This window comes from Chanos chanos, chromosome 6 (genome assembly GCF_902362185.1).
Source record: "Chanos chanos chromosome 6, fChaCha1.1, whole genome shotgun sequence".
In the NCBI taxonomy this organism is placed as follows: domain Eukaryota; kingdom Metazoa; phylum Chordata; class Actinopteri; order Gonorynchiformes; family Chanidae; genus Chanos; species Chanos chanos.
This window is the reverse complement of record NC_044500.1, coordinates 23032618-23104706: the sequence shown is the minus strand read 5'-3', so window position 1 is coordinate 23104706 and position 72089 is coordinate 23032618. Positions and strand designations below refer to the sequence as shown.

Here is a 72089-nt window from a genome sequence, read left to right as displayed (position 1 = left end):
ACTACGAGCAAGCGTCTGTGCAGCTTTCCTGGTTAACCATAAACAACAGCTCTTAGTGTGATGTTGCTATACCGTCGCCCAGCTTACCTCACTTCAGCGTTCCTAGTGGCAGTGCGAATGCAAACAGAAAAAAAGCCCTAGAACATATGTAGTTCTAGGGGAAGCTACCCAGGGGGTAGTTCCTATCAAATGAGACCCTAGACCTGTTCGGTCCAAAAGCACATAATACTCCCCAAAATATGTTGAAAATGTTATAATGAATCACAGTGAACTGTAATTAATCTCAGAATTCTGCTGAGACGAATTGCAATTCCTTATGCTTTGCATCTGTGTGCCCTGGCCTATTCTTGGTTAAACCATTCGTAAGCTGTTTGGTTGGAGGATTAAGACCCTCCTTAGAAGATATGAGATGACCAAAAACATGGGAATAACGGTTACTGCCACAGCAACAGCCGTTGACAACTAAGGGAAAGAGAGAGAAAATTTAAATGAAAATAAAACTGTTTTTGAAAATAAAACCGAATGAGTTTGATTTGAATGAAACTTCAGACATCTAGCTCAATGCCGAGAACAATACTAACCTTGACGGTGGTGACCATTACCCTCTGAAAGGAACACGGATGTGCACCGAACAGAGCAAGGCTACAGGGTACATAAGCATTGGTGTCATTAGTGTCTCTGCATCTATAAGTGGAAAGACAAAAGTTACTGTTAGGACTGCAATTCATGCAAGCTCAGAACCCTATAGCAAGCATACTGTAAACCAATAGGGGCAATATGGGATGCCTCTAAGGTTTATCATTCTGACCAAGCAGTCCATTTAATGCAAAATAATGACAGACCACATTACTGCTAAAGATGGGCTTATATCATGATCCAAACAGTACCTTACATGGCCTTTCACTGTAATCTTATGTAACAATTCACCAAAGCCCAACTACTACCGATCAGTCTAAAACCCTCAGGGCTGGGTTCTAACGTTGCTACATATTTGCACTTCCTTAAAACATTTCTAAGGACTGAGTAAAATTAAAAAAAGAAAAACAATAATAAAATAAAATAATCGAATTTCTTATGTTTAAAAAAATGTTTAAAAAGGCTAACATAAAGTGTCCATACCCATCCTTACCATAAGGATCTGGATCTTGACTCTGAATGGAGAGGTTATAATATCTGAACATACACTCGAAGATGAAGAGCTGGTCCAGGGAACTCGACTAAAGGAAAACAAATAGCTACCAAAATCAAAAAAAAAAAAAATCACAAATATGATTTCACAAATGAAATGTATGACGCTCTTCCAAAACATGGCATCTAACAAATGCTTAAAAGCATTTCACTCACAGGGCTGTGTTCACATAAATATGCCAAATTGAACTGGGCAGCTGCAAAACCTGTCTCAGCTGTCATCGTGTAATATACCATAGCCATAAACCTGTAACAGAACCATAGCAATACCACACAGCAAAGAGTAGAGGGTGAGATGTAGAGCAGTGAACTAGTACAAATCAAACTGAACAATTTACAAAAAAGCAAAAAAAGGGTCTTCAAAAATAAGTAAATAAATGAATTAATAATAACTTAAAAAATATATATATAATATATCTATCTATCTCTCTCTCTCTCTCTCTCTCTCTCTATATGTATATATATATATATATATATATATATATATATAGATATATATATATATATAGAGAGAGAGAGAGAGAGAGAGAGAGAGAGAGAGAGAGAGAGAGAGAGAGAGAAAGAGGGAGAGATGGTTTATAGACAAAAATTACCAGTTCCCACTGAGGTAAGCATTCAGTCCTTTCCTTAAGACAGCACCAAGATATCTGTTCTGAACCGATACCCACTTTGTCCATCTGAGGATGAATATGACCATAAGACTAATCACAAAGTAACTGCTACCCATTTTTAAATATGTTACAGTTGGGATCTGACTCACAGAACGGCATGTAAAGGAACCCTCTTAACAAGGCCAGGTATCCCTCTAGTCCAGATCTCTGAGACTTCAATTGCTCCCTTAATGCTTCCTCTCTGGGCTAACTTAAGATAGTAGATGTATGCCTTAAACTAATGGGAGGAGAAATGGTGAACTGAGGAGAACAATTATCTCTGATCGAAACAAAACAGGTTGCACAAGACAATGCAAAACAAATGCTGCTGACCAAAAGCTTTGAAACTGTGGAATGGACAAAGCCAGTTAGCTGGTGTTGTGACATTCATTTGGTAAAAAGAATACCACAGTGTAGGGTTGGTTTACACAACTCTTTCATGAAAGTAATGTTGAACCACTTTCCCCCACTTTTTCACATAAGCAGTGATTAATGACAAAACCAACTGTACTTTTATTTTCTTGTAGTATGTAGCTTTTTTCCACTTTAAGTTTAATTAGAAAAGTAAATTGGCTGGCATTTAAAAAAAAAGTAGTCTGACCTGATCAGCTAGTTTTCCTGGGTAGAGTCCTCGAGAATATATTACACCAAGATTGAAGGAAGCATCTGGGCTCCCCATGGCATCAGCCTTTCATAGTCCCCCTCAAACTGTTCATAATACCAGCCCAGAGCAGTGATTGCTGGCAAAAAGCCCTGTATGGTAGAGAATGTAATCAAAAATTAAAGCTTAGCCCTGGGCATGGTGGAGGTGGTGCAGGTGATTCCTATGAATTTTGTAAAACCATGCGTATTGTTTAAATTATGTTTGTTCAGGTTATGTGAGTTGAATGACCACTAGATTGACAACAACACCTGGTCCATTGCTTTCCTTAAGAAAGCCACTGCTTTTGGTAAATCTTTTGAGACCCCCTGTCCCTGGAAGAAAAAGGCTTTATATTTGACTTGGTCATCTTCATTTATGCATTCTTTTTATTTGTGAAATACGTTAAACTGTAATTTAAACGGTGTTAAATTATATTGTTTGAAGGCAAATAAGAACCACAGAGATGATACAAAGTGGATCTTCACTGTTAAATGGTGGTTGTTTACAAGTGCAGTGCTGGTTTCTTTAAACATGATTTGGAGTCTCTGATTTTAATGTAAACTGTCACAGTAGTCAGGTAAAGTGTTCTAACCGTAATTAGGACTATGGCGTAGTCGTACATAGACACAGGGTCCTCCAGCCTGGTTGCCCCCCTCTCATAGTGCTTTACAGCAGTCTGGATGTCAGGAGATACTCCTTGCTGGCCCCAGAACAGCATCCGACCTATTGCTTGCTGAGTTAAACAACCGAGATGAACAATGTGTTCACATAACAGTAATCACTTCAGTTTGATAGTTTGCTTATTGCAAGTTGGTAATATAATGTTACTAGTGCTTTACATGTAACAAAAAGTATAGCTTTATACCTCAGCATCTGCCACTCCATTACGTGCCTGCAGTTTTAACCAATGGAAAAGATCTCCATTCTTATTGGTTTGGGCCTTCAGCATTTCTACATTATTCAGATAAACTGATTCTGCATATGCCTAAAATAAAGCAAGTATAAGAATATTGTATAGTTTTAGGTTGCTTAAACATAGCAGTTTGTCCAGTAAATATTAGTTGTGCATTTGCTACAGGAAATGATTTTCAGTGAATTCTTCTTCTTCTTCCTCTTTTTCTTCTTCTTCCTTTTAGAATGAGGGATGTTACTGATGTTACTGTTACTTTCAGTTATGTTACTGAAATGACAATGGAAACTTAATCTTTTGTGCAGACGCTGCATGAAATGAGAGCCATACCTGCTTTGGAGAAATGGTATGTCGATCTGTGTTTGTTTGTTTTGCTATGTTAATATAATAAGCATAAGCAAGGTCCAGAACAGAGGGAATGCCCTGGTCACCAACATGGTGCGAGTGCCCCAGACAGAGTAGCACAAACCTCCAGTCTTTCTGAGCAGCTAACAGGGAGAGCAGCCAGGCTTATGAGATGTAGGAAAACATTCTTGAAAATAGTATTCTCAAAGGAAGCTTCAACATATGAGCATGTGTAACACACATGAAAGTTTAGCTTGCTGACAACAATAAAATATACTTCCCAGCCCTGCCCCCCAGCTGCAATATCAATATTTATTCATGGTGACTCAAAGCATATGGTCACTAAGCACTGGACCAGCTGACTCTGTAAGGGACCATGGAACATAAAGGAGTGAGCTACCAAATCTTAGCTTGTGCATTCCCTCAAGAGGTATTCACAATTATTCTTTTTTACAGATTAAATTTTGTTTGTATCTTTGACTCACTGATTTATTCATTTCTATATTCAGAAAGCAGCATATATGAATGTGTAAATAGCAGGCTGTGTATACCTAAGTACTTGGGAAGTGACATGAAAAAACACTCTCTTACTGATTCAGAGACCCCGGCTCGCATCCTGATAGCAGGGGCTACCTGTCTAAAATGTAGAGAAGACCTTTATAGTATTTGATTTTAAAATTTACCCTACATTCTTCCAAACATTATGGGAAATAGCTGCTTGTGTGAAACGAAATGGCATGAAATTAAAAAGTAAATAAATGACTAAGTTGTAATACCCACTGTGTCAAACTGCATCAAGCTATTTGTACCATATTAAGCATCTCTTAAAAAAAAAAAAAAAAACAAACAAACAAAAAAAAAAAAGACAACACGAACAACAACAACAAAAAACTGTACTAGACCCTTGTCAACAGTTCCTTGGATTGGTAAAAAGAATACCACAGTTCATGGCTCTGCATAAGGACTCCACCAAGCCCATAGCCGCTGGTGTCCACACTGTAGGCCTTGCAGGGTCAAAGAATTCCAGGATGGGTGCTGATGAAATTAGTTCCATTACTTTGATGAATGCATTCCTTTGTTGTGGTCCCCAATACCAGTTTTGCTCGGACTTGAGCGGTTCATTGAGGAGCTGCAATTCAGTGGAGAGGTTCGGTAGGTATCATCATCATTTCCTGCATCAGTTTCGGTGATGTCCTGTGCTGCCTTTGTATGACATGCTGCAGCAAAGGTCCCGATTTTACTGCACTTCATGCATTTTTTTCCCCTTTTGCAGCACATTGTTCAATTTCTTCATGATTACGTCCACATCTGGTGCATGTCCTTTTTCTCGTCTTCTTGTACGTTTTTACTATGTTACAAGCTCTTGTATTTTCTGTCTTCCTGAATGATTTAATGTCATCCACAAGATTGGAGCTTTTCACACCGCCACATTGGAAAGCAACAGGGGGTAAAGTTGCTTTTGGTCAACAATGGCTACCGCTGGTGAAGATGTGTGTATCTCTCTGATGTTCTCCAGATCTTTGGGAAATCTACCAAAATTCCAGCTCTCACAAGTTGCTGAAACGGTGGATATATATTTGAAAACAAAACGATCCAAACTGGATCGTGGATATAAACTGTTCCATGAACTGTTAGGGGCAAAATGAATGAGAGCACAGAATAAATTATTGTTTGCATTAGTCTGTTGAAGGAGATGCTTTGGCTAAAATAATACTGAAAAGACGCGCAACAAATGGCTATGGTTCATCAACAAAATTATGTTGTCCAGAGTATGCACCAATAATCGACAAACCAATGCACCTTTTGTAGTGCCAAACACCACTGATTCCATGCAGTACTAGATGATTGATATATGACATCTTCCTAATAACAGTAATGATCTCCGTATGATCTGGGTGATTTTTTGCACATCCTTCAGTGTTAATGACAAATGCACCTTCCTGTGTGGACTAAACACAGGAAGGTGCGTTTGTCATTAATAGATTAAAAACAGCCATGAGGAGTCTTAACCTAACGAGCTAGCAACGTAAGAGGCACGCAGAAACTATAGACAAACGACAGCCAAGCTGGCATATCGTGCTGTAAATGCTTCTTGTGTATATCTATCCTTCACATACTATGGAGTATTAAGGCCACATTGAGGGGGAAACATTTTGAGATTTCGAGAATAAATTCATAATATTATGAGAATAAAATCTTAATTTAATGAGAATAAAGTTATAATTTTACAAGGAAAAAAGTCATAATATTTCGAGAAGAAAATCATAATTTTAGGCTACATGTTATTTCAGAGGGGAAATAGCAGAAGAACAGCCTTTTGCCTGTGTTAAAATGAGGAACGTGGAGCATCTTGTGAAGTTATACTTTATTTAGATTTCACACATAATGACAAAATACAGTACTTAATCTTATGGCACATCAGCAGCACATTATCACCAGGCTGACGTCTAAGACAAACAGCAGTTGCCAGAAGCAGGTTCAGGCTGCCATTGACTGTCCTCTCACCCATTTGTTGGACACTAGTAAAATTTTCCTATGGTTTTTTTTCCCCTGCAAAATTACAACTTTTTTCATAATATTATGGCTTTTTCTTGTAAAATTACGATGTCATTGTAATTAAATTACAACGTTATTCTCATAATATTATGAATATTTATCAATTACGACTTTATTCTCGAAATATTATGATTTTATTCTCTAAATTTTTTCCCCTCAGTGTGGCTCTAATACTCGTATTCACATGACCACAGCATCAAAATGAATTTGTAGAAATTCCAAAACTAGTGCCAAAAACTTGTTGCCCATAAAAACATACTTAGGAAAGCAATAGGGAAGATGGTTAACTGGAAGTAAAGATACCCCCACTTGGCTCAGACCAGAAAGACTGCCATCATTCCATGAAAAAGGTCTATTAGTCCAGAGTGTTTGGCCATTTCAATGGTGGACCACAATATAAAATTGCTTTTCATTTGTTATTTCTGTGACACTTTTTTGTCACGAATGCCAATCACTAAGTGGTCACACATCTGCCTTTCTGAGTTCCAAAATCACAATTTTTGGCTAACTCATACAGCTGTCTGACAAATGCCTCAACACTCTCGCTGGGGTTTCGCACTCTTGAATGAAACTTAGCTTGCTTGTAAATAACGTTGTGCTTTGGGATGAAATGCTCATCAGATTTTTTGTATGCTGAATTGTTCATGCTGTGCTATTACTCCAATCAAATTAATTGTACTTAGGTTGATCAATGATTTCATTTTTCTTAAATATATGCTGGCTTCCTTTGTGATCCTCTACCTGTGGTGCTTTTTATGTACCAGTACTCTAGCAGACAAACCAGACTGGCTAAATGCAGTGCAAGAAATAAAGGCACTCTACAGGTGCACTGTATCACCACAGATATTACACACTTTCTCTCTAAATAATTCACAGAAACTCTGTCATAGAAAAAAACAGACCTTATGAGGTCGCCTCTGAACTCCAAAACCGCTGGCATAAAGGAAAGAGGACAGATATAGTGCTCGATTGTCTCCGAGGCAACCTGCCTGCAGCAGCAGGGGCATTAGTCGGTGAACTATGGCTGGAGTTCCAGCTTGATCCAGTTTGAACAGGACTAAAGAGTACAGAGCTCTGCCCAGCGATGATGGAGTGGCAATGCCTAGGTGTATTGACAACACGACAGATATAACCAACAGAACTAATTCCCAAAACTTAGCATTCCTGTTTGAGAACAAATGAAAGGTTTGAGATTCATATGGAGATTTTTTTTTTTTACCGTGTTTGTGGATCGGCATTTCAGTAAGTCTCTCAGCACAGCTCCTCTTAGGACTGCCTGGCTTATTCCGTAACTTGTACTTTGTTCTCAGAGGATTATGTTTTAACATCAGCTTGGTGTATGGATCCATACAGCTCTCTGGTAAACAGCAAAAGCTTTGTAAAGTTGCTTTGTAGGATGCAACAGTGCTAAGGAAAGAATGTAGGAAGAGAGAGAGAGAGAGAGAGAGAAAAAAAAAGACTCCATCACTTGTACCATCTTGTCGGCACAGGGTTACTCACTGGAGATTCCTCTGTGGCTTAGTGTCCCTGTGTGGTCTAGGACATTGAAGTGGAGGCCTGACTGGAACTCCTCACAGGTCTGAAACCATCCTGTTAGATTAACACTTCTCACTGGATGTGGAAGGTGAACCTCAAACTGTCAGAGTGTCAGGCATACCATATGTTGGATTTTCTTGTGATTTTACAAGTAAACGAACCGGAGCAAAAAACGTGCTTGGAGAAAAGCTTCATTTGGTGGTGGTGGAACCTGGCAGCAAGTCCCCTTTTGTCTGTGATGGCTGCCATTCGCCCATTACCAGTTGTATTTTGCCTTAATCAATTGCTCTTGGCTCCAACAGTAACGCGGCGCCAAAGGTGTGAAGCTTACTTTGTATCTATGGTAATAAGACCATCAGGTTAAACAGTTCTCCTATCATGAACCATGTCTGTTCAGATGTCACTATAATCTTACACATATTTGAATGTTTATTTATTTATGATACCTATGATAAGGAACAATTCATACACTTTGAATCTCTCTTACTCTTGCTTGACTGGTTGGAAACACCCTTCTTTGATAGTAGATACAAGGTCCATAAAAGCCTTCAATGCCTTTTGCAAATTCACAAAATAGCCGTCCGTGTCATCCAACAGCAAGGGAATTCTGAACCTGGTCAAAACAAGCTTAATATTAAAACTGACATAACTAAAGGGGGGAGGGATCCTGTTAAGCTCCTGGACAAAATCAATATGATATTTAGTCTTATGTATGCTCTGCACTATTCTCAATATGATATTTAGTCTTACGTGTGCTCTGCAACATAATCAGAACGCTGCAGTCTGGTTATACATGTCATAGCGACTTTCACCTGCAGATGAGTGAAATGATAGATCAGTCTGGATCACATTTGGTGGCAAGTGGATATAATCTGCACAGCCATCACGATTTTGTAATATGCCCTTGAACGGATACTTAAAAATGAAAACATGGACAAAATCACTGTGAATCATATTCAGTTTTGAGTCAAAATTTCATATTTCCTGCTACTCGTATTATGCATATTTATTATTATTATTATTATTATTATTATTATTATTATTATTATTATTATTATTATCTTGGTTCAAACCCATCACCACTGCACTTCAGAGTGATCATCAGCTATTTTAATAATTGTTTTGACTACCAAGAATTTGTTGTTTGAATGTTGCTCAACTGAATCTTTAAAAGGAAAGAGACAATTGATTTTTGGGTGCTTAAAAATGTCCGTTATGAGTAAGTATCAACATTACCAACCATTCTACCCTTCAGCTCCAGGCTAATGAAACACCATTTGTGAAGTGGTACTTTAAAAATGGAAAGAAATGCTGACGACTCCCCATTTTCCGCATGCATCTGAACATGGAGCTGACCTGTCAAGAACAAGAGGCAGGCAAACCAAAATATTCAGAGCATACATTTTACTTTGTTGCTGTTTAAGAGTTTTGTAAAAGCAGATGTGGCATAGGAGTCCAGAGGACACTTGATCCAACTTTGATTCATGATTTCACGGAATTACCTTTTGGTGTGATAAACATAGAAGGTGTGGCATAGTCTGAATGAGAATTAATGTGGTGCAAGACGGCACACAAACGCTGGCTGCATGGTTGGACCACGAATATCCAGAGAGAAAATGCACACCTAGGAGGAGAACGATACAAAACGATTATAAATTCAAAATCTCACACATCAACCCAAACATAAAGGGCTCTTGAAAAAAATAAAATACAGTCTTGTCTTCAGTGAATCAGGAGGCGAAATACAGAAAAAAATATGTGAACTCTGGTGAGGTCTGTGAGGTTTCTGTTCACTCCGTAGTCCTTAATTGGAATTCAACCATTTGTGTCAGGTGAAACTGTGTATCATAGAAGCTAAGGGGCTAAAATGCTAATGTAAAAGCCCTTCTGAAAACAAATAAGCTAAGAGAGTTTTGTGTTTATAATGCACATGTGATGGGTACCACACTGCACTCAGACCACCTCCTGAAATGTTATGAGTTTTGGGTACTTCAGAGAGGTCGCTGTTCATAACAAGCATTTATTTAGGCATGGCTATTCCACCAAAACAGTCTGAACTGGCAAAAACTGGCTGGAGTAGAAAAAACACAAAGTTTTCAACAAGCAAGGTCAGCAAGTCGTACCAAGGATAAGAAAGGGCTTTAAGCTGTGTCCTCTCCAGTCCTGCATTTTGGTATGACTGTAGAGTTTTGGTGATACCAAAATTCTCCCCAGTAGAAGCATAAAATGAGGACAAGAGATATACAACTTCTGAAAGGAAGCAGTTAAAGAATTAAAACACTTGAAAAGAAAGAAAAAAAATCAGACTCAATGAATCTTTAGCCGTCAGACTGAGACTTCCCTTATTAGTTCTAATTCATTCATTTAAAAATATATAGAGATATGTGTCTGTGTCTATGTGTGTACTGCTTTACCCGTCTCTTTATACATAGAGATATGTGTCTGTGTCTATTAGCTCTTTTCCACTAGGTTGGTGCTGGTCTCAGTGCTGGTGTCAGTTCTTCCTTGGTGCCTTTCAAAAACTGGCCCACATTTCCACAGGTTTGGGAACTGAACGTTACATAGCGAAAGTTGGGGTAATTTCCATGGGGTAAAAGTCATGGTGGACATAACGCATCTGCTTTGCTTGCTTTTTACAAATTTACTTTTATGCTAGGCTTCCCCACAATGAAACACCTCGCGAATTTTGCTCCACCACATTTCGCTCTTTAGGCGAAAGTCACGAAAACAACAACCCTGTCAGCTAGCTCAAAAGTTCAAGTGCTTAAATGAAGGTCTACAATGGTCTATTTGCAATGACCAGAGCCGTTGAGAGAGTTTTTTTCTACTACTCTGGCTCCGACGAGATTCATGTTACATATAAACAACAACCCATGTTGATGTAGACACAAATGGTTGCCAATACATCTTTTAATCATGTACATATTTTCATGCGACAAGTAGCCTTTAGCCTCCACCATCTTGGTCAGACTTTATTTTTGTAACTCCTGCCTCTCTAGAGAACATCACATACCAAACACATCACATGCTGAACTGATTGATTCTCATGTGGTTCTCATTTGCGTAGCCACTGACGTCAGCGGTTCTGACTTTTGGGACCAGCAATTTTTGCGGTGCTGTGCCAGTGCCAGCTTTTTGGCACTGGCACCAGTATTTTTTCAGAGGAAAAGTGCGGCCCCGGTGCTAGATTAGGCACCAGCACCGGCAGAGCATCAGTGGAAAAGGGGTATATGTGTGTGCTGCTTTACCTGGTTCTTTATGAGTCATTCTTTAATTTGGGGTACATTTAACATCAACAAAAAAGTACAAAAACAATGGGCCTCATTCACCAACCGTTCTTAAGAAGAAATTTGTTCTTAACACCCACTTATGCAGTTTTCTGACATTCACCAATGTTTTATATTATTTGGGATTTGTTCTTAGGTAAGAACAGAATCTATGCACACTCAAGAGCACACATTTGAGTACTGGCATGTTTGTACAAAATAATTGTTTATTGCATTTTGTTCAATTCTACAGCTGTATAATATTATGGGATTTAAATTACAATATTACTTTTATCATTTCTAATATTTTTAAATAATTATTTTCATTATTTTACAAAGCATTATGGTCTTTTAAAATAAATAAACACTACACTAACACTTCATGCAATACTCCAGAATGTAGTGCATATTTATTCATACTTTTGTACAGTGAACAAAAAGAGCAATATGAAAATATAAGAGTTGATGGAGACTGTGATAAGTGATCAGTACTTTTACATGCACTGCTTATGGGTTATCCCATCTGAAAGGTGAAGGTGTGTGAGAATCAGTCAGTTTTACTTTTACATATGGATGAATATTAAAATACCTGGACAGAGCAGACAGTCATTGTAGACTTCGTTGTAGCAGTCTCATGCCTTAAATGGAAGTTGGCGGGGCGTTTACCTATGCTAATTAGGAGCAACTGGCATTTACTTTCAATTTACAATGACAGTGGGATTCATCATTATAAGAACAAAGATGCGAACAATTCTGCAGTTTAAGAACACACCATGAATCTGATGTAGACTTGTTCTTAGGAGCTTTCCCAAGAGCAAATTTAAGAAAAAACTTAGGAAGATATTGGTGAATGAGGCCCAATGTTCTCTCTTAATAGAACAATTACTGGTTCAAGTTAGTATATTCCATCAGTGTAATAAATCCGCTAGTTGCAAAGCTTAAACATTGACAACTTTTAATTAATTCATTCATTCATTCATTAATTAATTAATTATTTTAAGGGAAAGGATGTTTATTACTACTATTTAGTGCTACTATTATTTATTACTACTATTGTTTATTTATTTATCATTTAAAACAATTGGATTTTTTATTTGTTGATGTGGGAGAAAGGAAAACGTGCCCATATGAATAATGTGTGTTATGACATATGTAGACTGATAATGATGTAACATTGATGACGGAAGATGTAGACTGCTGGGTAACTTAGTGAACAGGTAACATAGTTGACTATTTCCCTATTGTGACCCATAATTTCAATGGTAGGCCTTGCCTGGCTGACCTGACATTTTTCTTGAACAGGTTAATGTCAAATTTGAACATATAATTGAATTAAAATTATTTAAAAAAAAATGTAAACCATTACAATGTATATAACATAGTTGATGATCAATTAATATACTCATTGACAATGTGCTATTGTAGATAGAATATGGGGGGGGGGGGGGGGGGCGGATGAGAGCACAGTGACCACAGTGTGTTCAACATGTCTGCCTCAGAGGAAAATGACATCATGTGATGCTGGTCACATGGTATTGGGACAAACCATTTTTGAGTTGCAGGAAGGAGTTCTGTTAGTAACATAATTGACTTTTGCGGACATTAATAAATTAGGATATTTAAATTATTTAAATGAGAAAATCAATTTAAGAATATTATTTTTCTCTAGTATTTAGACTAATGAAATAAATAAAAATAGTTGTTGGCTTTAATGGTTTTTATTCATTATTTTGAAACCAAGACACTCTCAACTGGAAAAATGGACATAGCAAAAACTGACAGTTTAGGAACATCATGACAAATTTCAAGCTAAATGAAGCATAGGATGCACATAATGGCTGTGCGATATAATAACATGCTTTCCATTAATAGGTAAAATATGATATTTTAATAATACGTTTATTTAGAGCCCAATATCACTATTTATAGTCTCAAAGGGCTTTACATTTCTATAACAAAGTCAAATCAAAATTATATTATGCATAAGTTCAAGAAAATAGATAAGTCTTTAGTCTTGTTTTAAAGTTATGGAGAGAGTTTGCCTCCCTAACTTCTTTAGGTAAACCATTCCAGAGGAAGGGAGAGCGGTAGGAAAAGGCTCGGTGCCAACGGACTTCTTTTTAACTCTTGGAATGACTAATAGGCCAGAATCTTGAGAGCGCAGGGTGCGAGGTGGGTTACAGGGTGTAATTAAGTCAGACAGGTAGGAAGGCGCAAGCCCATGTAAAGTTTTATATGTTAATAAGAGGACCTTAAAATCTGCCCTTGCATGAATTGGGAGCCAGTGAAGGGAAGCCAGGACAGGGCTAATGTGATCAAACTTCCTTGTTCTGGTCAGAATTCTAGCAGCAGCATTCTGGACTAGCTGAAGACTATTGATACTAGAAGCAGGCAGGCCAGAGTAAAGAACATTGCAGTAATTGAGGCAAGACGTGACGAATGCATGAGCAATGGTTTCTGTATCAGCCATACTTAGAAAGGGCCTAATTTTAGCAATGTTACGGAGGTGATAAAAGGAAGTTTTGGTTGTGTTCTTGATATGAGTGACTAGCGAGAGACTAGGGTCAAAAATCACACCATGGTTTTTAGCTGAACAGTTTTGAGAGATGATGCAGTTGTCAAAATTTAGGGTAAAATCATTAAAAAGATGCTTATGTGTGATCAACTGTGTCAAATGCTGCACTCAGATCAAGCAGAATAAGAACAGAGGTAGCACCAGCATCCATGGCTAATAAAAGATCATTAGTTACTCTAGTAAGGGCGGTTTCAGTAGAGTGAAAACACCTGAAGCCTGACTGAAATATTTCAAACAGACTGTTAGAGGACATATGGGCTATCAGCTCAGCAGCTACAATTTTTTCATGTATTTTAGAAAGAAACAGGAAATTAGAGATCGGCCTATAATTATTTAAGGCTTCAGGGTCAAGGTTCGGTTTTTTAAATAAAGGCCTGATCAAGGCTGTTTTAAAAGCGGAGGGTAAAACACCAGACTTTAGTGACATATTTAGAGTGTTTAAGATTGTTGGGCCAAGAACCGAGAAAAGCTCTATGTAAAGTTTTGCAGGTAGGGGATCAAAGAGGCAAGAGGCTGGTTTAGCAGAGTGCACCAATTTGGACAGCGCATCAAGAGAGATAGGGTTAAATTGAGTTAAAGGGTGCACATCCTGACTAATCTTAGGCACAGTAACGGACAGCGTGCAGGCAGTCTGATTTGATAAATCAATTTGAATATTATGACGAATTAAGTCTATTTTTAGGAGAAAGATTCAACAAAATCGTTTGCAGTAAAAGGGTTAGATTGAGGGGAGTGATTCTGGGTAAGTTTAGATACTGTATCAAAAAGGAACCTGGGGTTATTTTTGTTAACATTAATTATTTTCGAGTAATACGCAGATTTGGCTGTGTAGAGAGAGCGTTTATAATCTATGACACTGTCGTGCCATGAAAGGCGGAAAACCTCTAGTTTGGTTGCCCGCCAGTTTCATTCCAATTTCCTACACACCAGCTTCAGCGCACGGGTTTCATTATTAAACCAAGGTATTAAGTGTTTACGCCTATTTCTTATAGTTAATGGTGCTACCATATCTAGTACATTACGGAGGGAATTTATGCTGTCTGTCAAGTCGTTCAAAGATCTTTGCTGATCATTGAAAGAGTTGAGAGCAGTATGAAGCAGATCAGCGAACGCAGCAGTGGTGGAAGCATTAATGCAACGGCAGCTATGAATCGTGGTAGAGACAACTGGCGTGAATGGAAGAGTTACTTGGAAAGTAATAAGAAAATGGTCTGAGAGGGGAGCGGAGTGCAGAGAGACGACAACGTGAGAGGATAAATATAATTGTCATCAATGGACAAGGACTGTACCCCAAATTATAGAATGACTTATACATAGAAATTAGGGGTGTGCATCTCCATCACTGAGGCCAATGCGATACACATCTTGATGCTTTGCCAAGGATTCCATACATTAAAGATATATATGAAGCACCTACTAATGTGATACAATTTGATTCATCCCTATTGCGACGCAGTGCAATTCGACACGATTAAACACAATGCGATTCAACGCGATACGATGCAATACAAAAGAATATGATGCTATGCAATTCAGTAGGCTATGGTATGGATAGTTTGATTTCATTTCTTAGGTTCTTCTTAAGCAGACAGCAATTATAAACTACAAATAAACTAAAAAAGTGCCATTTTTACTTCACATATTTGTTTCTCTAGTACTGTAACCCAGTAAGCATCACCAAACATTTGATTTATAGCAATTCGGAGGAACGTGTAGCTCTTCCTCCTCCATGACAATATGTGACTCACCCGGACATTCCTCCAAGTCGTGGGAGACTTGGCTGAGAGACTTGACGAGAATTGGCCACTGACAGCAGTGGAGAATAGAGAATGCACTTGAGAAACAGTTTAGAGAGGAGGAATCAATCTAAATATAAAATTATTGGTCACAAATTATCGGTAACATTTCTAAATAATAAAGGCATAAGGTCCCCACTGTGTCTATGTGCGTGCTGCTTTACCTGGCTGTTTATATATAGAGGTCTGTGTCTGTGTCTTTGTGTATGCTGCTTTACCTGGCTCTTTTGGGCACTGTGGAATGTTGGCTTTGGAGGATCTCCAGCGCATCTCTGTTCCCCAACAGGGGCAAATCTGGTGTTGCTTGAAGGGAAGACTGAATGGAGATTGAGGCTTCAGTGCAACCACAGCACTAGCCAGTGCAGACCTAGGCAAATCTTCAGAATCATCTCTACTGTGCCAGGCCCGCAATAAGCAACTGAGCACCCAGTCAGAATCCTGAATAATCCCCTCAGGTTGGTACACTAGCCAATCAGGTAAGCGCAAGATGACGACTCTGATCCTAGTGTGGCCAGGCTCACAGAGCCAGTGTCTTTTGAAGACAGGGGAAATAGCCCCAGTATCAAAAGAGACCAAAGCTTCAAGGTGAACCATTGTGAAATCTGAGCATGAATACTGAACCCGCAAGGGGTAAAGAGACACTGGAGATTCAGGTGGATTTAAAAACCTCACACCATCTGGGCTGTGCTGACTGTAGTATCCCTGGACAACAAGCTGTTGAAAAACAAAAGTGAGACAAAGTAAATTAAACAGAGTTTCAAAATTAGTACATTTTAAAACGCAGTCTACTGAATGAAACTGAGCGCTTAACATAATAATATTTAGAAAATAGGTGAGATATATCAGGTTAACTTACAGATATGTTGTGATACAGAGGCAGAAAACACACAAGCCATCTGATCTCTAACATTGTCAAAAGTCAGCAAAAACTTAGACATCCGGTAAACCAAAACGTCTATTCATGTTCTCTTCCAGACTAAAAAGCTACTAGCTGTTTGTCAAATGTGCATTCTTGTCCCTTTCCACTAACTGAATAATACCAGCATATACTTGGCACATTGAACAGTGAGGCCGGAATAATATCCTGGTCTCTCCTCATACTCAAACAGAAAGGCAAATAATATAAAGCCAACTCCACCTCTCAATGCAAACACCAGGATAAAGCCCATCAATTCTCCTCCCCCTCTTGAACAATAACCCAGCACTAACATTACACACCTCATTCTAAATTATGAACACATTCAGGACCTTGAATCAGAGAATATCTGACAGGATACTGACAATGGGCTTACATCAGGCAAAGCAAGACTGCATCTTAGTAATCTGATTTATCACGGCAAATACCTCATTTAAAACCATGCTGAATGTGACAAGCTTGTTTTAAAAGCTCATTCCACCAACTCATAAAACACAACGTTTATTCTTGCTGAAGGAGAGAGTGCACAAAAAACAGAGAATTTCCTAACAATACTTAAATGGAAAGCATGATAAGCCTCCCAGGAAGGAATAGTATTTTAAGATAGATTTTAGTAAAAGTGACCCAAAAAACAGGCTAGTTTAATATCTGCCCTGAGGTTGTCCCATGCTTGTGTACCTAAAGTTATTTTTAACCAACATCTGAATTCATAGTACATCTGCAATAGCATACTCTTTCTTCAGCTTTGTGAAGTCTGGTTACTAGCACCAGCTTAAAAACTGTCCATGCTATGCCCTCTAAGTAGTTAAAAGTACTTTTTACTGAAATTGCAGTGATTAGGTGTTAAGGAGCTGATTGTGAACCACAAAGACAATATTAAAATTATATACAGACACAAAAAGAACACACACAATCTCATTTAAATCTCATTTAAAACTGTTTATTGCTTCTCATGCAGGAGCGCAATAGAACTTTGAAGAATGCAGTAGATGCAATTTTTTTTTTCTTTCTTTTTTTTTCTTTTACAAACATGTTTAATCATAAATAGAACTTCAAAGGGAAACATAAGTAAAAGAAAACTCAGTTTGGGAAAAGAACCAAAAATTTTCTATTAGATTCAGCAAATGGTGTTGCAGTTGGTAACATGCTTCAGCACAACAAAGGCCAGTTTACTGGGTGGGGACTGACTGACTTACACTCACTGACAGAAAATTCCATGATTCTTCGTGCATAAGAAGCAAAAATGATACATTGTATTTGACACAGTTAATCAACCCATTGATAAGCACTACACATTTGATGCAACATCCATACTTCATCTATCTTGTGTTTCAGTAGGAAAATGAGTCACCCACAGAAAAGTGATGCTGTCTCACGCTTTAGTCTGGCCAGAATTTCAGGATGACAAGAAAACATTTAAAACATAAATGCAACAAAATGCATAGTGGCAACCAGTACCATGAAATAAAGCAAAACCCTCTAGAGTTACCTGTTGACTCCTTCCTCTCTTTATTTTCTTTTCTTTTGTGTACACTTAAAGACATTTGAAGAGTGTTACCAGTTTGCGTTAGGTAGCTTAACCAAAACCTAAGGCCAAGTATCATCCAAACAAGGCTCAGGACTGAGAACAGATCTGCTTCAACAACATAGAGACAAAACTACTTGTTAAATTTAATTCAAGTCTGTTTTAAACAAAGTATGACCTATAAAAAGTCCTCAAAATTCCTTGCAAGACCTGACAGTCACCCTTAACTAGCTGTAGAACTCTTAGCATGTACTCACCTTTTGTAGCCTGTCTATTTCCCCTTCTAAGTAACAAGACTGACAGCATGTGTTTTTTACATATCTGCACCATCTTGAAATGATTCCAGAAATAGTAAAAGTGTCAACAATTTTGTTTCGATACTTCCTGAAGAAAATTCCATGATGTGTTTAAACCTTCCACCCAGTTACCATTGAAATGAAAATTGGACTGAGTCATCTGTCTCCCGGTCTTTAAAATCCGTCTAATCACATCTGTTATGCCACTACTGGTACTGTGCATTTTTCTTTCTGCTAATTATGTTATCTTGATCGCACAAAAGAGTCTTCTCTTTTAAGTACTTGTTACTAGTGCCATATTGAATCAGTTTGTCAATTTTACTCAACCATGGACGAGTTTGCAATGAGTCAATGTCCACAAAAGTAGGGCAGTTTCTTAATGATGCAAAATACCTTCTTGAGTCATATATTCTGGATAAATTTCAAGGACTGGATAACAAGTTACCTTCATCTTGCAAACCGCTGACTTCCCACAGCTACCTCTGAAATCTAACAGAAACTGGGGGGAAACCAGTGTGTTGGTCCCTGTGCTCTGTCTTTGGTTTGGCACTTCGTATAAAACAAAATGATATCCAAAAAGAATTTGATAACAACCTTCCTTGAATGCAGTAATCCCTCCATCAACATTGTGCCAAAACAAAGGAGCATCATGTACAAGAACCATTTTCAACAGAATCAAAATAAAGCTTGTAATAAACAAAAATCTGTTGGTAACATACAAGAGAGGAAAGCCTTTTATATTTGGGTGGATTTTACATGTGCTGGTATTGCATTATTGAGCAGTAATCACTTCCCAAAAAAACTTTATTTAATCACAAAAAGGTTTTTTTTGTTTTTTACTTAAGCCTTTAAATGCCTCCTATACACAAAGGTCATTCCACTTTTTAAAATCATTTGGTCTCAAATAAGTTTTCAAAAAATGTTGATATATTAACTCACCTTCGCTGTAGGCGTAAGGGTACCAGCTTACGAGAGTGTGTGTGTGTGTGTGTTCATGTTAGTTCCAGTGTTTATGTCCTTGAGTTTAGTAGTGCTTTTCAACATACTGACCAAGAGGATAAAGGAGAGTTTCAGATGTATGGTTCAGCCTTTTTTCAATCCATGTACCAAAAAGATCAAACAGCATATTCCCAATGATGTTCTCTCTGCTGTAAACATTCCAGAGGAAGAGTGTGTCAAGCTGATAAGCTGAGATACTTTGTTATGTAAAGCAAATGGTGGCATGAATCAGGCAATTTGATAACAACTTAGGCTTGCAAACATCTAAGAATGTTTGAATTTCAACCAAACAAAGTCATGCAAACTGATATGGATTATATAAGAAAAAAAAAGTTTATACAGAATAACAATCCCTTTGAAAGACTGGCACCTGTTCCTGCAGAATAAATAGTGCTTCACTTTACCATACAGAGCCTCACCATGAGCACACATCATCTTTATCCGAAGAACTGGAGAGAAAAATAAAAACTGTGCTAATTGCTCCCAGAAATAAAACAAAGTAACTACGAAACCTCATAAAAGCCAGTGGTTTGTGCCATCACTTGTAACCAGCAGGCAAAAAAAAAAAAAAAAATAAAAAAATAAATAAATAAATAAAAAAAATAAAACAAAACAACTCAGACAGCTTGTAGTAGTCTCGCAGCTCCTGCAGCTACTTCTTCTGCTTCTTGAAGATCTTGAAAGTGTGTTTCTTCCGGGTGGTGGTCGAGTCTGTGTCTTCCCCTGTAGACCCGCTATCTTCCTCTAAAGGGCTCTTCTTGGAGGAGAGCTGGGGCCCGCGACTGCCTGCCTTAGCCAGCCCAGGCTGTCCCGTGGGGGACGGTGTGTCTGCATCAGTGGAGCTGGGGCTTAGGGAGCGTGATGACTCTGACATGGACATGGCCGCCTGGGAGCCATGGATCTCACTCATGCTTACTGACTTTTCGATGCCATGTATCTTTTTCATGAGGATAGGACTGTCTGGAGCAGCATCGGGCAGGGTGCAGCTGTCATGAACTCGGCTGCCTCCGTTTGGGGTGTGGGTATGTGGGGAGGCCTCATCAGAGCGGGATATAGAGCCATGATGAAGAGAAGTCGACTTGAGGGGGAGACCCTTGGAGCTGTAAGTAAGGCGAAGCTGCTCACTGCTTTGGGAGATAGATAGGGAAGAATCGGAATCTGAGCGATTGAGGTCCCTGTAAATGAGACAGTGAGAAGTCAGTCAGTGGGTAAGTCAAGGGTTCTGGTATGCCTCCAGATGCTATTAGTATCTTTCATTCCATCACCAACATACCCGATTCAAATACTAACTGGAGGCTTGTTTGGTAAACCATGAAAATAAGGTGTGCTAGAGACATACTTGAACCGGACTGAGTAGTTTTGAGTGACTGAAAATACGTTGAGGAAAAAGAGCAGATGCCAAAGTTTCAAGAAAAGTCCACATAAATAGCACTGACAAAGAAATTATCATGGAAACAATTACACTAGTCATCCAGGCTAAATCACAACATGCTAAATTATTGGAATTCCATAATGTTACGGCCACAGACAAAAGACACAAGAGGAAAAGACAGGACAGTGAGAAGCAATGACCTGCGAAGTGTGGGATGTGTATGACTCAAGATAAGAAGGGGAGCATGAGATACTCAAATAACAGGCCCAAAAGAATAATGATTAGGAGAGGAACACTGCAACCCAAAGACAAACATTACTGTGAAAACAGTTTGAGAACAGGCTGAAGTAAGATCCTTGAACAGCAAACGTCATGCTCATGCAATGTTTGCAGAGGAAGCAAAAGCAGGGGGGTACCGGAAGCTGCTGGTTCGGTGGGGGCACGTTGGGGATGCATCGGGGGTGAAGTCTGGGATGGTGTCCATAGGCTGGAAATAAGACGAGTGATAGAGCGAGGAATGAGGAGCACAGGGTGAGGTGATGTGGAGAGGAGGGGGGAGAGATGAGGAGCTGCACATGAATGAAGGATGGGACACTGCAGAAGAAAATGGGGGAAACCCAAGGGACTCAAACTGTCCAAAGGACTGGCTACGTGACTGCATCAAGCTGCCCCTAGAGCGGGCTGCATGTGAGCCATCGTCCCCCTGCTGAATCAGTGACAGACAGCCCTCTACCAACCTCTGGGAACCCATAGCCAGCTGCTGGTCAATCTGGCGTTGACGCAGGGACGTCATACTGGGAGCTGTGGACAAAGAACAAATCGTTACTTATCTGAGCAGGCAGGTCAGCACCATTTAAGTGAAAGAAAATAGCAGATTGCAGAGGGTGTGAATCAGGCTAGGCAGGTGAAAGCTGGATCCCAAGGCTCTGAGAAGGAAGGAACACAGTAGTAGCTGTCCAGCAACAATAACAGTAATGCATTAGGAAGCTGCACATAACTTCAAATAGAGGAGAAAGCTGCCTAATGGATGACAACCGACCCCTAACTCAACTCTATTCTAACAGTGCACTGCTTTAAACGTCTTTTTAGTCATTTTTTCAAGTACTGAATAGCAATGAACATATTCTAATGATCTAGAGCAAAAAAAAACTGGGTAACGTTTGCCATTAATGGGGATTGTATTAGGAAAAAAACAAAAAACAAAAACAACATCGAGGTGGATAGGATGAGATGTGCAGATAGGACCAGATGTGTGGATAGGATCAGATGTGTTCCTCAGTCAACTTGCAAGGGAAAGAGTGCCAGTGGTGATGGACCGATTTAAAGACAGAGGGAAGCTTTTTTTGTCACAGCAGGAGAAAGAGGAAGTAGGCAAATGAGGTGTAGACATAGCCTTTCTCTCTCTATTGCTTTCATGCATTGTCTGGTCTCTCAGCTCAGGTTATGTGTGTTGTGCTGCTTGAACAAGGGTGACACAGAACAAGTAAGGTGACACTGGCTTCAAACGGTTGCAGGGGAGTGGGGTTAGGGTGGGGGCGCAAGGTCAGGGTTGGGGCGCTAAGCTATCAGGCCCACCAGAGTACTTCCACAAGGGCTGGCAGTCGGAACCCAGGGACCACAGATCGCTCGTTCGGCGTTCCAAAAGCCAGGCAGCATCTTGAGGTGAGGCAAGTGAAACCCGAGAGGTCAATAAGAAACAGGCAGGAGAGAAGTGGTAAGGGCACTATTGTTAATATCTCTGGGTAGACTCCACAAAACCAGTAATGCAACAGGTGCTGCACTTTATACACACCCAACACATCACTCAGGACAAACACAAGCATGGACACAGAATGTTCTCTAATAACATGTATTAGGTGCAGTTATATGTGTAGACAATGTATGATGGAATAGACCAAACATCAATGTAATAACACATGCGATGTGATGAAAATGTCCAACATTGCATACTGCACAATGTGGCTGTACAGCAACACCAAAAAGTATGTAACACCTGTGAGAAAACACACTGTCAAGCTGTAATTTGATTTTCCACTGTTAATCACATCGCTGCTCATTTTTTATGACTTGGGTTTGGCAACTGAAATGATAGTGATTAGACTCATACATCTTGACTGTGAGGTCTTCATTGGTGTCACCTATACAATCCTGCTTAAAACTGGAGGCTTTGGAATAACTACCCATGAGTTAATGTCACCCTCATGGATCACTTCATGAAAAAAAAGAAAATATACGTGAAATTTTTCAGATGTCTTTTTTCAGACTTTGTCCTCAGCATAAACAGTACTAAGGGAGGGCTCTCATGTGTAGGATAAAAGGTGAACAAACACGATTTCAGAGGCTACAGAAAGTCCTTTTCAATTGTGATCAAAGTAATACACAATAAGTTGTAACTAGTAGTGTTCTCATTTGCTTAGTGACCCTCCACCATATCATATTATGTCCCCACAGTATCTCTCAAAACAGCCACCTTAAAAAAACAAAACAAAACATAAAAAGAGTAAAACACAAAATCCCAAACGCTGCACCCCTGTGTCATCAGAAACTCTGAAGAACTGAACTGCTCAAAAAGACACATTTTTGGATTTTGTCAAGAGACCCTTAGTTTGCTTGTGCGGGCCCTTGGCAGGCTTAGCCCAGAGCCCGTCTCTGTCCGGCAAGGAGCCCTTACATTGCAGGGTGCCAGGTGCTACCATGTCCTCATCCATGTCATCCACGTCATCAGACATGACAAAGTGCTGGGGTGTGCTGCGACCACCAACAAAGCTGGGGTCAAGATTCAGGGCAGAGGCCAGTGAGGGCAGGCCAGGGTTATTGACAATGGTGAAGCCAGTCAACATCTCAATCTGCTGCCAGCGATGGAGCCGTTCCCGCAGTGCTGCAGTCACCTCACCAAGAGCCTGTCTACAGACAGAGATTAACACTTTCAAACAAAGCCAACCACACACCTGCTGCAGGATTACACACCTGATGACTGCAAATTACATTGGTAAACGGGGATGTATGAAAGGAAGGACAAACTGAATAATGTTTTGTACATGTAGACTTCCTGAGAAGGCCTTAATAACAAGTGGGTGTAATTTTTTTTAATACAGAAATGGAAAACTGCAGCTCTGTAGGCTCACTTCATGGTATATGTGTAGAGAATGGTTGATTTTTAATTTTCCACCTCAGTTGTTTTTTTGTTTTTTTTTCCCTTCCCCCCCCCCCCCCCAACATGATGCTAAATCAGAGAGAATACATATTTGTAATATAGGACAACATTCACACTGTATGTGCTTTTAATCAGTAAGAGTAATATTAATAATAATTTAAAGCCAGTCTGCCTTTTCTTTTTCTTTTAGTTTCTTTCTGCAAGAAAATATATGCACCATGCGTATCATGCGGTGTGCACATGCTCTGACCAAACAAACAATTACTACAGCTTTACTGAAAACATTGACCAAGTATCCATTATAAATAACAATAAAACTCATGGTGTCATTATTCAGACCATAAAGTGGAAATATATAAAGTAACATAAACAAATAGATCTAGTCACTAGGCCTCTCTAAGTAGGAACTTGTTTTAATTATATCGGTTAGCTGTTCATTGATCTGAAAAAGTTCAGAGCAGTCAGTCATCAGTTTGCAGTAGTCATGTGTTTCCAGCCATATTTTTGAGGAGGAACTTTAAAGTAAAACGTTCTGATGCTTAGATTTCTTTTCATCTTTGTCATGCAGTGGGGTCTTAAAATAATGGGACAAGTTTAGTTTTTCTTTTCTTTTTCTCCTCAAAAAGAATCATAACCTTTTGGAGTCTGACGTCATTTTGTCTACACCGTTTTGGCATAGATTTAGTTTTGCCTTTGTTTAGAACATAAAGAACAGACTTTTCCCCTTCTGCATGGTAACATTTTTTTCAGCACACCTTCCGCTGTAAGTCTGACTTCGTAGGGTTCAAATAGAATGCACTGAATATTAGTTTTTGTTCATTCTCATTTTTGAAGAGCTTTGTTGTTCTATTTGTGTTAAATTTGTATATGTTCAAACTGAAAAAAAAAAAAAAAAAAAACTAAAGTTTTGAGTTGGTTCTGTTAAGCCTGATAAAAACTGAACCACTAATAGGGTGAACTGTCACATCTCTAATATTTCATTTGTAGAAACAATGGTTACTAAAGCGATGTGAACCGTGATAAAAACTGAACCACTAATAGGGTGAACTGTCACATCTCTAATATTTCATTTGTAGAAACAATGGTTACTAAAGTGAAACAGATTTACACTTTTCTGAGCATATGTAACTTAGGTGACTGACATCAAATTGGGATTTTCCAAATGTTACTCACTTAGCTGTCAGGATTTTGTGATCTACGTCATCCAGTGAGGAACTGTGTGCCACATGGAAAGTCCCGAAAAGGGTGTTCCTCTTCTTCTTAATTTTCTCTGCCTGAACAAACAGAACAGTGTGTTTAATTTTCTCTGCCTGAACAAACAGAACAGTGTGTTTAATTTTCTCTGCCTGAACAAACAGAACAGTGTGTTTAATTTCCTCTGCCTGAACAAACAGAACAGCGTGTTTAATTTTCTCTGCCTGAACAAACAGAACAGTGTGTTTAATTTTCTCTGCTTGAACGAACAGAGCAGTGTGTTTAATTTTCTCTACCTGAACGAACAGAACAGTATGCTTGTATTATTCTGATTTCCTAACCCAAAAGTTAAGTGGACTACATACCCCCTCTTTGGCCACTAGCAGTTGGCGCTCTGCATTCTGTTTCTTGATGTTGTAGTATTGCACCTCCACCTCGTGTGTCAGCTGGAGCCACTTCTGCAGAGCCTCCGGAGGAGACCAGCTGCTCCTTGACTCCAGCTCCTTCTCTGCCTTCTTCAGGGCCATGCGCACCTTCAGGGTTGCCAGATTTAGATGAGCCGGACACTCTTGGAAATTTGTTGGTGTTTAATGTGACCTAAGCTTACTACAGCTTTTTGTCATCCTTTTCATTTTGGTCAGACAGAAATGCCAAGCTATAAAAACAGCCTGAGTATAGCCATGACAACAGAGTAAACCCATCATTTAGCCCCTTCTAAATATAGAAAACCCCTGGCATGTTCTCTTACTATTAATTGAGTTGAATATAGTCATGTTCCCTAAGTGAATAAGTAAACAGAACCCAGCAAATGAAATCAGGAAATACCAGAAATAATAAAATGTAAAGCAATTATTGTGAAGGACCACTATGTAAAGAGAGAGAAATCCACTGCTTACTGAGAACTCATTTGCCCTGAAATGTGTTTGCTCTATCTAGAGAGAAAATGTAACCTCCGTGCCTTTTAAAACATGACCTTCTCTTGCTCTCTCAAGACGTTTTCATTAGAAGCAGTGCTAATGATCGCCTGAACCACAGAATCTGTCTGTTGGGTGTTGATGTGAGATGGGCATTTCTGCCAAATTGCTATTCAATTTAAGGCAATATTCAAATAATATTCAATGAAGCCTAAACCTGTCCAAACAATCACAATCTAGTTTCATCAAGTTTTAAGTAAATCAACAGCACATGTAATTTTTTAATGGCAAAACACAAAAGAAAAACATGCGGAGAATTGTGCTGTCAAGGATATATATAGAGTAAAAGAGAAATGCTATATTGTTTCAAGGAACTACTTGTGAACATCATAAATGGCAACTGTAGATATTACATTCCTGCATTTTCACAGCTGCCTAATGTATCAATCCTGACATCAATATCTATGCTGCTTCAAGATTAACGTCATTAATTACTATTCGTGATTAATGCAATGCCCTGTTACATCCTGTAATTCCATTCATTGAGTGGACTGAACAGAAATTAAATCAAAGTTCAACATCTCTATTTTCTCTCTTTTTTTTCCAAGTTTATAAACTGTATCAGTTCATTTCAGGGACTGCGAGAGCTCATCTTTAATTGATCCCAGCCGTGCTTTCACACTACAGCCCCTTCTGGGAAGGGCCGAATCTGTTAACATTCTTCTATATTCCATGTGATGGGTCATACCTGTTCTAGCTCCTCTTCTGCGTATTTCTGACGACTCAACTCATTTTCTGTGCCCTCGCGAAGCTCCTTAAGCCTCTGCGCCTCCTGCTTAGCAGCATTGATTTCATCTCGTAGTTTCTGCTCCAGATTCACCTTCTCCACCTCTACTGTACGGTGCTCCTCCTGGGCTATCTGCAGCCTGGAGGAGCAGCAGACAAACAGTGTTAGACAAAGATTGAGAGAAAGACAGGAGACAGAGAAGCTGACCTGTAAAAGTTTCATGAGAAAGCTTTGAGATGCAAATACAGACTCAGATCAGTGGGCAGTCTGTACACTGAGGGCAGACTATTGGGATAAATCATATTCTATCATACCAATGTCATTTGCCCAGTTGAACTCAGAGCTGGCAACTGTAAAACATCTGAGAGGCAGCAGGGACTGCTGGGATACATCCACCACAAGACAGGAATGTCTCTCCAGTGATCATCCACTTTTATAAAGAGCGGGGAGTTTCAGGCAGACAGGTATGGCTGGTTTTACAAGTATGATCCAGTTTCACAAGCTGCAACCGGTTAGGCCCCAGTGTATTTCAGAACGTATATTCTAACGTAACAGTCTGCATACATATGAGACATTTACATTATAATATGTACAAAAAAGCAACCAAACAAATAAACAAAAGAAAAAAACAACAACCTCCAAATGTCTCTGTTTAAAGCCTTTACTGAGTTCACAGGGAGCAAAAAGAAGAGAATGAGCATGTGATCACACCAGAATCTTGGTATGTGTGAGTGAATGAGCAGTCACTGAATGGAAAAACACACTGCAACTCCACAACAGTGCCGGAATAAAGAGCTTAAGTCAGCCAGGCACGATGGCCTCACTGGCTTTCCAAATGAGCCGAAAATAGCCCGTCATCATGCTGCTGCTCTGTTCTCTCGTGTTAGACTGGATTAAATTTTTCTTTTTCCCCCCCTCTCTCCCTGGCAGAGGGCAGCGTAGAAACAGCAAAGCCTCGGCCGTGGCTATAGAAAGACAGAGAGAAAGCTCTCTTATGAAAGCAGGCTTTGTTATCCATTACATGGCAGCCCCTTTAACTTCCCTAAATCAGCGGATCTCTTAGATTTGCCACATGACCAAGGTCATAGGAAAAATATAAGGTCAGAGTATCACACATCACTGATTTTTAAGAGGCAGACTGCTGTGTGTGCGGGGAGGAGCACAGACCTGCACAGTCAGCAGAAGACAGGTATTAAAAGGACAGATTAATAAGAGAAAGTTCAAAGGTTGTCTAACCGGTATCAAATCAGACATTAGCTTTTTAAGACACTATAAACTGCCTTGGAAGAGCCTGGAGTGCTTTTTGAACAAATGAACAGTGAAAATAGCTCCACATGGCATGCATAGAAATGCAGTACCAAATGAGCTGGAAATAGCTCCACATGGCGTGCATAGTAATGCTGTATCAAGCTGAAACACTCTCTGCGTTTCTTGGTCCCTGTCAATCCAGGAACTAGGAACTAAAGCCCTCTTTACTTTCTGTACACCATTAAGTTTTAAATCATGGACTCAGGCATAAAAAAATAAAAAAAATTCTATATCTATCTGTCTGTCTATCCATACACACACATACACAAACACACACGTGTGTGTGTGTGTGTATATGTGTGTGTGTATATATCTATAAAAGACATATATATATATATATATATATATATATATATATATATATATATATATATATATATATATATATATATATGTGTGTGTGTGTGTGTGTGTGTGTGTGTGTGTGTCTTTTATAATGTCTATTTTCTTTTGAGGAAAACATAATTTTCCATTTAACATGAATTGGAATTTCATGGCCACTTAAAATAAGGGGAAAAAAATCAAATGATGTGGTTCAAATTTGCATTATCCTACACAGAACTTTGAGGTACAATCAGTTTATCTTGCCATCTACCAACCTATAAGGCACTTGACACAACCAAAAATGCTTTTAACATGTAAAAATCCAAGTCCATTTACAGCTCCGTTTATTACAGCTATGTTAATTACCTGTAGCTATCAAAGTAGTCCATGGAGCTAGAAGAATAGTTATGTGTGCATGATAGTAAATGTTAGTAGTGTATTTCAAGAACATAATCCCTTTTTGCATTCATGCACTCATCCTCACCATGAATGCAAACACTGTTGAGATTACTTCTCATTTTGTAAGCTGTGCATCTTCAACGTGACAGGACAATCTGTTCGCAGCTGTTCAGAGCGCCATACTACACTGATTGTATTCCTATGAGGACGACATTTAAACTATCTAACATGGTGCAGTATTTTCACACATTTGGGGAAAAAAACAACCCCCCCCCCACAAAAAAAAAACCAACACAACAAAGTAAACTAAAAAAAAAGTGATCTCACTTCTGCTGGAGGTCATGTAGGCTCTGTTCCGCACGCTGTAAGCTTTCCAGGTCCTTCATCATCTTCTTCATGTGGTCCTTGGAATAGCGGTTCTGTATGTAGGCAAACCAACAGCCTCCCATGCCAATCACTATAGACACGACCAGCATGAAATCCTTCAAGTGGTTGTGTCTGTTCACTGAGTGAAAGAGAGAACTGGATCTTAAACAGATAAAAACTTTTAAGTCCAAAAAATAGTTATTTGTGTGTGTCACAAAATATGAAGCGAGTTAGCTTAACATTGTCTCACAAGCAAGACTATTGCTTGTGAAACCATTTCCATTACTGACTACTTTAAAAAAAAAAGATCTGAGCACCCCGCTCAACAACTAGTTCTTTGTAAATTAGTGAAGGCAAACATCAAATAACGCAGTGTGTTAAGCACATCGTGCCAAGGTTTCTACTGATACTAATCACTAATACAAGTTTGAAAGAGTCTGTCATGTCTGATGGTAATCTTTTTTAAACCAAACCAGGTAGAATCTGAACCTGGGTATTTTCATCATAATTTCACTTATCAAAAACAATGCTGGTGTGTGCAGTGAGTACATAGTGTGTGTACGGTGTGTGTAGAGTGTACAAGGAATGTATAGTGTGTATGTAACTGCATTATTTTGTAAAAGTAAAGTAAGTAAAACAGTCGTGTAGCTGCAAAATGGCAATAACAGAATGTTAATAATGGCTCTTCCACAGGCAGATAAGAAGACTGGGTGAATAATTACATGTACAGAAAAAAGAGGAAGGAGATCGTTTTGTTTTGTATAATTTCTTTCTTTCTTTCTTTCTCTCGAAAGGAGATACAGTATATAAAATGCTTGAGAGAACAATACACTGGCTTCTCTCTTACACACATTCAATGTTACTTACAACTCATTTAATGTTAACAGACCTGCATTTCACAGAAGCATTCTAAGGGTGGCATTGTCCTGTTTCGAAGTGATGCCACCATGTTAAGCTACTCTGTGTAGCTCTCTGTGGGATGATATTTTATGCTGTCATCTGCAGACTGCCTGAGCTCCATGCCTGATCAATACAGCTGAGCCTCTTCAGAATTCAAACAATGACACATGCCATGCACACATGACCAACATCCACACTGTCCTCTCCCTCTCCTTTTCACTGCCCAGACACCACACAGACAGCTTCTTCCTGAAAGTTAATGTAGGCACATATTGCCTATGTGGTGACTGTGGGATGCTTCTGCGTTACTATTATTTTCACTACTGCTCATGTAACTACAAACTTACTCCTCTACACCTCACCTCCTCCAGTACTCCCCACTTCCTTATGTACTCCCCACCCACTACCCAACAACTCCACAATCAGTGCTGAGATAATGCATTACAAAGTAACATGTTACTGTAATCTAATTACGTATCTATGAAATAGTACGAAGCAGCATAAACGTTAGCAAATCACATTACGATTACTGACTTATAAAATTCTGTTACTTGCTTTACACATACATTTGTAAGCAAATAATATTAATTACTTGTAAGATCTTTAAAAAATAAATTTCACCTGTATAACAATATCTGTGTCTACCTGGCTCATTCATATCACTACCTGTGACAGCTGACATGTGTGAGTCTCTGTAATAGCCGCCACTGCGATGTGGGCCAATACAGAGGCATCTAACATTGGGCTTTATGTTTGTATGTGTTCAGACTACATAGTCTCCTGACCCTGTACCCATGCCTTTTCAGACTACATAGTCTCCTGTGGACTGAGATACTTTTATTAAAAGATATATAATGACTACTAAGGAAAAGACGAAGCAAAATGAATTCAGTTTCAGCAATGGTTTTAATAATGTGCTAAAGGCCTTTGATTATATGCGTTTGATCTTTCTTTGAAAAGCCTTTCTGACCGCACTTTGCGTGTTGTTGAACTATTTGACCACTGTCACAGTATAGTTCCTTTTGTTTTATTTTTATTTATGAAGATACATACACACACACACACACACACATACATATATATATATATATATATATATATATATATATATATATATATATATATATATACACACACACATAGTCTTTACGTGCTGCTCCATATGGTTTGAAAATAAGTGAGTAATTTCATAGTGCATGTCTAGCTCCTAAGTGTGTTGCTGGACCACTAATACAGCACTGAAAGGATTATCAGGCATCAACCTTGTATTTTCTATGTTATAGATTTGCATGGATTTTACAGATTAAGTGAAAAATACACAGTAATGAGTAGCCTAACACGATTGCGTTTTCCAGGAAAAATTACTAAAGTAATCCCATTACAGATTCTCACTCACTCGTTATCTAAGCCGCTTATCCTAATCAGGTCGCCAGTCCATCGCAGGGCAGAGACACAGGCAAACACACTCACACACACATTCATACCGAGGGGCAATTTAGTGTCTCCAATTCATGTCTTTGGACTGTGGGAGAAATTCCACACAGATACAGGTAGAACATGCAAACTGGCCGCCCGGTCGCGAATTGAGCCAGAGACCTTCTTGCTGTGAGGCAACAGCGCTACCCACCGTGCCACCCCCATTACAGATTGAAAGCAGTAATTAGTAGCCTAACCAGTAATGAATTACTCTCTTTGAGTAACTATTCCAACAGTAGTTCAAACTACCCCTGCACTACCTGACTACTCTTTCAGCCAATTCTCCATCTCAGAAGATGAGTTAATTACTGTGAAAAATATGCTGTTTTTGTTAAGATTTGCCACCCCTTCCCAATCTCCCTGACACTGCAGATAGATATATCTACAGTTTTACACTTTTCAGTGACACTACAGATGGGCATATCCCCCCCCCCCCCCCCCCCCCCCCCCGAAATACATAACATAAATGAAAGGCGCTTCTGCACCAGAGGAACTTTTCCATAGTCATTAAAACTGGTGGAGAAAGTGTTCACACCACAGGAACTAAACGATTATAGTTCTTGGAACGCCGTTTTTAGGGGCTTTTTTAGCTCCTACTTCAGGGTAGGTACTTTCGCAGCGTACACTCCGCTTCGGTAGGTGCTTGTGTGTCCGCTTGTGTGGCTGTGATCTGCATTTCAACCTAGAAGAAGACTGTGTTTATTCAGCTTATAATTTGAGGGCTGCGGCGGGGAAAAAAACCCCCAAAAAAAACCACAACGCTGCGAGCAAGTGTCAGGCACAAGCGCTATGCTAGCACCCGAAAAGTACTATGCCCATCGAGTCGTTCACTGCTACTGTGGTGGTAAATGCAGGGGGACATTTTTTTTCCATTGGACTGGATCTACCACCATACAGTTTTATTTTCGTTAATGAGAAGGCAGTTATGTTATCTAACGTGTGCGCAAACACACACATACACTCAGAGAGAGAACACACATGCCCACACACAGACACAAAAACACAAAGACACACCTTCAAGGGAACAAACCCCACCAGACCAACTTGAAAGGTTACATTCATCAGCAGAGGAAGAGGAGGAGGAAATGGGATGGGCACTTGAGTGTGCCGGTTAGGAGTGCATAGAATACAGAGTGACCCTTCAGGTCCCCATAACATCCTCCTCATTCTTTAAAACTCTATCCCCATGCTTTAAAACTCTAAACTCACATTACCTTTTTATGTAGGACACTGATGTAGCACTCTCAGAACTCATGTTACCTTTTTATACAGGACCCTGATTGATGTAACCCTGTCAGAACTCGTGTGATTTTTTTTATACAGGACCCTGATGTAATACTGTCAGAACTCACGTTGTTTTATTTTTTTTCTTTTAATACAGGACCCTGATGTAACACTGTCAGGACTTGTGTTACTTTTTTTATACAGGACCCTGATGTAACCAGCCAGGGATATTAGAAAGTCCACAGTAAGTGTTGTTACACTCCAATACATTATCTGATTCATAAAACTCAAAGTGGCTCCTTTGTTTTATTCAAGTGTGAGGTTACAAACTAGCAATGCCTCTTGCTTTAACTCATATAACAAACAATATTTGGCATATTTCATAGAATGATGTGGCAAGCTGAAGGAAGCTGTGTATTGTGCCGCAGCCATTTACTTAAACATAAATAAATATAATTTACAAAAAAATACTGATAAATCTCACTCACTCATTGGGGGTCCAAACAAAACTGTGTCCAAAGCCTTCAGCTGCAGTTTCTGGACGTGGCTGCGGTCAAGAATCTTTAAAACTGACACTGTCAGTGTGGCATTCTTCACAGCCAGCCTATGGGAAACAACACACACACACACTTTTTTTTTTTTCCCCTCCCTTAAGAGGCTTCATTTAGACATGCACCAATGAGTTCCACAGACAGGATTTCTCAGTTAGCCAGATAACTTGATCAAAAGTTAAAACTGGCTGGAAAGTTCTCTATCTGCTCTCCAACTGAGCAGTTCTGACTTTCTGCTTACCAAACTTGGCCAGTTGGTGTACCCCAGCTATCAAATATGTCATACTGAATTACATTATTTGCCTGATGAAGCAAACAATAAAAAAATCTCAGGATCAAATCTTTATCTTGCTACGTGACTTAGGATAAGCCGTAACTACAGGAATCACAGTTGTTCTCTGTATGCCTGTTTGAAATAGCCAATTAACAAGTGGTGTGTTGAATTAACAGAGCAAAATGTAAATCAGGGTTGATGATGGTGATCTGGATTATTTTGGTCAGCTCTACTATGTAGTCAGTGACAGAGCAGTCCACGTTTCAATTTGGTGATGTAATTTGACATTAACCATTCAACTGCTCAGAATAATCAGTTAAAACCTGACAGATAAAAGAGTAATCACGTCAAGTTATTGGATTATCATCACTCCCCTTGGTCTAGACTGAAAAAAGACAGCCAGTAGCACTGAGAAGATGAAACATAAAGCTAGAGACAACTATTTGCATTAGCGGTGTAACGGTATGCAAAAGTCACAGTTTGGTTTTTATCTCTGTTTTGAAGTCAAGGTTTGGTACGTTCTCAGTACAGTGAAAAAAGAGACATGTGAAACATGAAATTTCTTTCCATTTCATAAACTTGCACAAACTTCTAAACAGTGGCAAACTGGCCATAATTTCCTGAACACATAAGGAATACATACAAAGGCACTTTTCTTTCTTAAAAAACAAACCTACATCTAAAAAAATAAATAAATAAATAAAATAAAATAAAAAGTCAGCTAATATTTCTGCAACTTAATGACAAAACTTAGTGCTGAGGGTTATCAAATAAATCATTTAAAATAAATAAATAAATAAATAGCAAGGCACTTGTCTTTCTTAAAAAACAAACCTACATCTAAAAAAAAAAAAATAATAAAATAAAATAAAATGTCAGTTAATATTTCTGCAACTTAATGACATAACTTAGTGCTGAAGGTTATCAAATCAATCATTTAAAATAAGTAAATAAATAAATAGCATAACAAGCTCTGGTTTTGCAGTCACCATACTTACGAGGCTGCATCACTGAACATTTGCTAATTCAGCTGCTAAGTTACAGCTCTGTTATGGAATCGGAGAGGAAACTGAGTTTTTATGTTTAGTTCCACATACAGAAATGTAGACGAGAGGGCACACTGTATCTTGTCAAGTATCACTTTATTCACTAACGTTTCAGTCAGCTGACCAACAGAGCATAAAAGAGTTATGAATGTAAAGTACGTGGTTAAAGCTAGATTGTATTCACTTGGATCACAATGCAGACTGAACTAAACGTCCTGTACCGAACGATACGAAACAAATATGTTACACCCTTGATGTGCATGCTCCAAGGGGCCGAGTTGTCGATGTAAAATTCATCCAACATCTTCTCCACAATGCATGCATTTAATGGCAGTTTCTCACATAATTTGGTGGTGTTGTTCTGTAGTGACAGTTGGTAAAGCACGCTTATTCAAACATGATACACTACCTCCATACAGGATCGAACTAAGAGCCGCATGTTTAACACACAGTAAAGCTCAGCCTTTAAGAGAGGAATGCAAGAAGTCAGTTAAGATCTCACCTGGGCATGGCTGTGCCGTTAAAGTTCATCTTGCGGAAGGAGTCCACATACTGAGGCAGCTCCACATATGTTATAAGCCACTCCACCACCTCATCTACTGTCCAGTTATACACTGTGGATGACAGACTTTCGACATCACTCAACATCAAATGGCACTGTTTCCCTCTCCAATGCACAGCCACTTCAGAAGTAACATTAGAGCTGTGCTGCATCACTGGTACCTCTTTTCCACTGACACGGTGCCACACAGTACCGCAGAATTGCTGGTCCTAAAAGAATTGCTGTGGCATGCTGTTGCATGTAAAGCCCTTTGAGACTGTAAACAGTGATACTGGGTTCGAAATAAACTTGAAACTTAAAAAGTTGGAACCGCTGACGTCAATGGCTATGCAAATAAAAACCATGCAAGAACCAATCAGTTCAGCGTTTAATGTGTTTGCTACGTGACGTTCTCTAGACAGGCAGGAGTAACAAAAAAAAAAAAAAAAACAAGATAGCGGTAGACTAAAGGCTATACGTAGCATGAAAATAAGTAGGCTATGTTATTAAAAGATGTATGGGCAACCATTTGTGTCTACATCAACACGGGCTGTTGTTTACATGTTACATGAACGTAGTCAGATCCAGAGCGGCAGAAAAAAAGTTTCTCTCTCTCTCTTGGCTCTGGTTGGTGCAAATAGACCACTGTAGACGTTCATTTAACCACTTGTTTAAACTTTTGAGCTAGGTGACAGGCTTACTATTTTCGTGAATTTCACCCCCAAAACATTTTAGGGCAAAATTTGTGAGATGTTTTGCTGTGTGGAAGCCTAGCATAAAAGTAAATTTATAAAACGCAAGCAGATGCATTCTGTCCGACATTATTTTTCCCCACGGAAATTACCCAAACTTTCGCTACGTAGCGTTTGGTTCCCAAAACTGTGGAAATGCGGGCCGGTTCTCAAAGGGCACCAACGCAGCACTGGCTCCGCACCAGCACTAGCACCAGCACCAGCACCATCTTAGTGGAAAAGAGCTTTGGGAGGTATCCTTAATCCTAACACTTTCCAAATTGTAGATACTGATGGGCTTTCAATAAAAACAGTTTAACAGAGCTGCCCTGGCCTAAGTGGCCTCTGGCAAGAAGTGAGTATAGGAGGCTGGAGAAGTGCAATGCACTCCAGCTCTTTTGTTTAGCTTAGCTTTGTGGAGGCCTTGCAACACAGCCTGAAAAAAGCATGGGGTGTAAGCAAATGTAAAGATCAAGTGGGTTTTACGGTTGTGAAAAGACTGGATAACACTGCAGAGAACTCATTAGTAACTGAATGTGGTGTTGACAGACAGACTTATTCAGACACGTCCCAGGATAAGCAGTCTGCTTTTGTGTGTGAGCTGTCTTGACTAGCACCTGATAAAGCTACTGAAAACTGGCTGCTAATCAGGCAGGGGCCGCACTGCATAAACCACATTTAAATGAAAATAAATTCCCCAAAGTAATGATGAACTAAGTGAAACTGAATGATGAGTCAAATTAGCAATAAATAGCTCTAATAATTCCATGTGGAAGTATAAGAACCAAAAAGAGCACCAGAGGAGTAGGGAGAAGGCATTTGTCATGAAATAAGAAAATCTGCTCAACAAATTGTTTCTCCATATCATGAGAGCTAAAAAGGTTTAACCAGTGCAATGTCACTTGGCTTAGCCTATCCCCCTGAAGACAAGAAGACGAACTACCCTCAGAGCTCTTCCATGCATTCCATAAATCCTCCACGCTGATGAACTGGTCGTCACCATGGAAACTGTTATGCTTGGCCTTCGGGTCATGGTAGTTAAGGTCCTCCCTTAGGAACTGCGGGAACAGAAGAGTTAAATAAATTAACTGATCTGTTATGAGAGATCTACATATTACACAACTTGTCTGTAGAGTGACCTCTCTTACAAGCTTTCAACAAGGCAAAACATTTCAAGGAGATTGGTGGAAAAGGCCTGACCCTTCACTACTGTCTAATTAGAACAAGTGCAGGCAGCTATATAGTTACACGAAAAACTCTTCAAATACTACAAGAATATCAGGTTCTTGCATTCTCAATTGGTTGGTTCTAATGAACCAATGCTTCACTGACACACCATTCATTACCGATGAGGCAGGACAAAGCACTAGTCTCGAAGGCTTTGAACCGGTTCAAGAAATGAAAACGAAAACCAGAAACAATCAATATTTTGCTAGGAACAAAGACGAAACCAGAAATTTTGTATTTTTAATGTTTTGGAACAGAAATGTTTATTTGAAATAATGGTAACCGATTAATAATGATTTTTGTTGTTGTTGTTCTTTTATTTATTACAACAAATTAAAATATTCTGCTTGCAATAACTGTAGTGAGGAGTTTACTTCCTGTCTTCCTCTGAACGTCACTCACGTCTTCGGATAGTGGAGATAAATTTACTGGCAGCAGGCGGTGATATAGCATGAAAGTGAAATGTGGTGCGGTCTCCCTGTTTGAAACCAGAGGAGGTAAATATTATGCTATGCACCTTATAAAATGTTGGTCTGAGACATCAACTTCATCAATGTTTGATAGCTAGGCTACCATGTAAAGAGAACTGATGTTGAAAATAGCTAGCTAGTTCCAGTCAGGCTGAACATAATGTGCTCCGCATAGCCTATTAACAAGCTTGTTAACTGCTGCATTAAAATGACAGTTTCTCATGACCAGGAAGCCACAGTGGATTTCAGCCCGAGGACAGATTGGACTACAGTGCTCCTACTTAGTAATGCAATGTATTTTTGTAATGTTATGTGACATTAGTGATAGAGACTACAGAGTACAATATCTAGGCCTACCAACAGACATTTTTATACCGTCCAAAAGATACATATTGTCATGTCACACAGCCCTACGCAGAATGTTATTCCGGTATTTCATTTGGTTCTAACTGGTTTGGGAATGATAATTTCACGGTGAAACGTAAAACCGGAAACGTTAAAATACTGCTCGGAACAAACCAATTAAAAAAAAAAAAAAAATGAAGCCTTGGTTTGAAGCCCTGCTAGCCTCAGACCTGCTCCTTGCCTCTGATGGGCCTGGGTGTTGGGGAGTAATCCAAAAAAGTGACATGGAGCAGATGACTCCCATGGTGAGAGGACCTCACCAAGAGGCTGAAATCAGTCCAACCAAACCACGTCTAATCAAAATCCATTAGGCTAAGCATCCATTTCCTTCTTCTTAGCAATAAGAAGCTGCAAATGTTGTAATGTTACTTTGGTTGAGCAAACACGACAATCCAGTGGGTTTCTTAGCATTTTTGCTGATTCACAGTACATATTCACAGGTATGTCAATATTACTGCCTGCTTCAAAGGACAGGATTGAGAGGATCGCAAAGAGCTGATTTACAAGAGTTGTGATGCTTTAATAAGATCAGGAAAGATACTTAGCTTCTCATTCACAAACGAGCCAAAACAACACTTTTGCTGAACATCTCATCCTGTTTAACTAGCTTGTCTCCTGAGGTGTGAAAGAAGGCTGCACAATTTTCATCACTGAAGGATGTTCCTCATTGGCAAGGACAAATAATTACCACAAGAGAAAAATTAGCAGACATAGCTGTACTTGGACAATAAGAAGAAAATTAGCAGACATGGCTGTACTGTTAGCTCAGAACCTGATGTCACAATAACATGGCTTTGCTCCAGAAGAGGTTTACTCCTGCTGTGGGCAAAATCACTATTTACCCTATGGCCTTTGTAAGACCCTTACATCAGAACCTGAGCTAATCTCTCATGTATAGCAAGAATGTTTGCTGCATTGTTAGGGTTCATTAGAATGGGGCTGTATAGAAGGTTTGCTGCACTGTGAGGGTTCATGAGAATGGGGCCGTATAGAGTTTGGTAAAGACAGATCAAACCATCTCTTTCATGAAGCACTCAACAGTAAATAAATGACAAGCTCAGAACCTTGCCTCAAAATAAGTTAAGTTAGTAAATGGAGAACAAATTAGCTGAATCGCATTAGCCATGGCCTTCCTTGACAGATGAACAGATTCACATTGTCGTGCTTAGACCTCTGCATCATGTGAATTCTTAGATTAATTAGTTCCTCCACTAATAACTGGAAAAAAGTTCATCCACTCCAGCAGAAAAACCAAAAGTACTGACCCCATCCGTTTCCACCACGTCTACGTTTCCATTTGCATCATCGTCCATCTGTTTGTGGATGCTGCGGATGGCCTCAAAGCTGAGTATGGCATTTTCATCTTGGCACAGAAGATTGTCGATGTGGCACAGTTCTGGAGAAGACACACAGAAAGAGCTCATTATTTAGCCCATGTGTAAAGATAAACACTGTTTGTCCTTACAAATCTGCTCAAGCGAAAAATAAGAGGCTTTCAATAATACACAAAGGGTATGATCTATCAAACCAAAATCAGTCTAAAACATCTTAACACATTTCATGTTAATGACACAATTAACTAGAATTGTAAATAACAGTTCTACCATAATTTCAGTAGGAACAGTAAAACAATAACCTTTAACCTAGATCTAGATGAGACAAGTATGACAGATTGCTCCATTACACATAAGAGAGAGACCCATTACTAGAGCCCGACCGATATAGGATTTTTCAGACCGATACCGATTTTGATATCTGATGATTTAAAAAGCTGATAATGATATATCAGCCAATATTCTTTCTTTCTTTTTTTTTCCCCAGAAACACATAACATGAACAAAGATTTTCCCTAACATTTGTTATGTGTAGTTATGTAAGAGTCCTCACCAAGATAACATGACATAATGCAGTTAATAAACTTGTTTTATTGTTATAAGTAGTACTTTGAACAAAGGTACAACAAAATATATTAAAGTTTTGATAAATAAAGCTGTAAACTGATACGGTGAGCTAGAGGAAACGCTGCTGTTGAATGACTGTACTCATGTCATATCGAGGATTTGTGACTTTGGGATTTCACACTATACGTTTGAAAGAGAAACTAGATAATTTTGTGTGGCTACCAAGCCATGTTAGATACTTGGTCAGCTCATGTTTATTTACGTGTCTCCTCTGGTTTACTAATTTCCAATGCACTGACTGTACCTACAGACATGCGAGTCGCAGATATATTTATCATTGCTTCATGTAGGCAGAATAAGTTAAATGCTGCAGTTTAATTGCTCATGAACATTTGCGGTCTACCACTGATAAGCACAGCATTAGCTTGCTTTGTCGGTAACCTAATTTAGCAATGGACAGCATAAGCTGCTGTAAGCGATGTTGCCAAAGAAAATTTTTAGAAGAGACGAGGGAGACATGGCAGGACCATTGTTTATTCACTGGAACTACTACGCTGTTTCATAAATAAACTTACAATCAAGTTTGCCAACAGCTTAGTCTACACCAACCAACAACCAACGTAACATTATACGTAATTTTGATGTTTGACTGACTGTACCAGCTTTCACGTTACTGCAGCAAAACCAGGCATGGCCGACATGAATGTCATACCATGGATCCATCTTCCGTCTCTTTTTTTTAGTTGTCGTTTATCGGCCGATATAAATGCCGATACTGATTATCTGCAATTAGCTCATATCGGCCAATAATATCTGCACGCCGATTTATCAGTCTACCCATAACTGTCTTCTGTTTCATCTATCAAATGGCACTGAACATCCTGCCAAAAAAAACCTCTGTGCTAATGGTGCTGTGAAGCAAGAAAGCCAAAATCAGCAACCCTTTCAAAGAGGCTCCACTACCTCTCACTCAAGGAGCTGAGCACAAACCCTGAAGCAGGGGCTGTAGCATTAACTAAAACAAACTATATATCGTTTATAGACAGTAAATCTGCACGGCTGTTTTGTTACAGCCAAGCAGGTTACAAGGACTACAATTTGTTGCTCTGACATTTGTATTCTTTTCAGAGAAGGGAGTGGGATCCAAGAGAGGTGTACCCTGATCACCAGCAAGACTTGGCTCAGCTTTGGCAGCAGCAGGAGTAAAGTACCTTCATCAGTGCTGGAACTTTATGTTTACTTCGTCTTAAAAAAATAACAGTTTTCAAGGCTCAGAGCTGAGCTTTGTAGTTAGTGTTAAAAGGAAACAATGAAAAAAAAAAAAAAAAAAAAATGTGGCACCATAGAAGGCCGGTAGGGCCAGTGAAAGCATACATTCTAACCTCTGAACAAGGAACAACCACTTGTGTGATTCTGAAACCCAAGACTTTTCCTTTCATGCACAGGGAGGGGTATTCTAATTAACAAGAAGTGTTCAGAACACGAAACCTACCCTCTGCTGTCACTGAACACATTGCATTGCAAAACAAAGCTGTGACTGAACTGAAATGGCTGTCTGCTAGGGCTGAACGATTGATTTCAAATCGAAATCACAATTTGAGACAATGAGATTAACAAATCGCAAAAGGCTGCGATTTCTATTACACGTTACGCAGCGTGTTTGACCCAGGATAAACTGTCGTGTTAATGGTTTTACAAATTCATGCCGTCCTCTGTGTGTGACAATCATGCTCACCAATCAGAAGCAACCCAAGGCAACTATTGTTGGTTAGCGTATACCCAAACATGTGAAACCCAAGGAAAACATTACATTCGTGGTGTAGAAAAATGGCCTCTGCTGAGCCAGAAGCGACGTTGGACAATTTATTATTATTATTATTATTATTATTATTATTATTATTATTATTATATTATCATCATCACTATAATTACTTTATTTATTTAACTTAACACAGTCACAGCTTTTGTGATAACTGTCCTATGTTCGACTGATCTATGCCAATTAAAAAAATGCAATAAATACATATTGGAAGCAGGGCTTCCGCCAGGCTTTTTCTTGCCGGTCCGGTGTACAGAAAGAATGTATTTTACTGACAGAACTGAAATTTACCGGTCACATTTCAAATAGTCAAGGTTACAAGTGCAAATATAATGTACACCTAAGTTGACGAAAGAATGACAACAACCTCAAATCAGTTTGACTATTTAATGAGCAGTAACGATTAAGCAAACAAACAGTAATGAATTGAATGATTGAAACCTCAATATTAGCCACTAAAATGTAGGATAAACCAAACATCTGTTCCCAGTAATATCTGCTTAGAAAAAAACAAACAAACAAAAAAACCTCCTAGGCCCACATGGCATCAAATGTAGCTTATAGGCTACCAGGTAATATTTTATTTTCCCCTCTGCTGCCGACTTGAAACCAAACATGTCCAGTGTGTCTTTGCAGCTTGCAATGCGCATAACTCTCTCTTCCTCCAGACGACTTAGGCCTTTGTTATAACCACGTTTTGTATGAGCATTATTACCGGACATTTAGACCGGCAAGTTTTTAATTTATCATTTTTTAACAAATTGTGTCAAGCAAAAAATGGTAATTACGGTAACAGAAACCCTGGTTGGAAGCAAGAGGTCTGCCCATTGCAGCTTTTATGAAGTCTCCCCAGTCTGGGATTCTTAATGACCACACTCACCAGCTATTTGGATTTTGAATTAGCAGCATATCAAGGGAAGTTCCTAACTGTCCCAAGAGCTGTGGTTTAATTATTCAGATAAATATGTCACAGTCTAAAAACTGTACAGGTTAAGCAGAACTCGGGCGACGAGTCGCTTGATCTTTGAAATGCACTGAGTCTGGCAGCACAAAACAAATCTAAATGTGTCCGGAGACACTGGGCCATATTCCTCTAAGCAGCATAATGTTGTGTTTTTGCCCTGTGTCCATGGCTGGTTCTTATCTCTGATCTACCCCAGTGATCCTCTGATCCCCAGGCATGTAAGGACATGTGATGCCCTTTTATTCCACTCCTCTAAGACAGCGGAGCTAAAAAAAAAAAAATAGGCTAATGTGTAGCACTGCCTCAGTGCATGGGGAATTATGAACTAGCTAGACTGCCTTTGAGCATTGTCCCTCATTAGACTGGTTCCTTTATGGCATAGCTTTTGGACAGCTGAAATGGGTCAAACAGAATTTTTTTAAAGGTGCACACAAAACATTGAGGGTAAATAGCCAAAGACAAGAACATCACTTATTCAGTGGATGGTTACGTGTTGTGTGGTCTGGTTGTGGGTTTAGGTGTTTTAAAAGGACTATGGTTTTGAACCCTTTTCACCTTTTGGATCTTTATAACCATTACCTTGGCAGGTGTCAATTGTTCAGGTGAAAACATCTGCTTTTCTTTTATTTTTTCTTTTGTTTCTTCACCATGAACACACATGTATTGTGGTTGTAGCATGGCTGATTTTTAACTGTGTAGTGGATTAAAAAAAAAAAAAAGTGAGGGGGGGGCAATAATATAGATGTCTTTGTTCTTACTGGTGGCTGGATGTTGCAGTGTCTTTTTGGACTGAGCTTTGAGTCTAGATTTAAAAATATTTCTTGAAAATCTTGCTGAATACTCCAACAGTGTTTCAGAAAAGTTACACTGACAGTCTAATTATTGAGGCAATTGTTGAAATAAGCCAAAGGATCAGCACCCTATTTCCTGACTCATACTTAATTTAATCCATTGCCAGGATGTGCCAGTTTTCCTGACCACCTTGAAGATTCAAGATTCAAGAGTTTTATTGTCATGTACACAGCAAAACAGGCAGTTACACTGTACAATGAAATTCTTACTTTGCTAATCTTCTGTTACCAGACAAGTATGAATAAAAATCAATATATAAATTAAATCTTATAACGAAGACAAGAGACAAAACAAGAGAAAATAACAATTGAGGTAGAACTATGACAAGTAAGGTAGATCTTTGACGTAGATCTTCCGTACTTTAGCACTAGTACAATAATTTAATCATCGAGCAATGCATTTTGAATCTTTGTATAGTGCTTCTGTCTAAAGCATTATTTGATTCTTACACAACTGCACTTGCAGACACAGTGACAGCAGTAGCAGAATATACTGTAAACTGTACTGCAGCAAAAAGCTAGGTGGAGCCTGTAGATCAAAATTTTATTTCCTGTGTTAGAACAGCACCGCTGAAGACAACTGAGAAGTTACTGCAATTGCAGTGCACTGCACTGCAACACACCACGTCTACACACTGCAACCCACCGCATCCGTGTAGGCCCACTACTTCACTGGACTCATGAACTATGAGGATCTGAAAAGCTTTCAAATTCCTTCACAGCAGAAATTTGAAACTAAAGTAATATCCAATGAAACTAGCAACAATCAAAAAGCAACGAGAACACATTAAGCATGACCTTAAACATTCCTGTGTGTTTTAATATCACTGTGGGCTTGCTAGTGTGCTTGGTTTAACATATTAAAAGGCAATTTACAGATATGCAGAAAACCACTAGGACATCCACTGTGTTTCTGTTGACTTTTGCAAAACATCAGCTTGCCCACATTCCAAAAATCTCTGAGGATGACTAAAGAGAACTTATGTGAAGGCCAGTAACCTCAATACCTTGTTAAACTAGTGTTCTAATACCTGTCACTCCTGACTCCCTTGGCCTCCATTTACTTTGCAAACTTCCTCTGGCTGGAGATTAGATATTTACATACTACCATTTTAAACACACCCATGTTATGTAAGCCACACTGGGTGTGCAGCTGTCATCGTAGCACGCACTTGGTCCATGAACCAATCCATTTCACTGCTTGAGTGTAATACGAGTGGTTTGTAACAATACATTAACCTAAAGAAAGAGGTCTTAAAAGTGTGCACTCCCTCAGACAGAAATTTGATTCTGGATGACCTCTAGCAAAGAGTGCAACAACTCTGTTCATGGACAAATGGGGCCTCTAGTAACAAGAACCACATAAATCAGCTGCCACTTACTTTATGCAGCAGGTTACATAAATACAACGTGAAGCACGATCTTACAAGACTTAAAGAAGATGGCACACACAGAGCATTCATGTGTGGACACAAATCTACTTCTGCCTTAAGGAGGCTTAAAGCCAAAATGCAGTCGATAGGTTATTCATCTTTAAGCTGTGTTATAAAGATCAGGTGATGAAAAAAGCTGCATATAGGAAGCTGCATATACTCTCAGATTAAGTTATTATGTAAAAATATATCAAAATAAACTGGGCATTCCCAACAATGCAAGGTCTGATCATTCATTGGCAGGGGTACAAATAAATTCTATGACTTCATGGAGAAGAAAAGCCTATATTGTCTTCATTGCACTGCTACTCATTTACTTAAAAATACTAACATGTTGTATAATGTTAAACTAAATGCATTAGTTCAGGTCATGGCTTACAGTAAATCTCAACTGACTGTCTCAGTGAATGCCAACAGGAAGTCTCCAGGGCCTGATGGAATACATCAGCAGAGAATCAAGGATTTCCACTGAAATGGGCTTCAATGAGTCATATTTGCTATAGAAATCTGATGCCATGTGTGTTCACGTTGCACTCTTGTTCCTCAAGTTCGGTGAGAAAAAGCATACCTTAATATAAAACTCTCCTACTTGTTTCCACTATTCTTAAACTGGATCACTGTGCCTCGGTTAATATTTGGTCCATACTAGCGTGTGCTGTGATAGGTCCTGAAGACCAGTGCCCTGTGTTCCGGATGTTGTTTGACCCTGGGCCTGAGAACAGTGCTTCATGAACAATGACAAACCTGACTATTCTCAGCATGGCCACATTAGACCATGTGTAATTTCAAAAGCTGTAGCACTTAAGGTCAATGTGAACAGGAGAAAGCACTTTATAGTTCATCAGCTAACAGACAAGTTCTAAATTAATTAAGAAAACGACCATTACAAATACAAACTGCAAAGCAATGTCCTCAGTGTAAAAATGCTAATACTCACCAGACACACCACTGTCCACCTGCTGAGGGTCTGGGCTGACATGATTAAGCTTTTCTGTTAAACCTCCCCTCTGCAGGCATATGAACATTAGCCAAAAAATGACAAATTTGCTGGAATCCATAGCGGCACTGCAGAGATTTAATGGGAAAAGGTTTGATTAGACTTCTCAAACAATACACAATCATGTTATATATTTATTCCAATACGAAACATAATTCATCTGATTATAGTCTCAAACACTTTAAGCACTCTGAACCAAAAGCTACCAACGCAGAGCTAAATGTCAACTGACATGATTATACTAACTACTGCGGTCTGGCTAATTCCCAACAGAACAATACACCCGATTACAGTATTCACTACCGGCAAGGCTTAAATCTAGTTTCGATGCAACTGCTTTCTGAATCGACATCCTCCATTTAAAACAGAATTTAGTCCTGCACTTATCTGAATCTCTGTCTGCGAAAGCGCCCCCCTTCGCCATATGCCGTAACAGGCTTCAGATCGAAGTCAGACGATATGCCAGATCGCTTTAGAGAAATGATGGTCACTATCCGTGATGGTAAAGTTGGCTTTTCAATATTACACGTTAAACACAGATATTTACATGATTGCACACAACACGTGAATGGGGCTACTGATCCTACAGCGCTACATGTCGCTGTTGCCAAGATAGCTTGCCACCACAAACTTTATTATAATTGACACAATCGCAATCATTTTGACCATACAAAGTCACTGGTTTCAAACGAAAACGGACTGCGACCAGATAGGTAAAGTATTGAATGTGTTTAGGGCAAGCTATGCTTCCACTACATCTCAACGAACTGTCCTTTATCACCACTGACCAATTTCGAATTTGAGTTCACATCAGTCCGTAGCAACCGCTGCTGGCATCCGCTAACTAGCTTATACGAAAACGATATCCTGAAATTCCATATTACTAATAGATTAACGATTAACTCGTAAACGTCGGTTTTTTTGACCAGCTCCATTAAACTGACCACTTGATAATTCTGTTGGACTATTCAGTGCAACATATCAGGGGTTTCAACAGACACACTGCAACATACACCTGACTAACCTAGCCAACCGGCCGCCCGAATGTCAAGCAGCACACTCTGATTTTCTACGCTTTCCTGTTTAAAACAAATACGATTAACGAAAAGTGTTACCTTTTATGGGTCCTATGACAGAGTCTCACGTCGAAGTTACAGTTAAAGATGATTTTTCGTTATTAGTCCCAAATCCATGAGAGCCCAGTTTGCACTCCATTGATACAGCAAAACTGTGACTCATTTCTTAGCAAGACAGGCTATTTAATAAGTATTACTTTGTGTCCTCGTGATTCGGTTCTGCACTTCCTCCTCATAACAAAAAAAGCGAAGAAACTGCCTATCTACCGCTGTATCCTTATGGGCACATTGGTAGCTGATTGTTCAATTAGCAGCAGGCTAATTCTGCTAGTAAGCTTGGCTCATTCTCTGCATTACAAGAGGTTATAATGGATTCCTAGTCCACAGGCAACCAGCGAAAAAAATGGAAGACAGACAGCTGACGAGGAACAGGTATCGTGTTCTGCCTTCACTGTACCAGACAAAGTACGGATAATCACTGTCAATAGCAACAATTTGATAACGCCATTTTACAGTCTTTGCCAGTCGAAAGTCTGATCAACGCTTCCAGGTGCTGAGTGCGTGAACGCCTCCATTTTCGAAAGCCAAACCAGAGAATTTCTAAAGAAGATAGAACTTCCACTCTCAGAACTTCCTGTTTCGGGGGGGGGGGGCGCTCGCGAGACAGTCCGAAATGAATGGGGGCCTAAAATGTAACCCCAAAAATCTTGCAATTTTTCATTATGTTTTCGATATAAGGGGTCTAGACAATAGATATACGTCCAGTCCTTAGTTTTTGTTTGTTTGTTTTTAACGGTTTTCCAATTGTAGTAAACCACCTTTCTGTAAATATTTGTGACGTCACGCACCACGAGCCACTTTACGGCAGTCGCCATTTTGACACTTTATGGCATTCGCTACCATGACTAGTTAGCATACTATTACATCAACCAGATCTACATTTAGCTGTCAAACACGAATATCTACATGGTCCTCCTTTAGATTTTCATTCGAATTCATGTCAAAACTTCCGAAGACTCCAGGTGCCAACGAAGGAGGATGTACTGTCGCAATCAGTCGTAAATCCTTAACCGACCAATCAGCATACATTAGCAGAACGCTAGCGTTTTATAGGCGAAAAAAATTCAATTCTGATATAGAGTTGATACTGTACTTTCAAAAACTTTTTTTGTCTAGAAGGAGGTGTAAATAATTATTTTATCCGTTTAGCTTCACTCACTCCTACTCATTGAGTACTCTCTCGCGAGCGCCCTCTAGGTGAATTTCAGCTAATTTCGGTACAATGGCATTAATAGGAAGTGGACAGGCTCTATGTAGATAGGCTCTGGCCAAACCCTCTTTGATAAGCCTGCAGAACCAGAGCGAAGCCGAATCCATGTGGAAGTTGCATTTCATTTAACCTCCACGTATTGCATTGAGGTGGTGCAGCAATTACATTTGGTGAAACCCCATGGAGAGGTGCAATCTTTAAAGACACCGCCCCTCCCTTCGTTCGAGCCATTGTTCGGAAAATAAATTCTGATTGCTGCTGTGTGTGTATCAGATATCTGTCAAAGTAGTGAAAAGAAAGAACAGAAAACATCATAGTAATACACTGTTAAAAAAAATAAGTGCAAGTGTGCCACCTGGAGGCTCTTTTTGCAGTGGGGATTTTTCACCTCAAAAGTTCTCCTCTGAACCACTTAACTGGCAAATCTTAAAATGTGCTCAAAATGAATGAAACAAGTGAAAATGTCAAATGTATTGTGCATTTAATAATGAAAGCAGTGTATCATAGTAGGTATTTGTCGTAATCTTTACTCCTTGAACTTTAGTCAAATCATTTTGTATAGTCAACTATTGTGTCATCATCTTTGTTTCATTCTCAAATTATTTGAGCCGACGATTCAAAGAAGCTAAGTTTTTATAATTTTATGTTTAAGCTATCTACAAGATTTTGCTCACAACTCGGAAATGGCCTAGGTCAAAGCATGTGACGCTTAACTATTTTTGAAATGATTTTGTAATCTGTTTTCGACGTTGTGTGTTGGGTTGCATTGCTGTAAATAACTTACTCCCGCGATTAACTTCCTCACTAAGCTACAGCTTCATTTTTTTACTTCCTCTCTGTGTACCACACTCACTTCCTACAGCAGCCTCCCACTGCGCGCCTGCTTTGAGACATACGGAAAAGATAATCAATTTTGTCTTACCTGACCGGGCTATCCACTGGAACAAGAGTATGTTTGGTGAGCTTATGTTTATTTGTTATCTTATCAAGATAGTCCGCAGAGTCACTTGTTTAATCCCATAAGTAAATGTACCATTCTCGTGAAGCCCGCCTCAAAATCATGGTTAACAGAACTACTGCTTTGCCTGTAACGGTTCACCGATATTTGCCGAAGTTCTACTCTCTCATAAACCGCTGAAAGCACAAACACCTCACATTCAGCGGTCCCTCTCTCCAGTATTCGGGTGAATGAAACACAGTTTAAGCACGTTTCAAAATAATTGTAGATTGGTCTTTTAAATAGGTCTTGTTAAAGTTTTTTTTTTCCTCCCAAGCTGTCATAAGACGTCATATGAACGAGGCATCATTTAAAAAAGAAAAAAAAAAAAAAAAGACGCGTCACTCATTTTGGTAAAGTGAACAGCTTGTCAACCTGTTAAACGGATGACTTACATTAAAGACTTACCTTAGCAGTTCAGTAAGGATCCAGCGATTAATCGTGTCAGCGCGTTATTCTTCAAAGCACCGTTTCATTGTACTTCTGTTTTATTGATCACCTTGCCGTTTGGAACAAAAAAATGAAAATATTCCATGGGTAAATGTCATAACCTACCAAATGGAAGCTTTTAAGCATTGACATAATCATACTGAAATAATTCATAGATTTGTGAAGCTGAAACTGAAAAAATCACTTGGCCCATTACCATGATTAAATGTACTTCCTTTACATGTCAATACTCTATATGTCAGTATTCTGTTTCAAAGACAACAATTTATATGATGTCAGTGTTTTAGACTGCTGGCAAACCATATTTTTTACTATCTCTAAGTATCTCAGCAAATGTCTGCTCCCTAGACTCTGTTGAAGAGGAACTATCTTTAAACTCTTGGGTGACAGTGCATTTTCTCAAAATACATCCTGATGATGTGCAAAAATTCAGAATTTGTATTCCGTCCTTCAATGTGTTTTGTGCAAGACTTTTAAAAAAGAAGTTCAATGCTTGTTCAGTCTAGAAATGCATGTTCTCATATACTTTTGGAACACAAGCCATACTAAATTTCTACCTTCAGTCTAGCATCTGCTTTAAAGAGAGCTTTGAGCAATGTCCTGTTTTCCTGATGTTCCTCACTGACTAAACTGTGGATAGGTTTACATAACCCCATTCACTGTGTATCTGATGGATGTATATGGAACCTCAAGAGATACTAAAAAAAGCACTAAGTCTTCATAATGATTACCACACCGAGAGTGATGTAAATATACGCTGCTGACTACAACACTTTAGGTGTGAGAGCAGATTAAAAATAATCTCATGCATTATTGTGTGCTGTGAGAGGAAGTCACACTACGGTGTCCCATTTATGAATACAGTTTGCATGTGTTGATGAGTACACACTCTCTCTTCAAAATGATTATCTAAAACCTTCCAATTATTGAGGGTTTTTGTTTTCTCTTTTGGTGGGGGGGGGGTTTATGATGCTGTGCCTTCGACATATAGACAGCCTTAAGATTCATTTATTTAAATATGGATTTTTTGATAGCTTGACCACATACCATAAACTCTTTTGTTAATATCTCTCTCTCTCTCTCCTTTTTTTTTTTTTTTTTTTTTTTTTTTTTTTTTACATTTCAGATATCTGAGGCTGTGTATAGAAGCAGAATGCAGAGTATCAAATGTGTTGTGGTAGGGGATGGTGCTGTGGGTAAGACCTGCCTGCTCATCTCCTACACAACCAATGCCTTCCCTAAAGAGTACATTCCTACTGTATTTGACAACTACAGTGCCCAGGTGACTGTAGATGGGCGAACTATCAGCCTTAATCTTTGGGACACAGCCGGCCAAGAAGAGTATGACCGTCTACGCACTCTCTCCTATCCCCAGACAAATGTCTTCATAATCTGCTTTTCTATTGCCAGCCCCCCCTCCTATGAGAATGTCAAGCACAAGTGGCACCCAGAGGTCACTCACCATTGCCCAAATGTGCCAATTTTGCTAGTTGGCACCAAAAAAGACCTGCGCAATGACCCAGAAGTCCTCAAGAAGCTCAAAGAGCAGAGTCAGACAACCATTAGCCCACAGCAGGGCACAGCTCTCGCAAGGCAGTTAAATGCAATCAGGTACCTAGAGTGCTCTGCCCTCAACCAGGATGGCATAAAGGAGGTCTTCACTGAGGCTGTGCGTGCCTTTCTCAATCCTCAGCCACTTCCCACTAAGAAGCCCTGTGTGCTACTGTAGGGGCATTAAAAACAGTCTCAGCAGTGGTTACAAATCTATGGCAAAACTTGATAATCCTTGCTGTATGTATAAAGCATGAAGAGAAATTATTTTTTTCATTGTTTATTAGTGGTGATATCACCTTATTTAAAATATAAATGATGGGTTTTTTTGCACTGTTGTCAAGGATTTCAAAGACTGAGAAAAGATTTAAATATATGTTTGAATGAACTTAAATTTTATCTTTAATAGCACGTTTAATCTTAATTTAGCCCGATCTACATTTTCATTTTGCAAAATAGTATGCTAATTTAGCACAACTCAGTATGGCACAGGATTAATGTTCAATGTCTAACTTGTAGTGCAGTGCCATATCTGTCTTTTTTTTTAATATATGTGTCATAATCCTTTAGGTGTTTACCTGTGTTACTAAGCAGGTTTACTGAAATACTTAGGCCAACTGATAAGGAAACCAAATGCTTGACAGAATAGTGTAGCATTGTCAATAATATTTGATATGAATTGACCAGAAACTGAGAAACTTAAGCTGTGTGACTCAGTGAAATGATGGTGCACCTTCTTGAATTTCTTGAAATCATCTTTTGTAATTTTCTCAAATCTGTGCATGGTGAGGTCTCTAGAAATGAATGAATAATAAATTTAAATGAATTGTACTGAATAAAAACTAATTAAATTATTTCTGCCCCAACATATGAAAATCAAAACTGTGTATCGCTGGGGCAAAAAAGAAGCAAAATTCATTCTTAATCTCATGTACTACCATAACTTTTTTGCGTATGCGGTTATATACGAAAATGTGATCTTTTCCTTTGAGCTGTGAAAGAGAGTGCTATGCAAATGTTGAGCATATCAACCTCACCCTCAATGAAAAGACATCAATGTGTGTCAGTAATGTATGTGCTGGTCAGAAGTTTTACTACCACAAAACGTTTGAAGTGTTCCAGTGTCACAACTGTTTTAAACCAACAGCCATGTTAAAAAGAGTAAACATTACATGTTTGCTGTCCTTGTGAAATGTAATATGTAAAAATTGAAATATATATGGTAAGAAGTACTATACATGAGACCAGGCTGAAATACAATCAGAGCCATGCAATCTTCATTTCCATGTTTAAATGTAGTCTTCCACACTGAATAGCTATCTTTATCCAGATGTTTTTTATCCAAACATATAACAAAATATGTTACAAATGACTTATTTATGTCCCAAAAGATCTAGGTATAGTCTAAAAGATGATGTGTTGTCATGAGTGGGATAAATGTTGAGTTATGTGCAGGGCAGTTAAAGGTAAAATGAAATACTCTGTCTTAGCTTTAAACTTAGCTTACATTCTTAAAGTTATAAAATATGATTGAAAAGTGTGCTCTGCCTCCATATTTGCATGCTCTAACATTGAATGAGAAAGAAAGAGTGACATAGAGAGCAAAAAAGGGAACCCAGTATCTACTTCCTTCTCCAAAATCTGGCCAGCTCTTTTGGTGACTTTGTCAAGAAAGCACACCTAGAGGACTGACAGAGTGGAGTTTCCAATCTTAGCAGTGAGGTAGGGGGTGGGATCATCATCTGAAATTACTGTAACTTTGCACAGCCACCATTCAAATTGGGATTTTCCAGAGCCACATAGTCAGGGGGCAGTAGTTTTAATAGAAAATAGTTAATTTTGTTTCAGTTCAGATGCTTAGTTTGAACTCCAACCTGCTGACAGGCTGTTAGCATTTTCTGTAAAACCTTTTTTTCTGGAAACATTGTCTGTCTTTCTAACAGTCTATTTCATGTATTCTGTGAGTCTTCACTTTTAATAAACCCAAGACGCCCTAAATACTGAGGAAAACCTGTCATAGACAATGGAAATAATGGCCATTAGAAGTACAGAAAGCCCTGAGCTCAGACAAAGCAATGGGATATTGGAAAAATGTCAGCCTGTGATAAGTCAGTCACCTTCAGATTTGCTTGAATCTGATTTGGAAGTAAAATGAACTGTGAACGGAATCATAAGAGCTAAAGATTAATTTGTAGTCAATCCACCTTTGTCTTTTTCCTTTAATCCTGGACATGAGACTCATTTGAATGTAAAATCTCCAGCTATGCCCTCTGGAAAAGAGAACACTGAAAACATCAAGCCAATACATGTTGAATATTAAGTAAGAGCAATCACTGTAGAATATGATAATAATGTTAGTTTTTTTGTTTTTGTTTTGTTTTGTTTTGTTTTGTTTTTGGTGAGCAATATTAGCCTCTTGTTGCCAGGTGTATGTGTCATTATGAAGAAAAGCTTATATGATTCAGATAATGTTACAAGAACAGTCACAGTTCTTTGAAAAATAAAAACAGATACATACTCTGGCCAAGAGACAGGGTATTTATCTCTTTGTCTTGAGAAGAACCTCAAAAGAGGAAGTCTTATTCAGGAAATCTGTTACCTTTGAAGAGTTACAGTACTGATTTTCTTCATTTCTTTGAATGCACTTTTTTGGAGCATAACCGTTTATCGACACATTGATTTATTTTACCATTTTGAAATTTAAGTATAAAGGGAACATTAGCAAAGAAGAAATAAATGGATTTATTGAAATTATGCAAAGTTTGAGTAATTATTTTATTAACATTAGATTTGTACACGGCCTAAAGCATCAGCAAGTGCCTTAAGCTAAAGAAGTGAGTGAAGAAATGTATCAGAAGCGCAAAAGAATCAAAACTCGAAAACCTGAAAAAAAAACCTGGTTCAGTTTCTCGAACTGTTCAAAAGAATCGGTTCACTAAAATTAATCGAACAGTCCACCACTACTCTCCACTCAGTGGTAGGGCTGTTCAAGTGATGGGGAATAGAAATGCAAGGGAACTAGTCACGACTAAATTGGAAAAAGGGGAATTAAAAAGTAACAATGTTAACGAAGAAGAATAGAAAAAATAGAAAAATGAAGAATAATTAAAAAAGAAAAGAAAAAAAATGGAATGTGCCTCCTGCAGACAAGATGGCAATATGCTGGCAGGCTCAATATACAGTGCACAAGTGGAGTTATCACAGATGGTGTACTTAAACAATCTATCATAGTTCATTAGAGCTTGCCTATATACTCTGTACCCACACCTATACCCAGTATATACCTAATATACCCAAATATCTAAAATCCAGCCTAGTGCAGTAATGTCTGGTTATAGATCTCAATATAGATCTCTAGGTCTGGTTCCTATTCTGAGATATATCTTGTTTAAGTCCAGAAAATAATCAGACCTTAGAACTAAATGATACAAAAACCTCATGTTCACAATAGAAGAGTCCGTGTATTGCATAGTAAGTAGTAGGTAGTTACGCCAGTGTGGTCTGCCCTCCTTGTGTTTAAAAGTAATTGTAGGTTTATTAAGAGCTTGGGCAGCCCATGGCCTAGAGGTTATGGAATCAGACTGAAAGGACGCCAGTACGATTCTCAGGACTGGCAGGAAACATCCATGGCTGAGGTGCCCTTGAGCAAGGCACCTAAGCCCAGCTGCTCCCTTGGCACAGGTGTGCTGCCCGCTGCTCCTGCGCCTGATGTGTGTGTGTTCACTACCGGTGTGTAAGGGTGCGTTAAATGCAGAGGATAAGTTCACAGTGTGTGTATGTGTGCGTGTGTGTGTGTGTGTGTGTGGTGTGTGTGATCACGGCATTCTATTCTATTCTACAGGCTGAGAAAGTAGCAAAAAAAGTTTGTGAAAAGAGGGTGACTACTTCCACCAAGGCCCAAATCAGCCTGCCAGTGCAGAAGCTAATACAGGATGTGTCCATCTGGCGGAACAGTTCCCTGGACAAGCTGAAAAGTTTTTGGGAGCAACAGCTTGCTTTGCTGAATACACTGCTGTCCAAAGAGTTAAGAAGAGGGGAAGAGATAATCTTAGGCAGACATGGTGCTCATCAAAGAGATCATCAAATTAGTGACACCTCTGAAAGTGGCAACCGTGCTACTCAGTGAGGAAGAGTGGCCCACCATCACCTAGATTGCCCCAGTCTGGGCCAAACTACAGACACGCTTCCAGCCTGATGAAGATGACCTGTCAGTCTTTTCCAATATGAAAGTCAAGTTAAGAAAAGACTCTCATGGCTGGTGCACAGACCTCCAAGACCTGCTTCACTTTTCTTCTGCCCTGGATCCACACTTCAAAGAACTCTCTTTTCTGGATGATAATGATGGTGGAGACAAGACATTCCTTTGGATAGCAGCAAAGGTGATCAAATTGCATGAGAGGGTAAGAAACTACTGCGCGCACACACACACACACGCATGCACGCTTAAAATATAACCTAGCAAGTTCAGCTAGGCAACTCATTGTTTATTTAATTGAATATTGACAATTATCAGTCAGGTGTCATTCCCTGGCTCTCACTTTCCCCCTCTACTGCCTTGAGTTAGGTTCTTCATTTTGTCACTTTCTTGTTTTCCTTGGTTCATTCAGTTAACTATACAATCATTGTGTACGTCTCTTTTTTTGTTAATCAAGCCTGGTTTTTCTTTTGTTCCTAGTAAAGGTTTGACTAAATCTGACCTTTTCCTTTGTGTTTGATTGCCACTAGTATTACCCCTTTTTCACTGCTGCGGTGCTGGTGCCGGTGCCTAATCGAGGCAGAGCTTTTCCACTGACAAAATACTGGTGCCGGTGCCGAAAAGCTGGCAGCGGCACGGCATGACAGAATTGCTGGTCCTAAAAGTTGGAACCGCTGACCGTCCAGAGGCTATTGTAAGATTATACTGACATCTGAACAGACATGGTTCATGATAGGAGAACTGTTTAACCTGATGGTCTTATTACCATAGATACAAAGAAAGCTTCACAACTTTGGTGCCGCATTACTGTTGGAGCCAATAGCAATTGATTAAGGCAAAACACAACCGGTAATGGGCGAATGGTAGCCATCACAGACAAATGGGGAATTTAGCATTACACCTAGATTCTGATTTGCATCAAGCAACGTTGTACACCTACTGTCTGTTTGCTTCATGGTATAAAAGGCTAATCATGGTGACAGTTCTCTGAGTTAAGCTGCAGCGCAAGCAGACTTGCTGCCGGGTTCCACCACCACCAAATAAAGCTTTTCTCCAAGTGCGCTTTTGCTCCGGTTCGTTTACTTGTAAAATCACAAGAAAATCACTCCACCCTCTGAAGACATTGTATGGCCCCAATACTTCACCTTCCTCTGACACAGACAGTCTGCCTGGAGGAGATGGAGCATTAAAGAGGGTGAAAATCTGAGCATGCGTGAGCTCTGAGAATTCGACAGCTAAGGAGGGAGATTCAAACTTGGCAGTGCATGCCTGTTAGACTTCGTCCCTTAAAAATATAGAATATAGTTTATCCACCTAATTCTCCACCTAATTAGTTATTCCCCAACCGGATTACAAATACACAAATCTCATCGTGGAGCAACTTGAGAGATTTATCAACGATTGCTTTTCGCAGTGCGTCATGGAAGACACTTGCCTGCCAACAGAAAACACTAACCCGGCAAAGAGGAAAAAAACTGACTCCTCTACCAGCACGGAGGATCTCACCACCACCGGAATCGAGGTCAGTATACTCGCCTCCATTAATAAAAAACTTGATATCCTTGGCGTGCTGCATCAAGAAATAAAAGAGCTGCGCGCCAGCCTCGAGTTCACCCACCACCAGGTTGAGATTCTCCAAAAACACAACTCAGAACTCCAAACTACGACGAAAACCCTCACGAACCAGATGAACTTTGTTTGAAAGCCATCCTGGATTTACAAACTAGAAGTATGCGAGACAATCTGATATTCTCTGGAATTCCAGAAAGCATACCAGATAACCCGGAAGCCCTCATTAAAGATTTTATGCGGCGCGATCTAAAAATTCCACCAGAGACTGTGAACAACATAACTTTTCACCGCATTCACCGCCTCGGCGCACGCACAAACAAAGGTCCCCGTGCTTTCATCGCAAAATCCGAACACTTCCAGCAAAAAGAACTGGTGAAACGCAATGGGAAGGAACTGAGGGGCACCAAATTCGGCCTCAACGACCAGTTCCCTCGGGAAATAAACGAGCTCCGCAAAATACTATGGCCAATTCTTAAAAAGCACAGGGAACAGGGCAAGCGGACTTCCCTTGTTGTGGCCAAACTCTACATCGATGGACATCTATTTCGAGACTGTAACACCACACCCTGGCTTCTCTGAGACCCCATTATACCAACAATGCCGGCTGCCAGCAACTTACCCTCCTACTGCTGTGTAACTAACTCCACTGTCTTGACAACCTCAACACGAACACTCACACCCTCTACCTTACTTACTTATTCACTCTCTCACACACACACACACACACACTACCTACACACATCTATATATATATATATATATATATATATATATATATATATATATATATATATATATATATATATATATATATATATATATTTCTCCCTCTCTATGTTCTACTCTATCTCATTGTTATCTGTTTGTCGTTGTCTTTCTTTCTGTATTTCTCTGCGTCTGTGTGTCTATCTTTGTTTAGAAAATTGGGAGAGAAGGGAAACTGGGAGAAAATGGAGATATGCAATTAACCTCTTAATTGGGATGACACTGCATTATGATGTAAGCAGGATGATTATGGCAAAGTCGCTTCTCTATGATGTTATTCATTTTACTGTTAATGGATCGTTATTACTGCAGGTATCTCATTTTTTGCCAAATGTGGTATTGCAAAGAAACACCAGCCCACTACTAATTTCACAATCATATCTACTCGTCCTATTATATATAACACACACAATACTACATAACACTCAGCTTTAAAACTGACTTCAATCCTTATAAAACATGTCGCTCAAATTCATAACCTGGAATATCCGTGGGATTTCCTCACAGGCGAAGAAAGTTAAAATTTTCAACCACCTAATCAAATTACAGGCTGACATATGCTTACTACAAGAAACTCATATAACAGCAGCTGAATCTCAAAAGTTAAAAACCCCACATTTCAATCAAGTATTCTCATCAACCTATAACTCAAAGAAAAGAGGCGTATCAATTTTAATAAACAAAAGAATACCATTAATTCATAAAACCACCATTACTGATCCTGAAGGGCGATATGTCATCATCAACGCTTCCATTAACAGCAGCAATATCACCATAGCAAACATATACGGCCCCAATACTGACGATCCCACTTTCTTCCATACATTTTTCTCTTCACTGAATGAAACCCCAAATTCAACAATAATAATTGGAGGTGATTTCAACACTGTCATCAACACCAACCTAGATAGGTCTAGCATATCAGGTAATTCTAGAAATTGGCACTCCACCAAAACACTAAAGCAGTATATGAAAGATTTCGGCCTTGGTGATAGTTGGCGATTAAAAAACCCATCAACCAGAGAATACACGTACTTCTCACCGGTTCACCAGTCATTCTCTCGCATAGACTTTTTTCTTACCAGTAATTCAATTATATCTGATATTTCAGATTTTCACACCCACCCCATCATAATTAGCGATCATGCCCCTGTATCCTTCAATCTAAACACTAAACAATTTAAACAACCCTCACCCAGATGGCGTTTCAATATCTCGCTGCTTAAAGATCCTGGTTTTAACACTTTCTTCAGAGAAGAATGGACATCCTTCATGGAAATAAACGATTCCCGGGATATCTCACCCTCATTACTGTGGGAAACTGCTAAAGTAGTACTGAGAGGAAAAATCATATCATACTCATCACACAAGAAGAAAAAGGAAAATGAGATTGAAAAGAAATTGGAACAAAAACTCAGAGAATTAAATGTCAAGTATGCTAATAATCCCACGGAACAACTTCTGAATGAATTAACAACAACCAATTTTCAATTGAACACTATTATAAACAAGAAAAACCAATTCATACTGCAAAGACTAAGACATGACAATTTTGAATACAGCAACAAATCTGGTAAATATCTGGCAAACCAATTAAAACGAGCCAAAGACAAATCCATTATTCCGGTCATAAAGAACTCAGCAGGGGAAACCATGCAAACACCTACAGATATAAATAATACATTTCGGGAATTTTACATTAAATTATAAACCTCAGATCATGAACCAAATTTGACAGACATCCACTCCTTCCTCAATAGTACTGACCTTCCTCAGCTTAACAAGGAAACAGCAAATGAACTAGACGCACCATTAACATTGGAAGAATTCTATAATGCCCTCAACCAGATACCAAATAATAAAGCACCAGGACCTGACGGTTTCCCTGCTGAGTTCTTTAAGCACTTCTGGCACACAATCTCCCCACTTTTCTTTAGAATGACTGTTGATATTAAACAAAACTCAAAAATCCCGCTACATATGAACACAGCACTCCTCTCAGTACTACTGAAGCCTGACAAAGACCCAACCCTATGTTCTAGCTACCGCCCCCTATCACTCATCAATACCGATCTCAAAATTATCAGTAAAGCGCTAGCCATCAGAATTGAAAGAGTAACCCCATCACTAATCCACTCAGACCAAACCGGATTTATCAAAGGAAGAGATTCATCAAATAACATGCGCAGATTATTCAATTTAATCAATATATCCCAAAAAAGTAAAACAAAAACAATACTTGTTTCGTTAGATGCGGAAAAGGCATTTGATAAAGTAAACCGGACAATTCTATGCAAAACACTTCAGAAGTTTGGATTCGGGGAATCGTTTATTCAATGGATAAAAACACTGTATAACTCACCGATGGCCACAGTTTCTACTAATGGACTAACATCACAGAGTTTCATGCTACACAGAGGGACCAGGCGAGGATGTCCACTCTCACCATCACTTTTTGCCCTGTTCATTGAACCTCTAGCTGCTGCAGTACGCCAAAATAACAACATCAAAGGAATTCAAACCTCCAACACACACCACAAACTCAGCCTTTACGCAGACGACATACTGCTTTGCCTCCAAGACCCATCAAATTCCCTGCAAGAAGCCATGAAGCTTATCAATTTATTTTCTAAAATATCAGACTATACTGTAAACCGGACAAAATCAACAATTTTACCCATCTGCGGTGTTGACTCGCACGCTACAGCGAAAAACACGCCCCTCACCTCCTCAGGTAATATTAAATATCTAGGCATACATATCTCCGCCAAGCTGTCAGAGTTGTTTCGCCTTAATTTCACTCCACTATTAAAATCAATAGAAAATGACTTTACCACAAATTTACCACTTTCTCTAAATGGCAGAATAGCAACTGTAAAAATGACTATACTACCTAAAATGAACTACCTCTTCAAAATGACTCCAACTCAACCCACTACTAACTGGTTTAATTCACTCAACTCCATGACAACTAAATTCTACTGGAAAAATAAACCACCCCGGATTAAACTAGCAACTTTACAGAAACACAAATCTCAAGGAGGACTGGAAGCACCAAACTTCTACTATTATTACCTGGCTAATCAACTACAGTATATCTCAAAGTGGATTCATCCCAACCAACAGAATAACCCATGGATTGAAATAGAACAGTCAGAATGCAATGAAATTTCAATCTCCGACTTGCCATTCCTTAGCACTTCCATAAAACACCACGATTGCTTCACAAATACCGTAATCTCAACAACCCTGACAGCTTGGTGGAAAATTAATAAAATCTTTAAATTCACAATGTCACCATGTAAATACACCCCAATATGGCACAACCCTGACTTTTCACTCAACAAATCACCACTCCACTCCACCACTTGGAAACAAAGAGGTATCACACAGCTTCAACACATCTTTCAGAATAACACCTTCATCACTTTCCAGGACCTGGTGCAAAAGTATAACATAGGAAATGAGCAATACCTTCAGTACTTACAATTAAAATCCATTCTAAAATCCAAAAATAATAAAATTAACAACAACCTACATCCACCCCCACTAGTGGAAGAAATGGAAAAAATAAATAATACTAAGAAAACTATCTCCAAACTATACAAACTAATATCATCCTTGGACCAAACAATATCCCTCCCCATCCAAGACTGGGAAAAAGACCTATCACTCTCTACCAATGCAGACTTCTGGACTCTAATCTGTAGAAACACATTCACAATGACAAACAATACTAATCTTCAACTAATACAATATAAAGTAATCCACAGAACACATCACCCAGCACAAGATGTATAAGATGGGATTCCTAGATTCAGACATATGCTCACATTGCACAATGAACACCCCAGATAATTATTTCCACTCTACCTGGTTGTGCCCACCAACCTACAACTTTTGGAAACAAGTTACTGACAGAATATCACTTTTTATGAGCTGTAACATCCCGCTCTCTCCATCCCTCTGTCTGCTTGGGGATACCTCTGTGATCAGCCCACCAATCCAAAACCCCCAACCCATACTCATCGCCCTAGCAATTGCTAAGAAAACTATCCTCTCAAACTGGAAAACAAGAAACACAATAAACATCACAAAACTTTCTCATAGACCACATATCCATGGAAAGAATTTCATTCCAACACCAAAACGTATACTTTCAAAAAATCTGGGCCCCTTTCATAAATTCATTGAATTTGCCTGCTAGCTAACCTTCGCAACCCCCCCCCCCCCCCCCCCCCCGCCCCCAAACGCATACTTCAAAGAAACTATCACTATTATTGTTATTATTAGTAGTATTAACTGTAGTAGTAGTATTATGATGGCATTATTGTCAATATTGTTGTTATCCTTATTAGTATTATGGTCATCAATGTTGTTACTATTATTATAACTATGTTTCCATATTATAATTATTGACGTTACTTCCCCCATCACAGCATCAGTCCTTTGTCTTGTCCCACATATAGTTTCTTTTTTTTTTTTTTTTTTTTTTTTTTTTTTTTTTTTTTTTTACTTTTCTTCTTTATCCCTCACTCCCTTATTACCTTTCATTGATTTTGTCCTTCTGTCTGTCTCATGTTTCTTTGTTTGTATGTGGACTTATCAAATAAAATTTATAAAAAGAAACAGGAAAAAAAAGAAAAAAAAAAGAAAAAAAAAAAAAGGACGATGTGACTCCCATATTGGAGGGGTGGTGGCGGGCTTAGAAAAAAAATAAAAAATAAAAAATAAATAAATAAATAAATAAAATCACAAGAAAATCCAACACTATGCAAATGAAAACCACGCGCGAACCAATCAGTTCAGTGTTTGACATGTTTGCTACGTGACGTTCTCTAGAGAGGCGGGAGTAACAAAAAAGTCTGACCAAGATAGCGGTGGGCTAAAGGCTATATGTAGCATGAAAATATGTATACGATTAAAAGATGTATGGGCAATAATTTGTGTCTACATCAACATGGGCTGTTGTTTACATGTTACATGGACGTAGTCTGACCCAGAATGGTAGAAAAAACACTCACTCTCTCGGCTCTGGCTGGTGCAAATAGACCACTGCAGACCATCATTTGAACACTCTTTTAAACTTTTGAGCTAGGTGACAGGCTTACTATTTTCATGAATTTCGCACCAGAGTGAAAAGTTTTGGGCAAAATTTGTGAGGTGTTTCGCTGTGTGGAAGCCTAGCATAAAAGTAAAAAGCAAGCGGATGCGTTCTGTCCGACATTATTTTTTCCCCATGGAATCTACCCAGACTTTCGCTACGTAGCGTTCGGTTCCCAAAACTGTGGAAATGCGGGCCGGTTCTCAAAAGGCACCAAGGCAGCACTGGCCCCGCACCGGCACGGGCACCAGCACCGTCCTAGTGGAAAAGCGCTATAAGTCTGTGTTATCTTGAATCATATTTTTCTGCTTTGTTTCTGCTCGTTGTTTCCTGACCCAACCTGTGTTAAATAATGCTGCTTACCTGTGTATGCATCCAGTCCCCTCAACCAGTTTGTGACATCAGGAGAAGAGTGTCATAGTGAGTGGGGGTGAACCAGCTGAAAGACAAGGTGAAGACAGAAGAGCCCTGAAAGACAGGAGGAGACAGGTAATTAAAACTGTAAACAGTCATACAAGCTTATGTTTGATTTAAAGATACTGATCTTAGTTCAATTCAGTTAAGTTCAAGTTTATTTGTATAGGGCTTTTTACAATCAAAATACATAATACGTAATCTGAGTCTATGGAGAATTGATTGTTAAGCAATTAATGCTTTTATAGGCTGTACGTTGTGTCCTATCGTAACGTCCATCTGTCTTCTCTGATCAGTTGACTTGTGTTAACCGAGGAGAATCCTGGCAGCCTTCTCCCTAAGGGGATTATTCATGTGACATTGATTATGGAGGAACAAATTTTTCTGGACCTGAAGAATGGCCTTTGCCCTTCTTATTGTTCTTCTCAATGCATTAACCATCAGTTATTCCAAGGGGCTAAGGTACACATTTGAGGTAATCTAAAAACTGGTAATGAGCATTAGCGGGGAAACATGCTCTGCAAGAGTTTAGGCTACGGTACAAAAAATGCAGAAAATAAGTTAGCCAATTGTCAGTTATGGATTCTAAAATGAGTCCTAATATTTTTCAACAGTTTCTTTCAACAGTACAACTTTTTTTCTCACTCATACACATTTATTGCATCTGTGAACAAGAGTTGATGTTACATGTTGTTTCTTCTCCATTTATTCTTTTGTGTCACTGGAGAGAGGTTGTCAAATTTTCATAAAGGCTCAAGCTCTCATGTACATATAGATGTTACTCAGTCCTCTAATGTGCTCTACTGTTAAAAGAAGTGTTGAGTATTTCAAACTATTTCATCAGGGCCCAAGCACCGAAAGTGCTGCGCCTCCGGTGTCCACTGGAGGGCGCGTGCACCAGAGGTGCAAGGCCGAAATGCTTTCATAAGGATTATTATTAGGGCCCGAGCACCGGAGGTGCTGCCCCTGCGGTGTGCACTAGAGATGCAAGGGTTGTTATTATTATTATTATTATTATTATTATTATTATTATTATTATTATTATTATTAGGGCCAACGGAGGGTGCGTGCACCAGAGATGCAAAGCCCTATTGCTTTTGTAAGGAAGATTATTATTATTATTATTATGGCCCGAGCACCGAGTGGTGTGAAGGCACTATTGCAACTGTAGTGTTTATTATTAGGGGTCCAAGCAGTGAAGCTGCGGGAATCCTATTGTGTTTGTTCGGATTTTTATTTTTTGGGGCCAAGCAGCGAAGCTACTGGAACCCTATTGTAATTGTTAGCGCTCTTCACTTTTATTATTAGGGACCAAGCAGCAAAGCTGCTGGAACCCTATTGTAATTGTTAGTAAGATCCACTATTATTTGGGGCCAAACAGTGAAGCTGCTGGAACCCTATTTTAATTGTTAGTTAGTTCCACTATTATTAGGGGCCAAGCAGCAAAGCTGCAGGCACCTATTGTAAACAGGGGCCAAGCAGCATAGCTGCAGGCACCTATTTTAACTGTTAGCGTTCTTCACTATTGTTAGGGGCCAAGCAGCAAAGCTGCTGGAACCCTATTGTAATAGTTAGAATTTTTCACTATTCTTATTACTGTTATTATTATTATTATTATTATTATTATTATTATTATTAGGGGAAGCTGCAGCGAAGCTGCAGGCACCTATTGTTTTTGTTCGGGTTTTTCACTATTATTAGGGGCCAAGCAGCGAGGCTGCTGGAACCCTATTTTAATTGTTACTAAGTTCCACTATTATTATACTTTGTCACATGCGGGTTTGTGGCAGCCCCTAGAAGCCCTTGGTAGATTTTTGTGAAATTTGGCACATTGGTAGAAGACAGTCCAAGGTATCCAGGCACCAAATTTAGGGTCAATCCATCCATCCCTGTAGTGCCACCAACAGGCCAAAAATCAAGGTCCTTTATTGGTACTTATTTGCGCATAACTTTTGAGCCCTTTGTCCTAGAGTTGTGATCTTTTTTTCCCCTGAATCCTTGGGTAATGATGAGTCAAATGCACCCATTGCCATCAATTTCCGCCTAATCAGATTTTCCGCCATTTTGAATTTTTCGAAAAACCTACTTTTGCGAACTAGTCCTAGACCGTTGATCCTATCACCACCAAATTTGGTACATATCGTCTCCAGCACACTCTGGCCAATAATCATCAAAAAAAAATTTGCTAGGTCAAACGGTATTGCCACTGTTGTCCAATGAATTTTGATGGCGAAGGCTCCAAACAGGAAGTGAGCATATCTCAGCAACGCTTTGCATGGATTGATGCCAAACTTGGACAATATAAATACTGGGCCCCCACCCAGTTTCATGACATTTGGCCACATGATAGTGCTATACTAGGAAAACATCAAAAAATGTATTCAAACTCCAAGACAAAAGCAGATATTTCAGCCAAACTGCTTGTGCATCATCACAGTATCAAACCCTAACTGGAAGATTATGACCCCAACCTGCCAGCCATTTTGTTTGTCAGCCATCTTGGAATTAGCAATTTTCAATGACAGATCATAGAAGCCCTTCATGGATCATGATGAAATTCGGCACCCTCATAGAGCCGACTACAAGGTATCCAGGCACCAAAAATGATCAAAAGAATCTTTGCTAGGCCAAAGGATATGGCCGCTGTTGTCCAATGAATTTCAATGGCGAAGCCTCCAAAACAGGAAGTGAGCAAATCTCAGCAATGTTCTCTTGGATTGATGCCAAACTTGGACCACATCATTGGGAAGGGAAGCGATGGGGAACCACCAAGTTTCATAACATTTGGCCACATGGGGGCGCTATACCAGAAAAACTCACACAAATGTATTACATCTCAAATTATTCTAAGAAGACAGCGGAGTATTTCAACCAAACTTCTTCAGCACTATCAGAGTAGAGGACCCTAGTTGAGAAATTATGAGCCATCTTTGTTGACTATTTTGTATTTCAGCCATCTTAATATGATTATGTTTTCAATAGTTTTCTATGACAGCCCTTAAAAGCCCTCTGTTGATTTTCGTGTTGAATTTTGTGTGTAAGAGTGGGTGGCAATAGGTCCGTTCAACCTGTGATGAACTGGTTCACAAGTTCTTCTTATTACTTGTCTGCCTGGTGCCCATGAGCTGCTTGGCCCCTTCATTGTTGCTTGCAGCTATATTTAGGGGTCCAAGCAGTGAAGCTGCTGGAACCCTATTGTAACTGTTAGTAAGTTCCACTATTATTATTACACTTCGTCACATGCGAGTCTATGGCAGCCCCTAGAACCGTATGGTAAAAAGTTGTGAAATTTGGCACATTGATTGAAGACAGTCCAAGGTAACCAGGCACCAAATTTGGGGTCAATCCATACATCCCTGTTGCTAGGCCAAAGGGTGCGGCTGCTGTCATCCAATGAATTTTGATGGTGAAGGCTCCAAACAGGAAGTGAGCATATCTCAGCAACGCTTGGATGGATTGATGCCAAACTTGGTCCACTTCATTGACATGATACATACTGGGGCCCCACCACGTTTCATTGGCTACATGGTGGCGCTATAGCGCGCAAACATGAAAAATTGCATTCAAATACCCATAACTGCAAGACAAAAGCGGATATTTCAGCCAAACTTCTTGTGCATCATCACAGCATCAAGCCCTACCAGGAATACTATGACCCCTAGCCGTCAGCCATTTTCTTTGTCGGCCATCTTGGAATACGTCATTTTCAATGGCAGACCATAGAAGCCCTGCATAGATCATGATGAAATTTACCACCCTCATAGAGGGCAGTAAAAGGAATCCAGTCACCGAATTTGGTGTCATTCCATCATTGGCTGTAGCGCCACCAACAGGCCAAACTCCACAATATATTTTTGCTTATAAGTATTGGACCTTGTGACCTAGAGTGGTGAGCTTTGTGTCACCTTATTTCCTGGGTCATGCTGAAGAGAATGGATCCATTTCTTGAACATCTGCCATATTGGATTGTCCGCCATTTTGATTTTTTCCAAAAACCTACTTTTGTGAACTAGTCCTAGACCGTTGATCTGACCACCACCAAATTTGGTACACACCATCTACAGACCATCCTGACCAAAAGTTGTATAAAGAATTTTGCTAGGCCAAAGGGTTCGTCCGCTGTTGTCCAATGAATTTTGATGGCGAAGGCTCCAAACAGGAAGTGAGCATATCTCAGCAATGCTTGCATGGATTGATCCCAAACTTGGTGCAATTCAATGACATGAAGAATACTGGAACCCCACCAAGTTTCATGACATTTGGCCTCTTGGTGGCGCTATAGCACACAAACATAAAACATTGTATTTAAATACCCATAACTCCAAGACAAAAGCAGATATTTGAGCCAAACTTCTTGTGCATCATCACAGCATCAAGCCCTAAATGGAATATTCCAGGCCCTGGCTGAGCTCCAGGCCCCAGGGAAGCTTCCCCCAGTGAGACTCAGTCCCTGGAGCTAACCTCCAGGCCCCAGGGAAGCCAGAGCTCTTCCCCGAATTCCAGGAACCCTAATGGGGGGAGCTTCTGGACCGGGCCCGGGTCCCTGCTTCCCCCAAAGTCCCACCAAGGGATGTGTGCTCACACTCTGATAGACTGCTATCTTCTTCAGGGCCTGCTGCTTGTGAAAATTGGCACACTGATAGAGGACAGTCCAAGGTATCCAGGCACCAAATTTGGGGTCAATCCATGCATCCCTCTAGCGTCACCAACAGGCCAGATTTCAAGGTACATTTTTGACCATAACTTTTGAACCGCTTTGTCCTAGAGTTGTGATCTTCTTTTTTTCCTGAATCCTTGGGTCATGCCGAGTCGAACGCACCCATTCCCATCAATCTCCAGGCCCCAGGGAAGCCAGCGGTCTTCCGTGACTTCCAGGCACCCTAATGGGGGGGAGCTTCTGGACCAGGCTTGGGTCCCTGCTTCCCACAGTGGGACTCAGTCCCTGGAGCTAACCTCCAGGCCCCATGGAAGCCAGCGGTCTTCCCCGACTTCCAGGAACCCTAATGGGGGGAGCTTCCGGACCGGGCCCGGGTCCCTGCTTCCCCCAGTCCCACCAAGGGATGTGTGCTCACACTCTGATAGCCTGCTATCTTCTTCAGGGCTTCTTCAAATCAGTCCTCTACCTGCTGGCGCTCAGCTGCTTGGCACTGTCATTGCTGCTTGCAGCTATATTTTATTCTTATAGTTGGATTTGGTCAGGGGTTTAACTTGAAAGACTTGAGTTGTATGATGCCTGCTGCTTTGCTTAAGTACAGTGTACAGCTGCCTTTGATGGGCCTGTAGTGGCCAATGCATGTTGGATGTCTATCAATACAAGTGTATACAAGTGTTTCTTATTCAGTTAGACTGACATTATATCTAAGTTTTACCTTATCTCTCAGCATTGGTAACATGTCCCACATTGTCCCACAAAAACTTACTACTTGTCCCCCATTTGGTCTGTTTGCATCTGGTCACCCTATACCTTTGACCCCAAGTAAAGGACAGTTGCATAACCATCAAATATGTAATTAATGAACCTCTCATTTAGACTTTTTTAAAAATTATGTTTTCAGTGTGTTTTTGTATGCTCCATTTGAAGAGTCCATCGTAATTTAGCTGCACGACAGTGCAATGACATTAAAGGCTATATGGGCCTACCACTGCTGTATTATATACCATGCAACACCTAACAAGTTTGTGTGGTTATCAGAATATAGCCTAAATATTGCACATAGGCTAACTGATAGAAAGTTACAGTGAGGAAGGGGGGCAGGCTTCTATACCCAGTCCCACCTTGACCACTGACTGTTATTAGCGTTTGAAAGGCCAAACCATCAGCTAACGACTGTGGTGGATTCCTGAAAACCCCCGTCTAACAGCTGTATTCGGACATTTGCAGGAGTTTTCAGGTCCGCATAACAAAGTTCTGCAGGCATCCGAATACCTCCGGCAAACAGCAGGTTTGGTGAAAGTTTACTTTGTCCGGATATTTCCGAATACACCACTTTTCATGCAGTGTAGGTTCCTTTGCTCAACCACTACTCAGGTAAGAAAACTTACCCCGATTGACCACATGGTGGCGCTACAACAAGCCAAATCTCCTCCTAGACAGTTTGTCCGATTTGCACGAAATTTGGTACACAGCATCTTCAGACCCATATATTTAAAAGTTCTATAAGGAAAGATGCTGTGTTACAAAACGTGGCCACAGTTAACTAAAGAATTTTTGGGGTGTGGCCTCAATACATATAATGAGGTGTTACTTCTGAATGTAATCTCCAATCATCGCAAAACTTGAGATGTGGCATCTATGGGTCATGAGGCCTCAGCCTACCAACTTTGGTGTAAATTCACCAATAGGTGGCGCTGTAACAAAAAATGGTTATAACTCCTAAACCTTTTGCCTGATCAAGTTCAAACTTTGGATGCTGTGTCTTGGTCAAAAATTCTAACAGCGGCTACAAGGCCAAGTTGATGGCACGAACAAGATGGCCAACATCAGCCAATCAAATTTCAGCAGCCCTCAAACTGACTTAAATTTAACCTATTGTCATGAAACGTTGTAGCATTGGTCAGGATGTGTCAAAGAGTAATCTGCATGAACATTTTTCCAATTGTGCAAATGGTGGCACTATAGAGCAATGCGAAATATGTGCAGGTTTAACAGGTCATAACATTTGACCTGTATGTGCTGGGGACATGAAACCAGTTCTGTTAGATGCCTCTCCTCAAGAGGAACGAAAAAGCCTCTTAGACCAAAATGATCCACCATATTGGATTTCGGCCATTTTGAATTGTCTGAAAAACCTTCAAAAAGTATCTGCTCCTAGGCGTTTTGGCCAATTTGCATGACATTTGGTACACAACTTCTTCAGACCACTATCTTTAAAAGTTATATAAAGAAAGTTGCTACGTTAAAAGACTTGGCCACAGTAAGCCAATGAAATTTTGGGTGCGTTGTCTCTATTGCTATAATGAGGTCTAATTCCTGAACGCAATGTCCGATCCTCACAAAACTTGAGATGTGAAAGCTATAGGACATGAGACTTTAGCCTACAAAATTTGGTGTAAATCCATCCATAGATGGCGCTGTAGCACAGAAGTGGTCCTACTTCCTAAACCTATTGACTGATGAACTTCAAATTTTGTATACTTTTCCTTTGTGAAAACATGAAATAAAATCTGGATGGACAAGGCCATCGTTGAAACAGATGCCTGCCATCAGTCAATAAACTCTGAGCAGCCCTTAAACTAGCTTTGCTTTGACATATCATGAAACTTTGTAGGATTGTGTAGGGTGTGTCTGATAGCCATTCATATCAAAATTGATCCTTTACTTATAATAGGCTTTAAATTTTGACCTCTTTGGTTGTTTCACCTGAACTGCTTGGACCCCACTGATCGCCGCTCGCGGCTATATTTAGGGGTCCAAGCAGCAAAGCTGCTGGAACCCTATTGTAACTGTTAGTAAGTTCCGCCTGGTAGACCAAAGGGAGCCAAATTCCAGTTTGGGTTACCAGGGGGTTGGGCTTCTTTGAGCGGGTGTATGCTGGAGGCAGTGTGGCCCGTGCTTAAGAACGGGTGCCCGGGGACCAGCGGAGCGCCGGGTACTGGACCCTGGGAGAGGCAGGCCAAGGGACCTCTCGGCCCATCCAGAGCCGCCCCGCTGGGGGGAGCTCCAGGCCCGGGCCTGGGTCCCCGCTTCCCTAGTGGGACTTGGCTCCAGTAGGGAAGCTCCAGGCCCCAGGGAAGCCGGCCGTTTTCCCTGACTTCCAAGCGCACTGACGGGGGGAGCTTTTCAGCTGACCCTGGGTCCCTGCTTCCCAAATGGGACGTCGCTTCTGGAAGGTGGCTCCAGGCCCCGGCTGAGCTCCTGAGCTTCCCCCAATGGGACTCGGTCCCTGAAGCTAACCTCTGGGCCCCAGGGAAGCCAGCAGTCTTCCCCGACTTCCAGTCACCTTAATGGGGGGGAGCTTCCGGACCGGGCCCGGGTCCCTGCTTCCCCCAAAGTCCCATCAAGGGATGTCTGCTCACACTCTGATGGGACTGCTGTCCTCTTCAGGGCTTCTTCTCATCAGTCCACTACCAGCTGGCGCTCAGCTGCTTGGCACTGTCATTGCTGCTTGCAACTATATTTAGGGGTCCAAGCAGCGAAGCTGCTGGAACCCTATTGTAATTGGTAGAATTTTTCACTATTATTATTGTTTCTGCCATGGGAGTCTATGGCAGCCCCTAGAACCCCTTGGTAGATTTTTGTGAAATTTGGCACTTTGATAGGGGACAGTCCAAGGTATCATGGCACCAAATTTGGGGTCAATCCATGCATCCCTGTAGCGCCACCAACAGGCCAAAAATCAAGTTACTTTTTTGGTACATATTTCCTCATAAGTTTTGAACCACTTGACCTAGAGTCGTGATCTTTTTTTTTTCTTCTCTGAATCCTTGGGTCATGATGAGTTGAATGCACTCACTTACGTCAATTTCCGCCTCACTAGATTTTCCACCATTTTGAATTTTTCCGAAAACCTACTTTTGCGAACTAGTCCTAGACCGTTGATCCAATCACCACCAAATTTGGTACACACCATCTACAGACCATCCTGATCAAAAGTTGTATAAAGAATTTTGCTAGGCCAAAGGGTGTGGACGCTGTCATCCAATGAATTTTGATGGCGAAGGCTCCAAACAGGAAGTGAGCCTATCTCAACACTTGCATGGATTGATGCCAAACTTGGTCCACTTCATTGAGAGGGGGGCTACTGGGCACCCACCAAGTTTCATGCAATTTGGCCTCTTGGCGGCACTATAGCAGAAAAACACGTCAAAAGTTATTGAAGTACTCATTACTCCAGGACATCCATGCCCACTGACCTTGACCCAAGTG

The 72089-nt window shown here is 39.8% G+C and overlaps 3 protein-coding genes across 3 annotated transcripts; 1 reads left to right on the top strand and 2 right to left on the bottom strand.

Moving 5' to 3' along the window:
* Nucleotides 1-545: 545 nt before the first annotated feature.
* Nucleotides 546-16634, bottom strand: LOC115815215 (protein sel-1 homolog 3). The gene is given in 21 exon segments (XM_075353582.1): nt 546-684; nt 1120-1217; nt 1345-1435; nt 1782-1865; nt 1949-2076; nt 2440-2525; nt 2528-2591; nt 2751-2813; nt 3074-3214; nt 3347-3466; nt 3722-3900; nt 7191-7394; nt 7793-7928; nt 8316-8395; nt 8398-8441; nt 8579-8640; nt 9069-9184; nt 9331-9452; nt 9952-10078; nt 15684-16179; nt 16506-16634. Coding segments are annotated over 21 exon segments (2709 nt in total).
* Nucleotides 16635-19852: 3218 nt separating this feature from the next.
* On the bottom strand, nt 19853-47471 carry stim1a (stromal interaction molecule 1a). The gene is made up of 13 exons (XM_030777533.1): nt 46945-47471; nt 45770-45897; nt 39130-39260; nt 36706-36820; nt 34993-35104; nt 33108-33223; nt 28981-29158; nt 26584-26761; nt 25287-25454; nt 24901-25001; nt 23245-23477; nt 21311-21374; nt 19853-20376 (listed from the first exon to the last, which is right to left on the bottom strand). Exons 2-13 carry the CDS (start codon nt 45888-45890, stop codon nt 19854-19856), a joined length of 2040 nt encoding a protein of 679 aa, XP_030633393.1. The 5' UTR covers nt 45891-45897; nt 46945-47471; the 3' UTR covers nt 19853.
* A 1621-nt stretch (nt 47472-49092) lies between these two features.
* LOC115813690 (rho-related GTP-binding protein RhoG-like) lies at nt 49093-51351 on the top strand. The gene is made up of 2 exons (XM_030776238.1): nt 49093-49133; nt 50749-51351. The coding sequence occupies exon 2, from the start codon at nt 50776-50778 to the stop codon at nt 51349-51351; it is 576 nt and encodes a 191-aa protein (XP_030632098.1). The 5' UTR covers nt 49093-49133; nt 50749-50775.
* Nucleotides 51352-72089: the final 20738 nt, after the last annotated feature.

Coding starts and splice junctions, on each gene's coding strand:
- stim1a (XM_030777533.1), bottom strand. CDS start 45,890: ATGGATTCCAGCAAATTTGTCATTTTTTGGCTAATGTTCATATGCCTG. Junction 39,261..45,769: donor GGTGGACAGTGGTGTGTCTG/GTGAGTATTAGC, acceptor TGTCTTCTCCAG/AACTGTGCCACATCGACAAT. Junction 25,455..26,583: donor CAGAAGAGGAGCTAGAACAG/GTATGACCCATC, acceptor GCAACCCTGAAG/GTGCGCATGGCCCTGAAGAA.
- LOC115813690 (XM_030776238.1), top strand. CDS start 50,776: ATGCAGAGTATCAAATGTGTTGTGGTAGGGGATGGTGCTGTGGGTAAG.